The sequence below is a fragment of the Adiantum capillus-veneris genome, chromosome 19, assembly GCF_014529385.1.
Source record: "Adiantum capillus-veneris isolate H3 chromosome 19, ASM1452938v2, whole genome shotgun sequence".
Lineage (NCBI taxonomy): Eukaryota > Viridiplantae > Streptophyta > Polypodiopsida > Polypodiales > Pteridaceae > Adiantum > Adiantum capillus-veneris.
Genome location: NC_140949.1, coordinates 85,906,650 through 85,978,738, shown reverse-complemented (window position 1 = coordinate 85,978,738; position 72,089 = coordinate 85,906,650). Strand labels below are relative to the sequence as shown.

Here is a 72,089-nt window from a genome sequence, read left to right as displayed (position 1 = left end):
GGCGCATTGTGCCCATTGGAGGTGGTGTTCTTTTTTGTCAGCCCATTGGAGTTGTACATGCCTCGACTCCACATACTTTGGGTGTACGTATCTATGTGTTGTTTTAAATATTTTATAGCTAATCACTTGGTCTAATCTATCTTTTTGTAATGCAAAGATCAACTATATAATGACAAAAAAATTATGATTTCTCAGCTACAACATGAGTTTGGAGAGAGATGGGAACCAAAAAAGGTTGGGCTTGAAATGACCAAGATTTTATGACACAAGCGGGAAAATGCACGATTAGTAATTACTCTCTCTCTCTCTCTCTCTCTCTCTCTCTCTCTCTCTCTCTCTCTCTCTCTCTCTCTCTCTCTCTCTCCCTCTCTCTCTCTCTCTCTCTCTCTCTCTCTCTCACACACACACACACACACACACACACACACACACATAGAGAGAGAGAGAGAGATGAAATGAAATGAAGTGTTATATTGAACGTCTTCAAAGGGAAAAAATGACCTATGAAATCAAAATGAAACAATCTTGGTGGATCTAATATAATGTCTGGGTACAACCAAATAATAAAATAATATCTAGGTACAAAAACAAAAATACGTCTACAATTAATCGGCAACTATCGGACCGCCACAGGGCTGATCTGCAACCGTCAGTGTAATGTGCAACATAAGGGAATAATGGTGTATGGCTCAGGATGAGTGAACAATGATACTCAAGGGTTCCTTTTACCGACAAAAGAGAGAGCCTTTTGTGCCACTTAGAAAGAGAGAGTGCTAGTGCAATGACACACAAAGTAAAAGAAATTGTGCGTGCTAGTGCATGAGAGTGCTAAGGAAGGAGAGAGAGAGAGAGAGAGAGAGAGAGAGAGAGAGAGAGAGAGAGAGAGAGAGAGAGAGAGAGAGAGAGAGAGAGAGAGAGAGAGAGAGAGAAGATACGACACCAGATGGGGTCCAAAACCCTCCTCCAAGGGGCCCCCCTCTCTCTTGCTAGAGAGCTATTTGATTTAGAATACACAAGTCTAGTATACACCCACGATGTGAATACCAGGGCAAGGGCTGAGCCGAAAAGTAGGTGTGCAGAGGAGATGAATAAACTAAAAGAGAAGGAAAATAAAGAAAATACGTGCTACTTGGCCTCCTTGGAATACTAATGGCGAGGTTGGCTGAGGAGAGAGCACAACAACCCCTAGAGCTATTAGGGCGGGAAGAAGAAGAAGAAGAAACCATGGATCTTTCTGAGTGGTAGAAGAAAGCGTCCACTTGCTTCCAATGGAAGGAAATCTAGTCTTGAATGCTTGGTTAATGGAGCAAGAGCTTTTGGTGGTGGGAGAATGATACATTATTGTAGCTGTCTTTTAGTACCATAAGTACATTCAGACCCTAGGCCCACATATAGATATCTTACATGCCATAAAAACGAGGTTTTACCTCATGTTCTTCTCTTTCTTTTATATTTTTTGATTTATCTTTTTCTATTTCTACGTTACGTTGGCTTGTTGTTCATTGGATGCACCTCATTTTCTCTTTCCTCAAGAAGGCCCTCCAAATGACCTCCACCCTAATGTAAAGTCCATGTGTTATTTTTTATAAGTGCATCATATTTTGATTACATGGCAACCATCCAATTTTTTGAATTCTATGCTTCATAAAAAAAGAGATGTTCCTCTACATCACAAAAGCTAGAAACGTCCAAAGTATAGCAATCTGATGCATAAGATGCATGGAGAACCTATACAAGTATGAATAGAAGAAGGTGCATCCAATTTACTATCATGCAAAGTATGCACCAGCCATTTTGGCATACCTCTAGCCTACACATTCTCAGCCCTTTCCACATCAAGTACATCATGTACATCTGCTTCAATATAAAAATGCATTAAATTCATGAGATATATACTCCCCCCTCGATTGGACCGGTTGGTTCTCATAGTACATCTAAAGACATTTTTATCCATAGCCACAATTGCTTCAAGCACATAAATACTTTGGAGTTAGCGTTAAAGAGGATATACCCATGCATGCCTAGGGTAATCATCAATGAAATTCACAAAGTAAAAGTAATTTCCCAAGGATGAAATTTACATGGGCCCACAACACCTAACCAAACCATCCTTTGGAAACTTCAAACATTGCATCTTACCCAAAATATAGCCTTCACAAACATACTTCACACGTTCTTCAAGAGGTAGCAAAAGCAGCCATATCAAATTTCTACAAATGCATCAAATTGGCAAAATTCAGATGCCCAAAATGTGCATGCCAAAGTTTTGCATTTGAGAAGCCTTTGAATCCACAATTGTATTTGCAAAATTCTACCCACACTGTCATGATCTTATACAACCCACATCATAAAATACCGAATGCAACAATATTATCACCAAAATTGAGATCATGAACTGTACATTTATCATGGTCCACAAAATTGACAACAAGACCAAGTCTAGCAAGTGCAAATATAGACAAAAGATTCTTTTTTACCCAAGGTACATAAAGTGCATCAACAAGTGTCAAAAAAAATTCATTTGCAGTATTCAGTACAATCTTTCCAACTCCCTTGATTGGATAAGACGCATTGTTTTCACAAGTGACTGTATTCCTGCGAGGGACGTCCTTGAGAGAGGTAAACAAGTCACCATGAGAGATAATGTGCTTTGTAGAATCATTGTAAAAGTACCACACATGATCATTTGCAAAAAATGACATACATGCATCATGGATAGAAGGATCATAAGTGCACTCTTCGATAAAAGCCCATTCCACATCTACATCAGTATCACAATCTCCTTTCATAGAAGACTCTACAATAGCTTCACTTGTAGTGGAACTAGCCTCTTTCTTCTTAGCCTCTTCTGCCTTCAATTTCTAACACTGCTTGATCAAGTGACCATTAGCTTTACAATAATAGACTTTTCATAAGAATTCCCGGATGAGGTGTTTCCAGCAAAAGTATTGGGAACATGTGATTTTCCACTTGCGAAAGAGCATGTGATTTGCCACATTGTTGTTACCACTTTTCCTTTGAGGAGCAATAAAAGCCTATTCAACTACACATCGTTTAGCCCTATTTTTTAATTAAAAATGACTCTTGCAATAGCAATGTGAATAATGCATAAACTTGACAGCTTCACGATTTCCTTGGGTCATAATTCTCCAAGTACTAGCAAACGTATGGTATGAATCTAGCAAAACATCAAGAATAGTTTCCACAAGGAAAATATCAGAAAGGACTTCGCTTGCAAAAATAAGTTGCTCATTAATATCCTTGATACCAACAAGGAATGTTTCCATTTCACCTTCCTCATGCATAGTCTTTGACTCTAGCTCTTTACACAACAATGAAATTTTTAGCCTCATTGCAACTTGCATAAAGACCAGCTAGAACATCCCAAGCTTGTTTTGGAGATTTACATGAATGCATGTGAGGAGTAATAGAGCACTTCATGGATAACGCACTTCATGGATGCATGTGAGGAGTAATAGAGCACTTCTCTTTGGGCCTTTTTATTCCTTTTTTTGGTAATGGTTTTCCATAGAATGTCCCCACAGTCTTGAAAATATGCATTGAGTAGAGCAAATAATTGATAAGCAAATCACTCCAATATGGGAGGTCATGAAAAATGTAGAGTCTTTTCATGTTGGGTGGCATAAAATCACTCGGTTCTTGCCACATGTTCTTCCAATCACTCACCTTTAGTGGGTGCATGTCGTGTTTGCATATATTTGGTCCACTTAGCTCATGTTCTTCTTGTAAAAATATTATATGCTCCTTGTGAACTATCTTACCCAAGAAATCAGAGGAATGTATCGAAAGCCAAGTCGATGACACATAATGGACATGCATGATTTCTTAAGTAGATCAAACCTTAAAGTTGTAAACAAAAATAATTAACCAAGCACCAAGTATGTAATACACATAGGTCAAGGTCTCGGGGAATTCACTAAGTAAATTTTTCTTATATCACATGCATTCACCAAAATGGATTTTAATTACCCCTTATAACCCTCTTGTACACATGCATCCATAAATTTAAAAGAAACTAAAATCCCTTCTATTGAAGGCACATGCTATGTTACATATACTTTAGTGAACTCCCTGGGTCAAAGTACTTACCTAAACACTCATCAGAGCCTATCCAAACATGCATGGTCCACATGATAATTCCTTGCACATGGGTGTGTTTTCATTCAATTGATTGGGACATGTCAACCATGTCATAAAAACTAATATCTAACCAACCCAAATGATTTTCTCATATTAAACTGATCACTTAATGTGGGAGAATAAACGGGAACAAGGGTTAAGATGTAGACATGTGCTTATAGATCTATGTCAACACGCGGCTAATGGTAAAGGAGCCCAAATGAGAGATGGTCTATCAAAGAGCAAGGCTAACCAATGGAGCATAAGACCTTAGGGTTAGCTTCATTGAAGACCTCCAATAATGTGTGTAAAAGTCCTTTGACCTTAGGCAAGGTAGGGCTGAGCTTCAGGCGCGGGAACCCGACCCAGCTCGAGGTGCTTGTCATGCTTGATGACTAAGGTGCTCGAGGTTCTTGATGATTGAGGTGCTTGAGATGCTTGAGGTGCCAGTGACATGCTTGAGATGTTAGGGTTGCACTTGAGGTGAGAACCCAGCCCAAGCTTAAAGTGCTTAAGGGCCAAGCTTGTGGTGGGAACTAGGCCTATGCATGAGGGGTTGAGGTGTCAAAAAGTCAAAGATTCAATACCTACAAGGAGGAGGCAAGCCCTACATGAGGGGGGATGAGAGAGAACACCCACACACTCACACAAGGCATGCATGGTACAAAGAAAGCAAAAGGGACACTTGTCAAGTTCCTCCTCATGGTTCCCTCATGGTGTGCCTAAAGCCTACTAGTTGGCCACCCAAGGGGTCAAATGATAATTTAAGGGATTTAATTAATTGATTTTGCATTTATCAAGTCCTCTCTCTCAAAGGGGAAAGGGGGACACTTGTCTCAAGGCTACCCTTGCTGCTTGTAATGCCTCCTGCTTATGATTGGCTAGGCCTGGAGGGGTCCAATGAGCTTCAAGCATGAGCTACAAGTGGGGGTCGACCCAAGAAAGCTAGGGGGTTGCTTAGGGGGTATACTCACCCACACACACTCACAAACACTCTCATTGTGTGCTAGGGAAGGTGCAAGAGCTCCATCTCCTTCTCCAAGCTCCTTGCGAAGTTGAGAGCCTACATCAACACTCTTGGCTATGGAATGGAAATCCAACCAAGAGCTATGCTTCAATGCTTAAGCTTTCCATCTTCTCCATTTTCATTACTATGCTATTATGTATGCTACGCAAGAAGAGTGATGATAAGTGAGGAATTATTTCTTTCTCCTATGGAATACTTCTTCTTCCTCTTCCCTACCCTCATTCCCTGCTAGCTCTCTCCACCTTCGAAGGTGTTTGAGGTCTTGGGACTGAGGCTTGGGATAGTTAATGCTTTCCACAAAGTGCATGTTATGCTTATTACAAGAAGGCTAATGGTTTATTGCAAGTAGATTACTTACTTAATGCAAGTAGCTTAATTGTATTGCAAGGTATATTAATTGTTTCTTTAGGCACAAGTTGATGCATAAAAGTATACATCCTCATGCACTCAAATAATTTAGGGAACACAAAGACTAATGATGTTCATGAGTTCTTGATTGTTTTCAAGCTAAGATTGATTGTTGATATTATGCAAAAGCTTGGTGTATGAAGCTTCCATCTCCAGACTGCCAAAGAGGTCTCAAGGAACACAAAGATTGTATTGTATCAAGTCTCTCTTGATGAAAGAATCTATAATACAAAGGCCTTTTGGAGGGGGGACCGTGTTAGGACACGGGTCCTACGAGCAAGGCCCTACCCTTAAGGGGGGTCACAGACCCCGGCCATGGGCCACCTAGCAGTGTGGACAGGGGATCTTAGTGCTAAGAGCCTATAAGTATAAGTGGTTGGGTGGAGGATCCAGGTCTCTAGCTCCTGGGGTTCTCACATTGGTATCAGATCAAGGTGGAGAGGAGGAGGCAGCAGGGAGCGATGGAGGATGGATTGCAAGCATGGTCTTCCCTCTCCCTCTTGTTCTCTCTCTCTCTCTCTCTCTCTCTCTCTCTCTCTCTCTCTCTCTCTCTCTCTCTCTCTCTCTCTCTCTCTCTCTCTCTCTCAGGATGGACTCCCTTTCATGGCGAGCTTGGATTGGCAGGCAGCCATGCCGGATCAAGAAAAAAGTAGGCCGGAGGGAATTGCATGCAAGCATGCATGAAGCATGCAAGCAAGGGCCGTGTGCAGCATCTACAAGCCAGGTAGAGCACGACGAAATTGTCCGTGTGCAGGAACCCCAAGTCGGGGAAGAGGAAAACTTTGCCCTGCTTAAAATAGGACCAGAATACCATCATTGGAAGCGCCTTGAGAAGGTGGGGAATTTTTGACACTACCGCGGCTTCTAATTGTGGCTCTAGCAAGAGATATCTCCGCCTTTGCATCGCGCAGAGTCGCAGACTCTGTTGCAGGTAAAAAACTCATTTCAAAAGAAAAAAAGTTTTTAGGGCTGCATAATGTGGGCGGCCTTTGCAATAGATGGTTCATACACAGTTTTGGGCGGAAAGCTTGCAATCGACCTTATTGCTCCCATCTTCCACTCGGTGGACGCAAACGAGCACACGTTCCGGTTGATCGGGGATAGCTCTACATTTGGAAGCTGCTGCAAAACCAGATTTCAAAGTTTTGAAAGGCCGGAATTTGGTCGGAAATTTTTCACCGTTTTGGCATATTGCATACGATGCAAGCCAAATCGTCGGCAACTGCCAATTGATCGGTGTTTTCAAGTTCCTCACCGGCTGCAAGTTGATCGTTCTTATAACTTAATCGCCGTCTTTACTTTTGAGATCTCTCTCGATGGAAATTTGAATGCACAAATTATGTGGCCGACAAGGTCAGGACGCTTCGAGACGAGTCATGTGATCTAGGTACGCACTAAATTTTGTAGCATACTTTGTTTGCATAGAATTAATGTCTTGATTCAAGGATCACAATCAAGCATGGTCTTGAGTACACAGTCCCTCGACACCACACGCGGGTCGGAGGTTGATTGTTCATACAACGGCAACTCAGGCAGGGCCTGTGAATACGGTATTCGGCAAGGCCGACCGCTCATTATGTGGAGGAAAGCAAGATTTTTGGGTGCATGGCTCCATGCATTGGATGCATAATCTTGTTCAAGCCATTGCAGCTTGCTAAGGAGCAGGCAGTCTAGGCACATAAAGCATCGTGGAAAAAATATTGACATCCACAACTAGGATCTGAATGCAATATGTTGACCACCATATGAATTTTCACAATGCCAACTTGTCAAGCAAAGGTTTCTTTGATGAACTTTTGCCAAGGTCAATCTTTTTTTGATCGGACACATGTGTGTCACCAAGAGCATCTGTTAGCTATGAGCACTCAGGTTACATTCTTGTCTCATCCATTTGATGAACTTATGTGAAGCAAGGCTTCTATTTATGTAGCTTGCATTGTGACTCCCCACGTTTGGCATATGCTATGAGCATACAAACTTGGGAAGGCTTTAAGAAACTGTTTACAGGTTATTTCATTTCGTATACGATGGATGTATATGATACAAGAGGGCGTATATCCATATGCGACAAGTTCCTGTCGCACGGCAGATTTGGCTATGAGCCATCTTACACGAGCTTTCCATTTGGAATCTCATGACAAATGGTTGCAGAAACAACTACCACGTTAGCCAAATTTAAGTTTTTCTTGTTTTTTCTAGGTATACACTTTACTTGGCAATTACTGTCATTATGCCAAGCAAAGTGCTTTGGCAATTTTACATGAAGCAAGGTTTCTCCATTGTGCCCAGGTACTGCCCAATGACTTGGAGTGAAGGGCCTTGGCACACAAGTTTGAGGAACTGGCAAAATAGGGAATATTAGCTCACACAATCCCTACCAGTTTACACTGTGCAAGGCACTTATGGTTTTGGTTCTCACATTTGAGGCCATCACTCTCGGCAAGGTATGCTAGCGAAATAGATTCGATTCTACCGTTTCACGCATTACCCTTCCGCTATCACACTCGTAACTCTGTCAAGGACAGAATACGTGATGGATTGTTTCACCTCATTGTTGGTGGTTATTGTCACCACACAACAACACTAAAAAGAACCTAAAATTTGGACTTAATTTACAGGCAAAGTGCCAATGCCTAAGTCATTTTCATACAAATACGACCCCTACAAGGAAGGTAGGTCAAGATGTGTTTGTGTTTGTATGTTACCTCTCTCGATGAGTGTGCGCTCCTTGCCGCACTGTCGAAGCAAGGGACTTGCCAATACACCGTATGCGAGCCACAAACGGCTCCAAGCACACAACAAGCCTAAACTAGCAAGCTCAAGAAAACAAAGGGTGTGTCACTCACCGCTCTACGCTCGCCTTCGTGGTGGATTCCTCGCCGCGATGAAGAAGAAGCTGCAGTCGTGCCGCGCTCAACCGCTTCGCCGCCGTCGTGCCTTCGTAATGCTCGATCGCACACACACTCTCCCTCTCTCTCTCTCTCTCACACACACACACACAAGGAGGTGAAGAAGAAGAAGAAGATGGAGATGGAGCAAGAACACTCTTCAATTGCACAAATGAGAGAATGAGTAAAAATTAGGTTTAGTTGGCTTTTATAGGAGCTCACCCCATTCACACTTGGGCGCCCATGCTTAACCAACTAATCCCTTGAATGTCCAAGTTAAAGTGCGCCTCTCATCGGCGATCACTCTACCTTTCCCTATTGGTCCGACAAGCCCGGTACCTGACTCTACCAAATACATAATACGCGTCCATCGTAGGTGATGGGTGTCCGTGTGCCGTGAGGGTTAACATGCCCCCCTTCCTGATGTAGATTCCGTCCTCGGAAGCTATTGAGTTGAAGCTGGTTCGTCGAGGTGGAAGAGCATTTGAGATGAATGTCCTTAGCCTTCTTCAGTCACTGCAAAATCAAACAACATTGGCACAGTAATTGCATTCTCTTAAAAAGCATATGCAGTTTTAGGTAGACACATTGATTGGTCAAAGAATTTCAAACAATTTGTTAGCAATGAACATTAAATTGCAATGTAATCAAATGCATAAACAGATGTAAAGGCAAAAAATTAAACAAGTCTGGGGTCGCTAATTTGACGGTCGAAAAGCACTAGAGATCGAATATTAATACCATGGGTAAGCTTCTTAATTTTCTGTGGTCAATTAAGTTGTTTAATCGCGAGAGCCAAGTATTCATGTTCAAGGGCTGACTAGAGGCTATATCTAGAAAACCTTGTAGTTAAGCTACCATAAAAGGAATTTCTCATGAAATCATCGCCTGGCTGATTACTTTTTCTTTGACCCCCCAAGGTCTTTTCACAGTGATTCAATTATGATGTGTGTGCTTATTTTGTATGCCTTGGGTTTTTTGCTTCTCAAGGAAAAGCGCCCACAATGGGAACCTCTAGGGCTCTAGTACCATAGGCAATACATGTGAGTGAAGTACCAAATCAAGCTGAGATTTCTCTTCCAGCTTAAAATTTTACATTGTGGCACTTTGATTTTTTGTTTGTTCATTTTCATCATTTTAATTTTGTAACTTTGGGGGGTCATATAACACTGTTACCCTCCCCAGGCTCATCACATTAGTAAACTCCCTTTATAATACTTAAGCTAAAGGTCGATAGGGTTAAGCCCACTAGAAAGCCCTAGTACATTTCATACAATGCTGCCTAAATCGGATTAAGAACTTAAGTAACCATTGTTTATTAGGAAGGCATTCCCCATGGTATTAAGAGAAGATTTCTAACACCTAACTTGGTCAAACTAGCTTAGTCGGACTGCTTGATTTTTAAACCTAGACAAGTGATTATGACAAAACATTACATTGAATTAAATGTTTGATACTAAGCCAATGCGCTGAATATTATGCTACCAATCACAATCAAAGCAGACAAACATGGATGCAAAAAAGATAAGGGCAATGCTAATGGACAAGAAACACCTGTTTGTGTTGATGGTCGTGCTTGATTTGAAGGTTCCATGAAGGTCCAAATCCTATCAATAGCAACACGCTCCTGTACACACTATGAAACACAAACAATACCTCTAGGAGGCACATCAGTGGGAAAAGAGAACTTCGCTAATCTCTCAACTCTAAAACAGAAACACTCCTATCGTACTAATCTTACCTACCCTCCATCACTCAAGTGATGAGGATCAAAGGTGTTTTATGGCATAGGTTTCCGTTTCACTGTACCAGATGTGACATGTGTAGGTCTGAGTCAATGTTTTGACTTTTATTGTGCATACTCGTTTGCTAATTGCTCTTGCTCTTTTTTTTTTTTTTTTGTGTATAAAGCTTTATATGTACATTCCCTAAGATTGGAATTGAGAGGTCAGGGAAAAAGGTTGAGAGGGAAACTAGTGAATGATGACTGTCAGCAAACACTCCCCCCTTCCTTGGGTAGATCATACCGTTTGAAATGAGCTTGTCACCCTTTGAAACCAATTGTTCCAGTTGGTAATAGGTGAGGATTTTTGCCAGTAGTTTGCTATTACCCTAGGTGCCTCGTCAAGTTGCAAGGGTGGTAAGGTACTCTCCCAGGATCGAACCTGAAGTGGTTCATTAGGTGATTCTTGAACACTGGGAGGTGTGGATTCTTTCGTAGCTTCATGGAGGTCCACTACTATAGATGGAGGCTGTGTAGAAGCTTTTACCTCTATGGATGTATTACATGATGAGCTAGAATCTTCATGGGACTCCCCCCTTCCTGAGCTAGGTGGAACAAATCGTTCTTTCTTTGGTACCCAAACTAGCTCGGGAGCGGGTGTGTAGCATTCTGTGATTTTTTTCTTTCCACAATCATTGATTCGTTTTGGAGCTACGGGATTGGGCTCACTTGGGTCAGGTGATAGGTAAGAGCACAATCTACGTTTTGGCACCCAGATTTGATCATTTCCTTGATAGTAGCCTTGGGCTTCCAATAGTCGTTTAGGGATCCATCGCAACATTTTCTTACTTTTCTTGGAGCGAGTGGTACGTTTCTTACAAGGCTTCTGTTTTTTAGCATTAGGTATGGTCACTAAAGAAGCTTTAGGGACCCACTTGTATGTTTTCTTCGTTACCTTAGGATGAGTCTTGTCGGAAACGATATGCATTGCTTGTAGCATATTTAAGGGTATACGCATTTCATCCCCCTCAGGTGTTACCCAGGTCGTCCCCCTATTTCCCCAAGTGTCTATGGTTGATGCTAGGTGGACCCAATCCACCTTGTCTGATTCCGTCATACCCGGTAACACATCCATGTAAGGAGAATCTTGGCCAATGTCTGTATCCTTCTTACAAGTGTAACAATATTGTAGTGGGGTCGAGTGAACTGTAGTGTCAGAGTGATGATCAATAATGGTTTTACTCCCTAAGGGGTGTACCTTACCAGTCACCAAATCCACTCTAAGGACAGAGTCTTGGAATTGCAAATAGACATGATTTTTAGACCAATCGTGAACCATTTGTGCTTCCCTCATGAATGGTCGTCCTAAAATCATTTCATATGACATAAGGTGTTTAGAGAAATCCATTACAATGAACGTATGTCGTACCTTGTGTCCTAGAACTTTGATCTTAAGATCCTTGAGCATCCCCATAGGTTTGGCTATGGTACCATTTGCCATCTTTACCACAATGTTAGTAACACTGAGGCGGGGTTTTCCCATGGATTCCCAACAATCTTTTGTAACGATGCTAACTCCCGCACCACCATCAAGAATTCCCTTTATAGTTAATCCCTTGGTAGTGATGGGTAGGGTCGCATTAGACTCGTCGCCTTCAAAATACTGCCCTAATTCGTTAATGGGTACCTCGATCACAGACTCGTGTCCATCTAAGTCAAGTGATTGCACATGATTTTCCTCATCAATCATAATCGAGTCAGGCCTATTTGGTTGCGCAAACTGCGGTAATCCCGTTCGTAGCTCTCCGTTAAGGAATGCTCGAAGTGCAAGGAATAACTCAGGATCTCCATACAGCTTTGCTATGATCGTGGTTCGGACCTCAGAAGACATGAAGTCCACTAGTTTGGCAACATTCATTGGCGTTTTGCAGGGTGTAGGTCCTTGACTAGGAACTGGTGAGGATGGAATCTCATATTCCTCAATGGGATCAGGTATTCCTTCGTTAAACATCCTTTCCAACAAGAAGGGTGTATGCTCACTTTCTGATGTCCTGTCCTCACTCCCTTCTTGGATGATACTAGATATGGCTAACGGTCTATGGTTCATGTGGGGTGGATGAACTTGCGTGGGAAACACTGTGTCATGAATTTTGACCTGCATGGGTTCTGGTTCTAGTTTCCTTTGAGTCTCCTCCACTAAACCTCTTAGATGTTTCACCTGCTCAATCTCGTCTACTGGGTTTGGGTACGTCCCAATCTTCTTTTTACGATTTTTCCCTTTTTGCCCCTGCGGTTTATCTTGGGGGTCTTGGATTGGATTTGGAAACACTTGTGGTGTTTTCAGAGGCTCTTTATGGTTTTCTCTCATTCGGTTTTCATTTGGTTCCATGTTACGGTTTTCTTTGTCGGTCTTTCCCTTTGTGGTATTGGTTCTAGTCTCCATTGTCTCGATTGAATCTGAATCATCCTCGAGGTCATTCATATACACGGGGTCATCTCCTGTTCCTATGTTTGTTTTGGAACTTGGCTTTGAATTTTCCGTATTCTGCGACTTCTTCCTTCGTGTCTTCTTTTTCTTTGCTTGGATAACTGACGCGGTATCTCTCTCTTCGAGGATATGTCCTGGCCCTTGAAGCATGGACCGTGTAATCGCATAAGCGGGTGCACGGGTGGTATTGGCGATGTCACACTAGCAATTTCGACCAAATTCAGGGGTGTGATTTTAGGCGCATTTGGGTTATAGGGGCATTGGGCAATCAAGTGATCTATGCCACAACGATTACATGTGAGTATTGGCATTGCAGACGTGCTCCCTTGATTCATTTGCATCTGTGCAGCATTCTTTTGCAGCCTAATAGGGCACTCCGCTACTCGATGTGGTCCACCACACTCGTAGCATTGAAGAGGTGGCCTCCTAGCCTGGGTGTTGATATTTTGACCTCTGGATGCGAGAGCAGCAGCTTGATAAACCGGCTTGACTTGTCCCCAACAATCTTCCATGTAGTATATAGGACACTCTTCCAATGTATCAAGTCCGTAGGCAATACTAGTGTCTATTTCCTCCTCACAACCATCTGCATAAGCATTTGATGGCTCGCAACCCACTTGGTTCATAGGGGCGACTCTTGGATGCGGGGGCTGCGGTCCTAGCACAGGAGGTGGTAACGGTGTAGCTTGTACAACATTTTGAGATCTAGGGACCATGTGTTGCGGTAGTTGCTCAACAGGTGGAGCAGGCATCAATACAGGAGCTCGAGGCGCATCCGTCCAGGCTACAGGTGGTCTATTTGCCATCATACGTTTGATCATTAAACAATCCTTAGCTTGGTGACCATACCTACCACATGCGTTGCAAGTTCCATTAAATTTTACTCTAAACGTAGGGCACTCACTAGTGCTATGTGGACCTAAGCAAATGGAACACCATTGTTGCTCCCTTCTTGGATACATGTGACTATTTTGAGGGGGTCGATTATCCTTAAGAGACTCTTGGATTGCCTTGGTGAGGTCTGTCAAGAATGTCTCAAATACCTTTGGCTCATTGGCAATGGGCTTTGCAGTCATGGGTTCATACTCAATGGCTTGTGAGCTAGTGGATCTCGTGTCAGTAGACACCCTCATGCCTGCTATCATCAAGTTGTCCTCTAATTGGATTGCATTGGCAGTGACATCTTCCCAGGTTGTGATACCTCTAATCACTAGTCCATTATAGATTCCTTCATTCCTCAACCCTCGAATGAATCGATCAAGCAGTTGGTTATTGTTGAAGCGCTCATTTACAGGGCAACGAGAGTTTAAGTGCTTTAGACGACTAATGAAGTCCCTTACTGACTCTCCTTCCTTACGTTCGGCCTTCTGTAGCTGAGATGCTACACCCCAAAGCACACCTTCTCGTATGTACTCCTTTAGAAACAACCTTCGAAGGGTAGGGTAGATTGTTTTCTCGTCCACCCTTAGGGTCCTATACCAATCTCCAGCCTTCCCACTTAATGTCAAGCTTAAGGCATTGCACTTATGTAGTTCGTTGCGTTCCCCTAAGGAATCACATACTTGTTCAAACAATTCAATGTGTTTCCTAGCATCTTCGTCCCCATTGAATTTTTGCGTGAGTTTGGCAATTTGTATTGCCTTACTTCTAGGCTCTCTATCAGATGCATGACGCATATTTTCGGTGATAGATCGACCTATGGTTTGAGCAAACGCTGCCAAGTCACCTATGTGAGGAGGTAGGGCCGGTGGAGGTACTCTTGGAATCATATGTGGGAGAGGGACGGGTGCCGGTCTTGGCATATGTGTAGATGATGCAGGATATGGAACATAACCGGGCATAGGTCCACTCGGATAAGAGCTAGGGAGCAGCACTCGAGGAGCATAAGCAAGTGGTACAATTGGAGGTGTGGGGGCCATGTGTGCATAAGGGGCTAGAGGCACATATGGTCGAGGCCCCATATTAGGTACTACAACACTAGGTAGTGGCACTGCGCTAACCGTAGATGTCATCGGTAAATTCTCTATTAGGCTTATCCCTGGAGTGAGCATTGTGTTTTCCTTGATAGAGGGTTGAGCCAAGTTAGGGAAGCTAAAGTTTTCGCTCGGAGGCTCAGATTGCATAGAGACCCCAGGTGAAATGACGTAAGATGGGTCCATGGGGCTTATTAGAGGAGTCTCCATTTGTGATAGAGTAGGCTGTTGAGCCTTGCTCGTATCCAGAAATCTCATGGGGCCATTAGAGAGTATATTTACCCCTCGGTTTTGCCTTTCTGATTGAATAATGCCATGGATAACATTACAGATCATTTTCTGTTGATCTTCGATGCTCGTGGCACTAGAGGTGGATTGTACAATCTCTATCCATCCTACATGGTAGGCGTGGCCAGAGTGTAGATCCGTCAACACCTCAGTGTGGAGGTCGTATGTCCAATGATCATTAATGAACAATCCTTCTAGAGTCGACGTGTTAACGGTTTCTTGTGAGGTAGAAGCAATGTTGCTCCCCATGGTTTTACTTGCCACCAACGGTACTCTAGAGGGAACTTCTGAAGGAGGCAGCTCAACAGGGCCTTCTTGGTAAGAAGTTGGTAGGATATCCACATGGACACTCTTTGGGGGTGTGGGGTCCACGTGCGATGTGAAAGGAGATTCCACTTCCCCACCCCCTTCGCGTGCTTCATCTGCATTAGGTTCCGAGCGAGTAGCTCTACCTAATGTTTCCATGAAACGGCTAAACATACTAGTACTAGGCTGTGGAGCTTCGGGAGGTGCATGGCCTTCTCTCTCAGTGTTTCGGGTAGGGTATGCTTCCATGATTTCTGAGTCAGAGGAGGAATCACTAGCGGCTATTTTAGGGTCTTGGGTGGTGCTACCTTGTGTCCCCGCTGAGGGTCTAGAGCTTATCGTGGATGGGTAATGGGTGTCCGTATGAACAGAGGCACCCTCAATATGCTCGTGTTCTAGCACCCGCCCAGAGCGTAAGTACATGTGCTTTTGATACCCTAAGGTGTCAAAAAGCTGCTCTAGGAGGCCTTGTGACTAGTTTTTAGCGTGTTTTTTGTTTGTTTTTTTGCTAGATTTTTTAGAGCGTGTCGTGGAATGGGCCGTGTGATAGCTCAAAACGAGCGTATCGGTCAGAGGGTCGTGCCGTGCTTTACAGCCCTCCGTTTGGTCACTCTATGTCCTCGGAATCCCTAAAACTGTCAATTTCCAGTAGGGAACTAGGCCCAAACTAGAAAGTCTAAGGGTGCAAGTGGGAAGAGAAAGGAGGAGAGTGGAGGACTTGTCCCACATGCTCTCATTCTCTCTTGAGGGAGTAGGGTATATATATAAGAGTGAGTCTAGTATATATCATAAGACTGAGGACTGAGGCCTGGGCTTGGGCTTGGGCTTGGGCTTGGGCTTGGGAAAATGATCCCGATCTATCTTTTATACAAACCAACCCGTCCGTTTTAAGAGTCACGTTTTTTATTTTCGAAAAATTTCGCCACCCACTCGCTCGCGTTTTTATTTTTTTTCCAGAATAATTTTTTTTTTCAAAATTAAATTTTTTTTTTTGTTGATGCAGAAAAACGCAGAAATTGAAAAAAACGCAGAAAAAACGCAGAAATTGCAGAAAATTAAAAAACGCAGAAATTGCAGAAAACGCAGAAATTGCAGAAAATTAAAAAACGCAGAAATGCAGAAAATTGCAGAAATTGAAAACGCCGAACTTGAAAATGCAGAAATTGCGGAAATTGAAAAACGCAGACAATAGCAGAAATTGGAACTTGACAGCAATTGCAGAAAACGCAAAAAACAGAAATCTCCACACACTCCTTCCCTGCCTTTCCTATGATAGAAATTGCACCACAAGGAAGCGTAAAGTGTTAACCGAGCTTAGTGTAGGGCATATCCCCGGCAGCGGCGCCAAAAATGTGCGCTCCTTGCCGCACTGTCGAAGCAAGGGACTTGCCAATACACCGTATGCGAGCCACAAACGGCTCCAAGCACACAACAAGCCTAAACTAACAAGCTCAAGAAAACAAAGGGTGTGTCACTCACCGCTCTACGCTCGCCTTCGTGGTGGATTCCTCGCCGCGATGAAGAAGAAGCTGCAGTCGTGCCGCGCTCAACCGCTTCGCCGCCGTCGTGCCTTCGTAATGCTCGATCGCACACACACTCTCCCTCTCTCTCTCTCTCTCACACACACACACACAAGGAGGTGAAGAAGAAGAAGAAGATGGAGATGGAGCAAGAGCACTCTTCAATTGCACAAATGAGAGAATGAGTAAAAATTAGGTTTAGTTGGCTTTTATAGGAGCTCACCCCATTCACACTTGGGCGCCCATGCTTAACCAACTAATCCCTTGAATGTCCAAGTTAAAGTGCGCCTCTCATCGGCGATCACTCTACCTTTCCCTATTGGTCCGACAAGCCCGGTACCTGACTCTACCAAATACATAATACGCGTCCATCGTAGGTGATGGGTGTCCGTGTGCCGTGAGGGTTAACAATGAGAGAGTCATACCTTAAAACTGTGGAATGCTTATAGGATAAGCTGCAAGTCTGGCATAAGATGCGTCAGAGCACAAAGCTTTAGTACACTCTTAAAACTTAAGGAAATTTCCTCAACCCAGCATGCTCTTCTTCTCTCTCTCTCTCTCTCTCTCTCTCTCTCTCTCTCTCTCTCTCTCTCTCTCTTTAAGGGAATAATGAACATCTTCTAAGAAGCTTTTGATACGTGTTTTGCTGGAGAGGCAGTCTGAGTCAAGGCGCTCTAACTCTCAGCTAGCACGTCGATAAGATGCTACTCAAATTAGTCTTCATCGGTTCGTCCATTGAACACTAATTTGCATAAGGTCTATGAGCCACGCAGGCTAAGAGCCATTGTTAAGCCAAGGGTACGACCCACTATTGGCATTCTTTGGGTGATTGTTCTCAAGATCGAACAGATCTACCCAGGGGAGTACACCTCGACGTTAATGGACAAGCAAGAGTCTTTTCATTACGGATGTTTAGGGTGTCATTTTTGCACTACCTGTGCTCAGTGCGACACTCAAGTTGAGTTTTTGAAAATCTTCAACTCACAGTAGCTGATCTCTACAAGGAAGTATAGATGCAGCAATCAATTGAGATAGTATGGCTGTCCACAGGAGCTAGGCGGTTCACTTGTGTGGATTTCCTTCTCTCTCTATAGCACTACGGAGTGTCTATGGACATAGTGTTTTGGGGTACGACCCGGCGGGTGACTGCTACATCATCCCATACACATTGAGGATCACAGTTGATTTGCCTTGAGGATCACAGTTTGATCTCTCCCAGTTAGACTTTCAAGGCAGAATTCCGCAATCTACCATGCGGTGGTAGACAAACTCAACTTTTCAAGTTGATTCCAATCAGTATGTACATGGTTAACTATGTTGGTTACCGTTAACTGCTACTTGAGCAATTTCTACGAAGGGTCTTACCAAGGGATTTGACTACGTAGATTTTAATCAAAGGGGTTGGATTGTGATGGCAACACCCACGGTTCCCAGTGAAATACTGTTTGTTTATTCAGGTAGGAGATGTGCTCCTCTCCGTTTGCATACGAGTAAGTGAACATTACGTTCCAATCTCCAGGTACGCATCTATTGATTTGGTGTTATTCCATTTTTTGTATGCTTTGCTTGGTTTTTTTTCAAGACGTATAAGCACGCTTGAATGTTACAGAGCCATGCCAAGGGCATGTCGGCACAAAGTATTTTGGACCAAGTGTTCAATCTACCTTCCTGCCTTATGATGTTACGAACCTACTTGTAGGGTTCGATTTGGCACATGTTGTCACATGGGATACAACATGGTCTAGGAACTCACGGAGTTCGGTTTAGACAGTGTGAAGCATGATAATGAGGGTCCCTCTCACTCTTGTCGCAGAGTGTTATCAGTTACCTCCACACACAAGTACCATCTCGTACTTGATGGATGTATCTTTTCTTGATATCCTTGTTTGAGACATATTCCACATGTGGAGAATATGAGTCTATGGGACCGATGTTGGCGCCAGCTATCTAACAATGTGTTGCGACAAAGTCCCTAGGTGCGACTATTTTGAGCACACAGTATCAGGAGCAATTTCAGTGGCCAGAAATTGTCGGGTACTAAGTACAAACTTGTTACGATTCCAAGTGCTGTGAAACCACCTTAACGGAGGTCTGTTTCTACATATAGCTAAGTATGCTATGTACATGAGAATGTCTCATGGTTGGTACCTAGGTGTGACCGGGTTGTCACATTTTGTTATGGTCCAAAGTCTCATCATGGACTTGCGGTTCGGATATGTTTGTGTTAAATGCATGCACACTAGGTGTTATGGGCCCTAGTGTTTAACACAAATTTATTCGGAGCGGCATGCAACTTCATGGACATTATTGTTTCTGCAATTTTTTGCACTGTCAGTGCAATTTCTCTTGCAGATTTAGTATGGGTGCCATACAAGGTGATGGATCAGTATGGGTGTTTGTGATTGGATGCTTGAAACTCCAATCTGCTTTCAACCTAGTTGGTTGTCTCCATTCCATATCGAGTATATGGCTGGATACTCAATAATTGAGTCATAGTTTTTCATCAGTCATGGACGACTTTCTGTAAGTGGTTGGGGGAAAAGCACCTCACTCTTACTGCTGCCGATTAGGATGGGCAGTTTACAAGCATTCTATTTAGTACTAAAGGATATGCAAAGTGCATACGTTAAATCACAATAAAGGATATGCTAAGTGCATACGTTAAATCACACTAAAGGATATGCTAAGTGCATACGTTAGCAAGAAGTGAAACAACTGGATCGGTTACCTTTCTAGTTTGGAGTTTGCTTCATATGATGAAAGGCATGTTACGGCTACTTTTAGTCTCTGCCTGTTATTCTCAAGTTATCAACCTTAATCATCAGTTTTGATATGGTTGGCTACTGGCAAGAAACCATAGCAAGTCGAGGACTTGGTTGCTTCTGATGAATATGTCAGCATAGTACTTTGATGAAAAGATGAGCCGAGGTTATATTGCACATTCAAGTACCTCCAGAAAGTCTGAAACTTGGGTATACATTTAGACACATCTTCGTTATGATAACTCGTTTAACATACTCAAGTGAGTTTTAAATGGAGTCTTCACATTATGTTGGTTACGGGTCGGTTAACCAAGACGGTTTTACAGGGACAACAATGTGGAACAAAATGTTATTCTTGATTTCATTGAACCTCCCAATGAACCGGGTTCCGATTCAACAAACCGTTGGATCCATGAGGGACGCCACGGTGGAAAACATTAGTGTTCTTATGAAGATACCACCACTTGTGTTTTGGAGGACAAAAACTCTTCCAAAGGGGGGAGTAATGTCAGGACATGGGTCCTACGGGAAGGGCCCTACCCTAAAGGGGGGTCACGGACCCCGGCCACGGGCCAGCTAGCAGTGTGGACATGGGATCCTAGGGCTAAGAGCCTATAAGTATGGGCGGTTGGGTGGAGGATCCAGGTCTCTATCTCCTGGGGTTCTCATAGACCGGCTCCACATAAATCCGGTCCTGAACTGTTGTCATATTCTCTTAACCCTCTCTCTCTCTCTCTCTCTCTCTCGCAAAAGTGTTGCTCATGCCTAGTTAATCAAGTGTTATGATTAAGTTGCTACTACCAACTAAGTTCACCCTCTTTGCTCTCAAAGTTGCTCACTTTAATTCTCTTAATTCCGCTATTCTCTAAGTTCATAGGCCATTTCCATTACATTAGTATAAGAGCATTTGGTTTCTCTTCTCTTGCTTAAGAAGAGAGGTCCTTAAGTAGCCTATAAATGGTTGATGTTGTTAATTATATTAGGGTAAGTGGAACTGGGATCTATTATCAGTTTTGTTGAGCCCACTATGTGGGATATGGTGCACACCTCGGGAGATTTGGACTTAATAATGGAGTCTTTTTAGACTTGCCTACGGCTTTACCATTATTGAGCCATAAGAAGTCCGAAAGGAGCTAACCCTCAGCAACTCTGCTATGTTAGACCTACTCCTCTACTCTCTATAATTAACCACTTTAAGCCATGGGTGTAGATACTTAAGAGACGATTCTCAAAGGCTAAGAGGAGTGGCAACCAAGTTTTTGAATTGCCAAATCATACACTAAGTACATACATAAATTTTGTTAACATGGCTGACGAGAATCAAGAGAGTAGAACGAGCATTGATAACTTTGATTTTGCACATGAAGGTGCTAATGATGATGCTTCCATGTTTATCAAGTGTCTTGTTTCTAAGCTGCAACAAGCTATGGGAAACCCAGCCCTACAAGGTGAAGTTTTCCAACAACTTCATAGTTATGGGATTCTCCAAACTCCCCCAAAAGAGCGAGCACTTGAGAAGTCTCTTCAAGAGATTTCCAAGAGAGGTCTCTCTACGGTGAGAGAAGAGGAGAACCCATATGAAGCGCTTAAACGATTACTAGCGGACTTACCTCCATCCAAGAAGAAAGGTGAAGTCTCTACTATAGAGCCTTCCCCAAGAGAAGGAGAAATAAGTGAGTCTCCCAATACTTCTAAAGATGTGGCTCCAAGAAGACGGTAGCCTCAACGATCTCCAACTCCCCCCAAGAGAGAAAGATTGCCTGAAAGTCCTCCTCCTTGTTATCACAAAAAGGAAGAGAGGTACCAAAAGAAGGAAAAGGAGAGAAAGAGGTCACCCTCTTCTCCATCTTCATCACCTTCCTCATATTCCAATGAAGGTAGCGGCTCTTCTCTCAAAGAGCCCAAAAGGAAAGGCCATCGCAAGTCCTATCTGGTATGGAGAAGGTCCAAGAAGCTGAAGAAGTTCAAGGAGGGAGGAAAGGACACCACTTTTCTTACCTATGATGGCACCTTTGGTGCTACGGACAAGATCTTGGCCTTCATCCAACAGTTTGATGTGGCCTTTGGTGATGAGGACTTCATGGAGTCCTCTAAACTGCGCTAGGTATCTATGCATTTTCAGAGCTCCGCTCATCAATGGTGGGCTAGCCTACAAGCCCAAAGGAAAGCTCCAAGGACATGGAAGGCTTTAAGAGCCTCCATCATGAAACAATTTCTGGCAAGCAACACTAAAGACAATGTCCTCACAGAATGGCAAAGCTTGAAACTCTCTCCCTACGAGTCTATCGAGAAGTATGTAGATAAGTTTTGGGATTTACTTCTCAAAGCCAGTGTCTACAAAAAGATAGGCTTTGAGGAGCAAAAGAAACAATTTTGTGCGTGTCTTTTTGATGAGATGGCCGAGTATATTAACTCACAAAGGCCTAATGCCATATTGGCAGTCATACACCATACTATGGTCGCCTCTCAAATCAATTTCCAGCAAGGGGTTAAGAGAAACTCTAAGCCCATGGAAGTGAAGGATCAAAATGAGCCTAGAGGAAGGAATAATGCTCAAACTTACTCCAAAGGCAACTCTAGCAACACCGATAACAAAGCTAAGGAGAAAGGAGTCTACAAAGGTAAGAATAGACTCTCTCCAACAGAGCTAGAGTGTTATCGTAAGGATAACAAATGCTACAAGTGTGGATAGCAAGGGCATGTCTATCGTGCTTGTCCCCAAATAAATGCACGCAACAATCCACCTTGAGTTTCTATGCTAGAAACTCCAAAAGAGGATGCTCATAGGAAAAGGCTTTTGTTTTTCCTAAGCTAGGAGATATGTACATACATGTTTATGAGTCGGGTAGCATCCTATCCCATGTAGATATGCATGCTTTTCACAAGTTTATTAAAATCTATATATTCATATACATGATTTTTGTTAGAAAGTCTGTAAATGAATTCAATGTTTCAACCAATAACCAAAAAAAAAAAGACATGAATCAAGAGGAATTAGAATTTCTACATTCCTAAATGGATTCCAAATTTTTTTTATTGATGATACCCCCGTGAGCTATCTCCACAATGAGGGGACAATGACCATGCAATGGAGCTTTTACCATGAAGCTCACTGCCTAATAAGCCTCCTTATTGAGCTTCATAAGCTCCACAAGAGGAGTTCAAAAGGCAATAGCATGAACTGGCATGTTTTGAGAGAGATTAGGCTTTCCTCTAACCAAAACAAAAGTGGATTTTTTAAAGAGATTCAATTATTAGGTCACATTATCTCTAAAGGTGGTATTTGTATGGAACCACAAAAGGTAGAGGTAATAAAAATATGGCCTAATCCAAGAACTCTACATGAGTTGCGAAGCTCTAAAGGTATGAGTGCATACTAGAGATTCTTCATAGGAAATTCATGCTTATAGCAGGTCCAATACATGACTTAACAAAAAAGAACGTTAAGTGTACATGGACTACAAAGAGAGAAAAATACTTTTGAAAAGTTCAAAGAGAAACTTATCTCTCAACTTATGCTTACACTATGGGATCTCTCAAAGCTATTTGAGGTCCAATGTAATGCCTGGATGCATGCCTTCAAGAAAAAATTTGCTTCAAGAAGGGAATACCATAGAATACAAGATTCAAAGACTCAAATCCAATGAGCGAATGTTGGACATATACAAAAGGAACTACGAGTTGTTTTACATGCTGTTGACACATGGAAGTACTTCTTGCGGACTCCATCCATGATACAAACCAAGCTTTTTGACAATCAAATGAGGGGGGAAAATTTATTTGTGCAATTTAAATTTTACATTGCTCACATTGCTGGCAAGCACAAACATGTAGCCGATGCACTTTCCCAATGGCCAAGGGTAGATAGGGAATCAATAGCAACTTACAATGAACTATGTTTTATGATAGTTAACTATGCTTCTAACCCAGGCTTTAGGGATATAATAATAGCCTTTACAAGTGGAAGAAAAAGAACCACTCATGTTAGAGGATGGTTATCTTCCATACCTCAATAGTCTATATCTTCCTCACTTCCCATGCTCCTCCCATATGCAGGGCAAAGAGGAATTCGAATTTATTCTTTTAGGAATAAAAGCATACTTATATTGGCTTACCAAGAAACAAGAACATACAAGAGTATGTTTCAAAATGTATGGTATACCAAAAGATGAAGTATGATACAAGGACCATGGCTTTCCAACATCTAATTGTGTCAGATAGAAATCCTACCATGACCACTAATTTCTGATAGAGTCTCTATCAGAACTAGAGTAACCCTCTTATGTTGGCCTACTATTCCAACGGATGGCCAAAAGGAAAATCACAAAACTAATGATCCTTGATCTACTAAAAGCTTGTGATTCGAGGTAGATCAATGCTCAAAATGGGAGAAGTACTTACCCTAACAACAATATGTCTCTAATAACATGAACATACTTCTAAGGGGAAAGTACTTTTCGAGGCTAAAGACGGAAGATCCAAACGTCCCTTGTAGCTTAAGGTACCTGGGAAGATCTTCATTGAAAAGGAGTATAGCCGAGATCAAAACGAATCTTTTTAGAAGATTAAACAGGCTATATCCATCTATTAGCTAGGCAAAAGAGGCTCCTGCCATTAGGCATAAAAGAGCCTCATCCTTTAAAGAAAAATAAATTTTTCTTTAGGTCTTACTAAACAATTAAAGTTGCCCAACTATTGGCTCATATATATCATTTTTCATGAGAGCCTATTCGAGCCTTATTAAGGAGAGCCACCAATAGAGGCTATAAATGTAGACCCATTAGAGATCGAGGATGAAGCAAGCGAGATCCAACCCAAGTTCATCCTTCGACAGGAACACAAGGTATTAAGAAATGGTAAGATTACTGGCAGTATCTTATTTAAATTAAGAATTATCCTTTCAAAGATGCTAAATACATGCAAAGAACATAGCTTAAGGATAATATGAACCTTGTTAATGATGCTTACAATGACACAAAAGAGTAAGAAAATGTAAAATAAATGCATTTTAAATGATCCATGTTTTTGTCTTATAAGACTCTCTTTTTATGTTTTTAGTGCACAAATTTTAAAAAGTATGCATACTTAGGATCATGTTTGTGGTGACTACGTCTCCCAAAAACCAAGTAGAACTTGTCACTCTACTTTGGAAGTATGATATGGACTAAAAAGAGTAGACATGCTTGCGGCAGACAATGTCTCTCAAGCACCAAGTGGATTAGTCATCCACTTTGGAATGATGTCGTAGGGTAAAAATGGATCCTCTACCCGCTAAGACCAATGGACTAACTGGTGAGACTTTACCATCTCTACCTCATAGTCAAGGACGAATATGATTTCAAGAGAGAGGTAATGTCAAAAAACCTAATATCTAGCCAACCCAAATGATTTTCTCATATTAAATTGATCACTTAATGTGGGAGAATAAATGGGAACAAGCGTTAAGATATATACATCTTCTTATAGATCTATCTCAACATGGGGCTAATGGTAAAGGAGCCCAAATGAGAGACGGTCTATCAAAGAGCAAGGCTAACCAATGGAGCATAAGACCTTAGGGTTAGCTTCATTGAAGACCTCCAATAATGTGTGTAAAAGTCCTTTGACCTTAGGTAAGCTAGGGCTGAGCTTGAGGCGCGGGAACCCAATCGAGCTCGAGGTGCTTGTCTTGCTTGTCATGCTTGATGACTAAGGTGCTTGAGGTGCTTGATGATTGAGGTGCTTGAGATGCTTGAGGTGCTTGACATGCTTGAGATGTTAGGGTTGCACTTGAGGTGAGAACCCAGCCCAAGATTAAAGTGCTTAAGGGCCAAGCTTGTGGTGGGAACTGGGCCTATGCATGAGGGGTTGAGGTGTCAAAAAGTCAAAGATTCAATCCCTACAAGGAGGGGGCGAGCCCTACATGAGGGGGGATGAGAGAGAACACCCACACACTCACACAAGGCATGCATGGTACAAAGAAATCAAAAGGGACACTTGTCAAGTTCCTCCTCATGTTGCCCTCATGGTGTGCCTAAAGCCTACTAGTTGGCCACCCAAGGGGTCAAATGATAATTTAAGGGATTTAATTAATTGATTTTGCATTTATCAAGTCCTCTCTCTCAAAGGGGAAAGGGGGACACTTGTCTCAAGGCTACCCTTGCTGCTTGTAATGCCTCCTGCTTATGATTGGCTAGGCCTGGAGGGGTCCAATGAGCTTCAAGCATGAGCTACAAGTGGGGGTCGACCCAAGAAAGCTAGGGGGTTGCTTAGGGGGTATACTCACCCACACACACTCACAAACACTCTCATTGTGTGCTAGGGAAGGTGCAAGAGCTCCATCTCCTTCTCCAAGCTCCTTGCGAAGTTGAGAGCCTACATCAACACTCTTGGCTATGGAATGGAAATCCAACCAAGAGCTATGCTTCAATGCTTAAGCTTTCCATCTTCTACATTTTCATTACTATGCTATTATGTATGCTACGCAAGAAGAGTGATGATAAGTGAGGAATTATTTCTTTCTCCTATGGAATACTTCTTCTTCCTCTTCCCTACCCTCATTCCCTGGTAGCTCTCTCCACCTTCGAAGGTGTTTGAGGTCTTGGGACTGAGACTTGGGATAGTTAATGCTTTCCACAAAGTGCATGTTATGCTTATTGCAAGAAGGCTAATGGTTTATTGCAAGAAGATTAGTTACTTAATGCAAGTATCTTAATTGTATTGCAAGGTATATTAATTGTTGCTTTAGGCACAAGTTGATGCATAAAAGTATACATCCTCATGCACTCAAATGATTTAGGGAACACAAAGACTAATGATGCTTATGAGTTCTTGATTGTTTTCAAGCTAAGATTCATTGTTTATATTATGCAAAAGCTTGGTGTATGAAGCTTCCATCTCCATACTTCCAAAGAGGTCTCAAGGAACACAAAGATTGTATTGTATCAAGTCTCTCTTGATGAGAGAATCTATAATACAAATGCCTTTTGGAGGGGGGACCGGCTCCACATAAATCCGGTCCTCAACTGTCGTCATATTCTATAAACTCTCTCTCTCTCTCTCTCTCTCTCTCTCTCTCTCTCTCTCTCTCGCAAAAGTATTGCTCATGCCTAGTTAATTAAGTGTTATGATTAAGTTGCTACTACCAAATAAGTTCACCCTCTTTGCTCTCAAAGATGCTCACTTTAATTCTCTTAATTCGCTATTCTCTAAGTTCATAGGCCATTTCCATTACAACCACATCAATCACTATCCACAAAATTTGAAGCTCTTCTATAAGTAGTGCTAGATAGACGTCCATGTTCTTTGCCTTGTACTTTGTTGGGACAATCAATGAGACAATGGTAGATGACCCTTCTTGATACATTAGGGAAAATATGAACCCCAAAAGGGCCCTTTAGTATCAAAGATGCTTTTGGAATATACTCTCTATACCAATGAGAATGTGTATGTGGTGTATTTTCTTTGAATGTCCATGACTTGAGCATTTTAACATCAAATTTATTGGATAATACTACATTTGGATCGCATTGCTGAGCTCTTTCCATAGATATGTTACATGATATAGTTTTGAGGTATGTAGATGTGGATTATCCATGCCTACCAAGTTTATGCCCTATTGTTCACTAAAATCTGATTGGTTACTCTTACAAGGCCCTTTTGGGGTTCATATTCTTCCTACTGAGCTAACCATGGTAGAGGATTATAGTTCACCAAGAAAATATGCCATGTGGTTCATTAGGAACTCCATAATCCAAATGGGTTCACTCCATATATTGCTAAACCAAAATGGCAACAAGGCTCTTCTTTAAATGCATGCCATCCTTTTTCTATGTGCTTCCATGCAAGAGACTTAGTAGGCACCTACATCACATCATCGATGGATCTAGTTTTTTGATTCCATGTCATCAAATCTACTATAGACTTGCACCTTCGGAATGATTGGAAAGTGTTATAGGATCTTTACAGGGACAAATTTACTTTGTGTGTCCTCTCTATACCTATTTGATCCACATTTGGAACACTGTTACAAATTCTCATACTCATTTTTAAAGAGTATATAATCATTTAGGACTTGCATGGATTTTTTTATAATCCATCCCCAAGCTCGTAAAGAAGCTATTTGGAATTAGTTCGGGTAGGGGACATGTGACTACCTTCTAGAAAAATTTGCTCATTGAGCAACCTATCGATACCGCTCAAACATTTGAAACAAGAACAACACATTAACACATCGATCATATTATTTGACTTTGTTAGGAGCTAGCGTAGTATATAGTATATTTACTTGAAAAGAGTTGTGACACTCGTGTCAGACCATCCACAAATAGACTACAAATTAAGCATTACCAAAGCTATACAAAGAATGGAAATTTTTGCACCATTGTAAAGTGGCATGCGAGCAAGAGTTCACATCATCTCTCCTTCCTCTTCATGACTCTCATGCTGCCGAGGATGGGATGATTGAAATTGAGAGGCAATGTTTCCTTGAATGTTTTCTCCACCTTGTTTTTCAATGATGGGATCCATATCAAAGAAGAAATCCAGCATTTTCTCCATCTTAACTTCTTGGAATGTGGCATTGAGTGTTGGTGGGGTCGACTCCAACGGTGGTAGTTCCTTTGATATCTGTCTTCTTTGTTACATTTGTGATCAGGTTGGAGAGATATCTAAGAGTGGGGGCTGACCTATTATCTCCTAACCGTGAGATTTGTGACACGGATCTTGACGTAGTTTCTCTATGGAAAAAATATAATTCTTGCTTATGCGGTAATCACATAGCACACAAGGACATGTTATCCGATCATCCATAATTAATATAATAGAGATGATAAAACACATAAAAAAGTAATAACTTGAGTTTGGTCTGTTATTACAAATCGTATATATAAACTTAATTTCAAACCGTAAATTTACAGTTAACTACAAACCTAAACTTCACCTGAAAAATGGTACATAAGATTGAAACTAAACATAATCATATAAAAAACAAAAAAAAAACCATACTACTTATCCTTATCACTATTGCCATGTTGGTTTTTTCGTTTCAATTCGCTTTGGACTAGCCATTTAGGATTAGCGTTTTTTCAGTCTGGATGCTAGTTAGAAGTTGGTTCTTTGAAGCCGCTTAGGGTTGTTCACTCTAAATCATCTTAGGAGAACGTTGGTTTGGCTATTTAAGTCCACTTAAATATAACCACTAAAAGGTTTATGAATAAGAGCAAGATGTGTGCAAAGTGACAAGCAAAAATGGTAGGTGTACAAGCCATTTTTGAAGTCTATTTATGTTACTAAGAAAAGAAAAACGGGCTCCAAAAACAGCTTAGCACTCTCTTGTTGTTTGTCATAACAAGAACACTGATAGCTTGTTAAAGCCAACAAGCAGTAAGAGGGCTAGCCATATACAAAGTAGCAAGAAGAGATGACAAGAGAGCAAGGCGTTTTTTAAGTCTTTTTGCATTTTTTTCTCATGGAAACGCAAAAAAAAACTTTAGAAACCACTTTCTTTCTTATTGTTTGTGTTTGCCAATTTGCATACGAGTGGAATCCGGTTTAGAGTATCAACTCTAAGCGGCTTTACACGACCAACCTTAAGCGGCCAAATCAAAAGCCACTAATCCTAAGCGGCTAGCCCTAAGTGGACTAAAACAACCAAACCAATGTGGCTCTAAGCCAATTTAGGGAGACCAACCCTGAGTGACTTTACACGACCAATCTTAAGCGACCAAACCAGAAGCCACTAAACCTAAGCAGCTATCCCTAAGCAGAATAAAACTATGAAACCAACGCAACCCTAGGATGACTTAGAGTAGCCTATTAGGAAATATGACGTAGCTAAGTAGATAATTGAGTAAATTACTTAATGGAGAGAGATAATTTTCACACACAAGAGATTATGAAGTAGAGAGAGAGAGAGAGAGTACACACGATATACGTGGTTCACCCAATGTGGGCTACGTCCACGGGAAAGTAGCCACTGAATGGCTTTAGTACTTCAAAACAAGAAGTAGGTTACAAAGGGATTATACCCTTTTGGAGCTCCCACCTTGCTTCACTCTCACCACCTCATACCCACCTTCTTGCATCAACTTCACACTATGAAATGTGTGTAGAAATAGCCTCCTTTTATAGGCCAAAAGGGCTACCCTCTCTCATGAGAGGCAGCCATGTGTAGCCGCCCTTGTGTAGATAAATCCAGATCGGACCCTCCAATCCATCCATGTGTGGCTACCTTGAGAAGACAAGTCCACTCGAGACCGGGCGTAAAAATTTTGGTTCACAGTGATTTGTTTTTTGGGTGAGTGATTTTTCTTCGCGCACGATGGCTTCTCCTCATAATGGGAGCCTTATAACAAATGTGCGTTTTTATCACAAAAAATTACAAGGGTTAAATCAGGATCCATACTTAACAATCTCCCACTTGGAGACTGATCTCCAAACCAAACCTATGCCTACTTTCCATCCTGGCTTGCTATCCTTGAATGCCGATTGAAGATGAGAAAAAGCTCAACTTCTCCTTGTTGACCACCTTTGTAAACAAGTCAGCATGACTTTCACTTGTATGCACCTTTCCTATCTTTAGTTGTCCCTCTTCCAAAAGAGTGTGTATGAAGTGATATCTCACCTCAATGTGCTTTGTACTTGAATGAAAGGCTGAGTTATTTGGAAGATGGATAGCCCTTTGGCTATCACTGTATAAGACACAATTGTCTTGTTTGAATCGAAGCTCTTCTTAAAATCTGTGAAGCCACAAAATTTCTTTGCTTGCCTCCGTCATTGCTACATACTCTGCTTCCGTGGTAGAAAGTGAGACCACTTTCTGAAGCTTTGAAGCCCATCTTACTGTTGTGCCTCCAACCATGAAGACATAGCCAATAGTGCTCCTTTGAGTATCTTTGTCACTTGCCATATCTGCATCAGCATACCCTTCTAGAAAAATATCAATTCCTCCAAAAGACAAAGCATTTGTTGTTGTCCCTTTTAGATACCTAAGTATCCACTTCACAGCTTGTCATTGCTCTTTAAAATCTTTCATTGAAAAATATTTAGACAACTCCTCTTTAGGACTTTGATGTCCTACATGTTAGCACTTGCAATCAGCATGTCATCAACATACAACATTAGGATGATGAACTTCCCATCTCCCAAATTCTTTGTGGAGACACAGTGATCCGAGTTGCATCTTGTGAATCCATGATTCAACATCCATCGATCGAACTTCAAGTACCATCGTCTCGATGCTTGCTTTAAACCATACAAGCTCTTCTTTAATCTGCAAACCATTTTCTCCTTACCTTTTACTTCATACCCCTTTGGTTGAAGCATGTTAATTTCCTCCTCTAAGTCACCGTGAGGGAATGTCGTATATACATCCATTTGATTAAGATTTAGATCATGAGCAGTCACAAGGCTTAAGACAAGCCTAATTGAGTTCTTTTTTACAATAGGAGAAGATATTTCATTGAAGTCAATACCTTTCTTTTGAGAAAACCCTTTTACCAAAAGCCTAGACTTGTATCTTTTCTTCCCACTTCTTCTTCCTTCAGCTTGTACACCCATTTGTTTTGAAGTGCCCACTTACCTTTAGGCAACTCAACCAACTCCCATGTTTGGCTGCGATGTAGTGAGTCCATCTCCACTTGCATCCTCTTCATCCATTCTTCTTTGGATTCGTGTTGCATAGCTTCTTCGTATGAATTCGGCTCTCCAGAATCTGAGATCAAGAGATGGATGAAGGAAGGAGCAAACCTTTCTGGAGGTCTACTTGATCTTGTAGATCTTTGGGGAATAGGTTGAGGCTCCTCATTTGGTTGACGCTGTTGTACATTGTCACCGTTTGCAGCCCTTGAGTCTTCACCGTCCTCAAGCTGTTTGTTTTCTTTCCAAGTAGTCTTTGTACATATTTTGTTCGTTAAAAATTACATCCCTACTCCTAAAGATTTTACCATCTTCAAGATTCCATAGGTGATACCCAAAGTCACCTTCTCCATAGCCAATGAAGAAACACTTTTTGGACTTTGCATCTAGCTTTGATCTTAAGCTTCTATCTATGTGCATGAAAGCCTCCCACCCAAACAGTTTGAGAAATGAATAATTCACCGGTTTACCTGTCCATGCCTCTTCTGGAACTCCCCCATCCAATGTCGTTGAGGGTGACCGCTTGATTAAGTACACAGACGTACTTACAGCTTCCACCCAAAGCTCAAGCAGTAGACCTGCATGTAGCCGCATGCTTCATGCTCGCTCCATGATGGTTTTGTTCATCCTTTCAGAAATGCCATTTTGTTGAGGTGTCCTTGGGGCTGTTCTTTGCCTCCAAAAGCCATTGCTAGCACAAAAGCTTGGCTGCAATATTCGCCTCCATTGTCGGATCTAAGGCATTTAACGTTAGTACCTGTTTCATTCTCCACAAAGGCTTTCCACCTTTGAAATATGGAAAACACATCGGATTTATTCTTCATTACATAAACCCATGTTTTCCTAGTTGCATCGTCTATGAATGTTACATAGTACAATGAGCCACCAAGTGGGTGTACTTGCAGGACCCCAAACGTCAGAACTCAAGTTTTTCATTTTTTCTTTCATTTCCAAATTTTTGAAATTTTACCCTCTTTTATTTACCATAAACACAATCTTCAAAGAACTCTAAGTCCACTTCTTTCAAACCTGGTAGAAGCTTCTTTGTTTGAAGGATTTGCATTCCTTTGGCACTCATATGCCCAAGCCGTTAGTGCCACACCATAGTGCTGACTTGTGTAGTTGTTGCACAAGCTGAAGGTTGCGTACACAAGTAAAGTGTACCAACCTTTTCTCCCTTGGAAATCACCAAAAATCCCTTTGAGATCTTCCACCATTTGATTCCAAATACAATCTTGTGACCTTCATCGTCCAATTGTCCTGTAGAGATCAAATTTTTGCAAAGAGAAGGAACATGCCTAAGATCTTTAAGCTTCCATTCATTTTCGTAAGCAGTTTTGACACAAAATATACCTTTGCCGACAATTTCACAAGCTTCATCATCTCCCAAGTATACATACCTAAAATCACCTTTGGTGTAATCTTGGAAATGTTGCTTGTGTGTTGTTGCATGGAATGAAGCCCCGAAATCTACTATCCATGAATTGGACACATTGTCTAATGAGAGAATTAGAGCATCTTGCTCTACTTTACCTGCCACATTGGCCTCCGATGTTGGCTTGTTGTCTTGAGACTCAATATCCTTCTTCTTCTTGGACCAACAATCCTTCTTGACATGGCTCTCTTGCCACAGTTCCAACATTCAAGAACTGGCTTTGTGCGTGACTTGATCCATCTTGAGCGGTCACGACCCTTTTGGTTTTTGAACCTCTCCTTAGGCTATCCTCTTGTTTCCACTGACAATGCATCACTTGATTATTCTCCAGTGCTTCTCCTTTTTATATCCTTGCTTAGGAGAACACCCACAACATCATCAAACTTAAGAGTATTTGTGCAAGAAATAGAATTACGTACAACCATCACAAGGCTGTCCCAACTATTTGATAGAGATGATAGTATAAGGAGAGCTTGCACTTCGTCATCAAAATTGATTTTCACCGATCGAAGTTGACTTATGTTTGTGTTAAAGTCATTTAGGTGTTCTGCAACTGAACCATTCTCTACCATCTTTAGATTGAACAAGCGCTTCATGAGAAATACATTATCGGATGCCGATGGTTTCTCCTAGAAGTCATCAAGTAACTTCATCAAGTCCTCCATGGTCTTCATCTCCAAAACATTGAAGGCCACCGTTGACGCCAACCTTGATCGGATTGTTCCCAGTGCCTTTTGATCAAGACCAATCCATGCTTCACCTGCCATCATTGCAGGCTCCTTTGCAAGACCGCCTAGTGGCAAATAGAGGTCCTTCTGGTAGAGATAATCTTCAATTTGCATCTTCCAATGTTGGTAGTTTTTGCCGTTAAACTTCTTGATCTTGAGCTTCCCTTACTCCACCATAACTCCCACTCAATTCAAGGAATCCTTTCCTTGAGATAATTTAGCTACGAGCAAACCTTGCTCTGATACCAATTGCTAGGAATTATGACGTAGCTAAGTAGATAATTGAGTAGATTACTTAACGGCGGACAGAGATAATTTTCACACACAAGAGATTATAGAGTAGAGAGAGAGAGAGAGAGAGAGAGAGAGAGAGTACACATGATATACGTGGTTCACCCATGTGGGCTACGTCCACGGGAAAGCAGCCACTCAATGGCTTTAGTACTTCAAAACAAGAAGTAGGTTACAAAGCGATTATACCTCACACCCACCTTGTTGCATCAACTTCATACTATGAAATGTGTGTAGAAATGGCCTCCTTTTATAGGCCAAAAGGGCTGCCCTCTCTCATGAGAGGCATCCATGTGTAACTGCCCTTGTGCAGATAAGTCCAAATCGGACCCTCCAATCCGCCCATGTGTGGCCGCCCTTGAGAGCACAAGTCTGCTCGATATTGGGTGTGAAAATTTTGTTTTCCGGCGAGTGATTTTATTTTCTAGCGAGTGATTTTTCTTCACGCACGATGGCTTATCCTCATAATGGGGGCCTTACAAATGTGCGTTTTACCCAAAAAATTACAAGGGTTAAATCAGGCTCCATACTTAACATAGCTAACCCTAGGCGGCTTCACACAATGGACTCTTAGTAACATAACCATAAGCCGCTAACACTAGTTGGCTACTCCTAAGCACATTAAAACGGTCAAAACAACATGCCTCTAAGATGTTTAGAGCGGATAATTACTCTAAGTAGCTTTACACGGTCATCTTTAAGTGGCCGAACCAAAATCACCTAGCCCTTAGTGGCTATCTTTAAGCATATTGAGAAGCCATTCATTTAAACGACCAGCTCCTAACTAGAAACCAAACTATAAAACTACTCATCCTAAATGGCTAGCCCAAATTGGACTAAAATAGAAAAATCAACATGGCTCTAAGCCGGTTTAGAGAATCAACTATAAGTGTATTTACATTGTGCGCGTCTGTTGCAAGTGTCAAAGCAAGGGACTTGTCGTACACTGCGTGTGAGCCACAAACGGCTACAAGCACACAATCAAACTAATCTAGCAAGTTCAAGAGAGCAAGGGTGTGTCACTCACAACCCTACGCTCTTCCTCATGGAGGATTCCTCGTCATGAAGAAGAGGGAGCTACCACCGTGCCGCGCTCAACCTCCTCGCCACTGCCGTGCTCTCACAATGCTCGATCACTCTCTCTCTCTCTCTTTCTCTCTCTCTCTCCCTCTCTCTCTCTCTCTCTCTCTCTCGCATATACACACATACAAGGAGATGAAGAAGAAGATGGAGATGGTGCATGAGCACTTTTCAATTGCACAAATGAGAGAATGAGTAATTTTTAGGTCTAGGTGACTTTTATATGAGCTCACCCATTCTCACTTGGGCACCCATGCTTAGCCAACTAGCCCTTGAATGTTCCACTTAGAGTGCACCTCGCATTGGCGATTACTCTTACCCCTTTCCTATTGGACCGACAAGCCCGGCCCATGACTACTAGAAGTGGATGCATGTGGTTAACATGTCCCCCTTCTTGATGTAGATTCTGTCCTTGGAAGCTCGTTCATTGAGGTGGAAGAGTACTTGAGATGAATGTCCTTAGCCTTCTTCAGTCACTTCGAAATCAAACAAAGTTGGCACAGTAATTACATTCTTATATACAATCAAAAAGCATATGCAAATGTAGGCAGACAAATTGATCGGTAACAAAATATTAAATTATTTCTCAGAAATAAACATTAAATTGTAATATAATCAAATGCATAAACAATTGTAAAGGTCAAAAACTAAACAAGTCTAGAGTCGCTAATTTAACGATTGAAAGGCACTAGAGATCAACTATTAATACCATGGGCAAGATTCTCAATTTTCTCTGGTCAATTATGTTGTTTAATCGCGAGAGCCAAGTATTTCATGTCCGAGGGCTGACTAGAGGCTATACCAAGAAGACCTTATAGTTAAGCTACAATAAAAGGAATTGCTCATGAAATCATCGCCTGACTTATTTCCTTTTCTTTGACCCCCAAAGTATTTTCATATTGATTCAATTTTAATGTGTGTTCTTATTTTGTATGCCTTGGGTTTTTTGCTTTTGAAAGAAAAGCACCCACACTGGGAACTTCTAGGGCTCTAGTACAATAGGCGCTACATGTAAGTGAAGTAAATAATCAAGCTGAGATTTCTCTTCCCGCTTAAGATTTTACATTGTGACACTTGTAATTTTTTTTTCATTTTCATCATTTTAATTTTGTAACTTTGGGGGGTCATATAACATTGTTACCCTCCCCACGCTCATCACATTAGTAAACTCTCTTTATAATACTTAATCTAAAGGTCAATAGGGACTAGACCCACTAGAAAGCCCTAGTACATTGCACACATTGCTGCCTAAATCGGATTAAGAACCTAAGTAACCATTGATTATTAGGAAGGCATTCCCCTTGGTATTAAGAGAAGATCTCTAACACCTAGCTTGGTCAAACTAGCTTAGTTAGACTGCTTGATATTTAAAACCTAGACAAGTGATTATGACAAAAAATTACATTGAATATTATGCTACCAACCACAATTAAAGCAGACAAACATGGATGCAAAAAAGATAAGGAGCAATGCTAATGGACAAGAAACACCTATTTATGTTGATGATCGTACTTCATTTGAAGAGTGAACGAGAGAAAGATTCCATGAAGATCCAAATCCTAACAACAGCACCACGTTTTTGTACACACTAGGAAACACAAAGAATATCTCTAGAAGGCACATCAGTGGGAAGAGGTACCAACCCTTATTGAACATAATTAAACAACATAAGGAACCTCAACCTAATTATATGCACCTCCCTAGAGAGTCAAGTGAATAGGATATTGTAGATATTGGGGGGGAGCCCTAAGGCAAACCCCTATCCTCGTCGTCATGAAAAACAAAGTCATCATCCATGAAACCATATGTGCCATCCGTGTAATCATGTAAATCGTCTTCATCATTAGAGGCACCATGTTTACTAAGAGGCCTATAGTCATCTTGGTCAAGAGGGTAGTCTTGTGCAATCGGGGTGACATCCTCTATCAAGTATGGATCAATTGTGGTCAAGAGACGTATCAACCAATCTAATTACTCAAAATTCCTCTCACATGCTAGCGTATCTACCAAATCCCATTCACATGCAAGCATCGGGTAGATTATGTGAAACACTTGTGCAAAGTAAAGAGGGTACCTCTCACCCAAGGCAGAAGTGGATGACTCTAGCATACTATCCATATCCGTACACACAGATAGATGCTCGTTAGAGTGCAAATATTACAAGGGTCGTGTCGAAAGGTTGTGTCCTTGTGCATAATGTGTTTCTATGATTTTGTGTTATGTATAGAACTCGTAGGGTTCCAGATTTTTGTTTGCTGGCTCTCGTTCTTTTACTTTCTTATTTTTGTTTCTTGTGAGTGCAAGGATTTATATATACATTCCCAAAGATTGGGAGATTGAGAGGTCAGGGAGGAAGGTTGAGAGGGAAGCAAGTGAATGATGGATGTGAGCAACCACTCCCCCCTTCTTTGGGTAGATCATACCTTTTGGAATGATTCCGTCACCTTTTGAAACCAATTGTTCCAAGTTGTTATGAATGAAGGCTTTAACCAATATTTATCGACTACCCTATGCGTTTCATCTAGTTTCAAGGGTAAGTACTCTCCCATGATTTTATTTGCAACGTTGTTGTAGGTGGTGAACTCACAAAGGGAGGTGCAAACTCTTCCTTATTTGTATGGATATGTAAAATGGTAGGTGGAGGTTGTGTGTAATCTTCTATTTTGGTATAAGAAATACATGAAGAGCAAGAAGCTTCATTTGACTTCCATGTTCCTGAGCTAGGTGGAACAAATCGTTCTTTCTGCGGTACCCAAACTAGCTTTGTAGCGGGTATGTAGCATTCTGTGATTTTTTTCTTTCCGCAATTGTCAATTTGTTTTGGAGCTATAGGATTGTGCTCACATGGGTCAGGTGATAGGTAAGAGCACAATTTACGTTTTGGCACCCAGATTTGATCATTTCCTTCATAATAGCCTTGGGCTTCCAATAGTTTTTTGGGAATCCAACGCAACGTTTCTTTAGATTTCTCTCACAAGGCTCCTATCTTTGAGCACTAGCTATGGTCGCTAAAGAAGCTTAAGGGACCCACTTGTATGTTTTCATTTTTATATTCGGATGGGTCTTGTGTATCTCAAGCTTTATTTCAAATACAGCCAGTTGAAGCTTTGGAGAGTTGGGCTATGGGGACATATGGTTCAACCTCTTGGACATTCAATGTTTTGGGTTTTATTTCCTTAAGAGGCAATATCTCAGGGACTATGGCTTGAGTGGTAGGGCTAAGAGTTGGTTTTTGAATTGTGACACCCTTCGTCCTCCAATCAATAGTATGTTTTGTGGCTATCATCCACGTGCGTCCTAGGTTTATATTATCCTCCATAGTTCCACCAAGCATGACCAAAAATTCTTGAGCTACAGTCCCATTGTCATAAAACTGACAGAAGTGTCCAGATTCCAAACATCGTAGTTTTTTTCTTGTTGACACCCTTGACTTGGATAATACTCTCAAATAGATTTGGCTTCCCTAACTGACACCTACGCACTCCATACATAAGGAATTTATCACCAGCATTGATATCCTTGTTCTTTAGATGACGGTCAAACCATTTCTTCCTCTTAAATTTCTCCACAAGTGCATTTTGCACAGCCAATTGCCTTTCTTCATCTAACCTCTCAAGCATATATAAGCGCTCAACTAAAGGGTTACCATCCCAACCTTCTTGGGAAGCTACACAGAGACTAGGAATTACAAACTCCCATGGCATAACTGCTTCTTGGCCATATACCATTTTAAATGGTGTACAATAAATAGCCACTTTGTAAGAAGTACGGTAAGCCCAAAGGGCTGAAGTCGGCTTCAAATCCCAATCCGTGCGATGAGTTCCACTGTTTTGGTCAAGATAAAGATTAAGGTCTTGTTGGTAATCTCAGCTTGGCCATTTTCTTGCGGATAATAAGGTGTGGACTTATGGTGAGCTATCATGAAGTTGGTAGTGAGTTCTTTTATCACTTCACTTATAAAATGAGTGCCATTGTCACTCACAATCTCAAAGGGACAACCAAATCTTGTAATAATATTCTCAAAGAGAAACTTGGTAGTTGACCTTGCATCAGCCTTACGTGTGGCCCTGGCTTACGCCCACTTTGTCACATAGTCAGTGGCAACGATAATATATCAAGATTGAGGGCTACAAGCTGCCGGACTAATTGGGCCTACAAAGTCCAAACCCCATTTTTCAAATGGTTGAGTCACTTTAAAAGGATGTAAGAGCATCTTATCCTTTCGTTGTGTGATCTTATAACATTGACATTCATCACATCCTTTTGCAAAAAATGATGCATCCTGGAATAAGGTAGGCCATCAATAGCCTGATTGCAACACCTTTCTAGTTTTTAGTTCCCCTGAGAAATGTGCTTCGACTATGCCCATGTGAGCTTCTTGCAGTATATATATATACTCAGCCTCACGGGCAGAACGTCTAAGAATATCATCCTTCCCTAGCCTATAGAGAGTTCTTAGAATGAGAGAATAAGGTTCACATTCTTTTAACAATTTTCAAGATATGTCCTTACAAAGCTCTTTGGGTGGAAAACCATTAACTAGAAAGTTCAAAATCTTCTCACTCGATTCAGGCATGGTCTCGACTAGAAATACGGAAGTATCGGGTAATTCATCATCAACTCTAGCAAGGGCTTCACCATTAGGTATGCGAGACAAATGATCCTCTATGACATATCTTTTACCTGGTCTCACAACAACACTAAAATCAAACTTAAGGAGAATTAACAACCATCGTGTAATTCTTCCCATGGAACAAGGTTTATTTACTAGATACAACAAGGCTTGATGATCCACACATAAAACAAACTTGTTGGCAAGAAGTTAGTAGTGGAATTTCTTTACTGCATAAATCATAGCTATTCCTTCTTGCTCTATAGTTGTGTAGCTTCTCTCGGCATCATTTAATTGATGACTTGCAAAGCTAATGGGGTAGTCCAAATTATGTTCTCTTGGTTGAGCTAGAACACACCCAATAGCAAAGTTTGATGCATCAATATGCACATGGAAAATTACATTCCAATCGGGCACTCGTAGAATAGCAGCGCTAGTCAATAAAAAGTTTCTACAATGGACGAGTTATCTCCGCAAAGTTTAAAATAAACCATCGTAATAACCAACATGGCCCATGGACCTTTGAACTCCTTTATAGTTTGTAGGTGGTGGAAATTCAGCAATGGCTTTATTTTTTCGCTCATCTATGGAAATCCCGTTTTTGGACACTATGTTTATCCCAAAATTGGCATTTGAAAGGGTTTAAGGAGATGCGATACAATCTACACTTCTCAAACATTTTTTGTAAGCATGATAGATGTTCTTCCCAAGAGGAGTAAACAAAAAGGTCATCTAAGAAAGCTTCACAGAACTTCCTCAAATATTCTCTAAAAGTAGTGTATATTAATCTTTGAAAGGTATCACGGGCATTGGTTAAGCCAAAAGCCATAACATGAAATGCGAACACTCCAAATTTGGTTATAAAGGTTGTTTAAGCTTAGTCCTCTAGCGCAATTGTGATCCGATTGTAGCCAGAGTACCCATCTAAAAAGCTATAAGCTTCCTTCCCTACAACTCTTTCAAGCACATGTTTTGAATATGGCAAGGGGTAATGGTCCCTCCTAGTGGCGGCATTGACCTTCTTGAGATCCACTCACACTCTCAGTTTCCCATTCTTTTTTGGTACAATCACTATTGGAGACTCCCATTCTGAGTGCTCAATAGGGTATATGAATCCACATTTCACAAGCTTTTCAATATCTTCTTGAAAGATCTTTGCATATTTAGGACTCATTGGGTAGGGTCATTTGTTGAAGTGGTTTAGCCATGCTATTCATGGGGATTATGTGTTGCAACACGGAAGGTGGAACACCTTTCATATCATGATATGTCAAGCAAATATATCCCTGAATTCCTTGAGAAGTTCTTTAAGTAGACACTCCTCAGTCTCTGTCAGATCTTGGGCAATGAAAATAGGTTTGTACTCTTCTCCTGGGTCTTCTAACTCTATTTCCTTAACAATTGTTGGACCGTCCTAAACTCCATTTCTTCCATCGATAGGTTTTCTTTGAGCCTTTGTATACACAACCTTACGTTCCTCTTGTGATGTAGGATTTGAAATGTTTAGGTGCAAGGTGTAAGTCTGTGGGGTCTTGTTGTTTTGTGGACTGTGATTTCACTTTCGATTCCTTTTTTTGTTGAGATAACTCTCAATTTTCTTGTCTCCTTACGGTATGGCTCAACTTTGCTTCTTTGTAGCCTCTAGTTGTGCAATGTCAATGGGTTGTGGACTACACCACATAACGCTTTGAAGGTATTCACCCCAGTTATCAACCAACCTCCAATGAGCATCACATGCCCCTATATAATTAAGCCATTCTGCGGTAGATTTATTTTCATTTATTCTAGCACACGCATTTGCTCAATATTGTCGCCTCTTATATCTCTTACTGTTCTTGTCTAATTTTTTATTACGAGCGATCTCTAGTGAAGATCCACTAGATGAATTCCTACTTGTGTCTTTTGCTCCCTTGGATAGATCATTAGGAGAAAGTTGGACTCACTTTTGGGCCTTTTAGTTCTAGAGAGAAAGTGGCACTCAACCAATGAGGAAGAGGCTTATGTTACATTGAGAATCGCCATTTTGGAGCCAAGCTCTTTAGAAAAAAGAGAAAAAATATTATTTTTGTCAAATTACACAATTTCATGCTTTCAAAGCATAAATGCCATAAGTTGTACTAACTCTGTATCGACGAATTTCAAAACTTTCATTGAAGACTCTAGTATCTATGTTACTGCCCAAATATTACTTTGAATAGCTCTACTTCCCTCTCAAAACTTTCTTCCCTTTTTCATATTTGCGCTAACTTTTTTGTGTATTCTAGTGCACACCATGACTACTTCTCGAAGGCCTAGCACTACCATTGACTCTGTTAGCATTTTTAATGGCTATACTCCAGATGATCAAGCATGGATACATCTCGAATGACTATCGGAAGTTGGGTACTATTGCAAACTAGAACTTCAAGTTTTCCACGACATCGACCCAATTGTAAGTTATTTTGAGCATCTCACTTAGTGCATGATTATATTTGAAGGTTAAATGATGGATATCATCTTTGGTATTTTTCAGATATTTATCCATCAAATAGGACGGATTGGCAACCAGCTGAGAGCATAGTTGGGATTTTTGATGCTTGCCATGCATTTATTGGTGAGAAAATGTATCAAGAAAGACAACACAAGGAGCTTTCAGATAATGGAATATTATTTTATGATATGTCATATTTGAAACCAAGAACTTTCCTTTGGTTGGGTTCGTGTAACTCCTTTGCCACTTCCATCCTTTGACAGCAAGGATTGGTCTTTGCCAGTTTCACAAACTAGTGAAAGCTTTAGGAATAGGTTGTTTCAGGATATACAAAAATCCCTCAAGTATTCAATTGTCACAAAAATAGTTCGACTCACACTATTTATGCATCTTAAAGTGTTTGTAGATTTCTTCTTTGGTGAGAAAATAAGAACTACCGCAACAATGTTCATTTGCAAGTCCGAGAGCCATTTGGACTTTTTAGATGATAATTGGGATAGGAAATAGTCACATGGAAAAATCTTTGTTTTGCAAAAGAAGTCCATAATTTGCAAGTTTATTATAAGCTCTCAAAATTTCATAGTGTCGTTTTACTATTTTAGATATCATCTTCTGAGTGGGAAGCTTATTCCACTCGACCAAGATACAGAGTCTAGCCATGAGAACAAACCTTTATCAATGGAGCTCTACTTTTGAGAAAGCCTACTTACTGTGATGGAGACAATGTCAAGCACAACTCTTACACAGCTCATGGTAGATCTTACATGTGAAGAACTTCCACTTTTGCCGGAATTGTATGCATTCAGTCTCAACAATAGAAACATGCTTACTAAATGGATGAATTTTGATTGTCTTTAATACATTGAGACATAGAATCTAGCTCTTTATTCTTCTTATATTCCAAGACACAAGGAGAAAACAACATTGTGCAAGGAGTCCCTCTCAAATACACTTCACTTAATTGCTTCCACCAAAAGCTAGGTGACATACATTGTGCATGCAATGAGCTTTGATGTCATGCAAACCATGATGTACTCTTAAAAATGACTGATATAGAGACATTTTGTGCTTCTCAAACAATGTTAAAAAATGTACACTTTTCATTCTATCAAAATTTTACAAATTGTGTTGTCTCTATCAAGATGTATACAAAGAGAGGTAGTTATTGCTCCCTTCCCTTGCTACTGCTCCCCTGTCCTCCCCCCCGGTTGGTGCCACTGGTCCCATGTCCTCTCCCCCTGTTGTTGCCACTACTCCCTTGCCCTCTTTCCCGGTTGCTTCTTCTTCTCCCTCGGGGACGCTGGTCTCGGGCATCATTTCACGTCGTTTGAAATCATGGGCCTCTTCCATGGCTTCCCATGCATCTTGAACCTGTGAAGATTCCCTCTATTCTTTCTCTTGTCACTGACATGTATGCCATTCCTGTACTTTTGTGGAGTCCGCATAATAATGATTGATTGCTACTTGCATATTTGGAACCTCGTCTTGAGTCTACTGGTAGCACTGCGTCATTTCGTCAATGCGAGCCTATTCGAACTCCTCAACTCTCGTTCTTTCCTCTCTTCGATGTCTATTTACAAATATTATAATATGCTTGATGGCCATTATAGAAAAATGTTGCAAATCATTGGGGGTATAATTATGTAATTGAAGTTCCTATAGAAGCATGATAATTTAATAAAGTAAGTAAAGATGTTGCTTCTTTTAATACAAACATTGCAGCAAACAAACAATGAAACAACACGATTACTTACGTTTGGTACATCCAAAATTTGACCGAGGAGCAACAAGGCATGCAAACATGTTTGCTAGCCACATCTATAGTCATCAACCTGCGTGGGCACGATGACCCATTCATACCGGATGGTAGTCCCTAGGTCATGTTCTAACAAAACATGCTCTACACATCATACAAATTTTTTCGCGGCACTACATACGTAACCACTTGAGTCAGTAACACATTACAAAGAGATACTACTTCCAAATGTATCCAGATGTGCCTTACGTTTTTACATGCCCATGAAACAACCTGCTTTGCCCAGATTTTTCATAGTAGACAATCTTATCTTCAAGATCAAATAACAACAGACTCCAATGATCACTACACCAAAATCATCAAGGATGAGGAGAAAGAAGATCCTAAATCTAACGTGGTTTTTACAAGGCGAGAAGAAACTCATGATTGATTGTATGTAGTGACCGAAAAACACGCTAGATCAAAATTGACTCTACTAAACCAATCCAGCAGCAGCAGAGCGAAAAAGGAAACTCCGTTTTTCTGAAGCATAGCGGATCTACTATGTATATGTTTTATGAACATCAACGGGCAGAAGCGAGATAGCGTGCCTAACATGAATCAATGGAAAATATTAGACTTTTCAACACGCTGTCACTGTCACAAACACATGGGTCAATACCAAGCAATTGGGGAGCCTGTTGAATTACATAAGCCACTGACTCACTTGGTATTGACCCATGTATGAACGGTAGTGAGCCATCTAATGAACCAAGCTTGACTCATAAAGAGCTTGAGACGTACCATATAGCAATGTTGACGAGCGTTGCAAAGGCATGGGTCAATACCGAGCAAGTTGTGTACCTATCGAATTCCATAAACCACTGACTCACTTGGTATTGACCCATGTCTTAGAGGTAGTGAGTCATCTAATGAACCAAGCGTGACTCTAAATAAAATCTTGAGATGCAACACATAGCAATGTTGACGACTGCCGCAAATACATGGGTCAATACTGAGCGAGTGGTCCAACTATCCAATTGCATAAGCCACTAACTCGCCTGGTATTGACCCATGTCTTAGCAAAAGTGAGCCATTTAATGAACCAAGTGTGACTTATAAAGATCTTGAGAAGTACCACATAGAAATGTTGACGACCGCATCCATTGCGTTGAAGTTGGAGAAAATGCGCATGCACAGGAAGTCTTTTTGATCAAGGTTGAAATTGAAGGACTCCTCTGACCTTCCACGCGCCAGTAGCTATGCATGTAGAGGTGCTCAGCTGATCAGAACTTGCAATTCCTCTTTGTTTTCTTTGTTGGTTTGCTCTAAAATACTCCAGTCCTCTGGTAAAGGCTCCTCTTTGAATGGCCCTCGTGAAGTAGAGGCTTCCCCTTGCCTTTCTTGAGCTTTATCCATCTCCTCCCTAGCAAGATCATTCTCCTCCCTGGAGGGCTCATTTATCTCCGTGGCTAGCTCATTCTCCTCCTTGGAAGGCATATTTTCCTCCCTTACTGGCACAGGCTCCTCCCTAACTGGCTCATTCTCGCCCATAAATGGCTCCGGATCCTCCATGCCTTACTCATTTGGCTTTCTAGCTGGTTCCTCCCTTACAGGCTCGCGCTCCTCCATAAATGTCTTTGTTTCTTCAATGACTGCCTCAGGGTCCACCTTGGCCTGCTCATGCCCCTCTGCGGCTGGCTCAGCCTGCCCATCTGTGTCGTTTTTCTCTACCCGTGATCGTGTCCTTCTACTGTTTTGAGCCCTAGAAGACTCTCTCTGTGGTGCACAAGTATGGAGAGGGGGAATGTTAAGAATATCCATGGTTCTACTATCCAGGATGGATACTGGATGAAGCAGCCCATTGTAGTGAAAGTGTAGCCTCCGAAGAGTGTGAAAATCTTGTGGCATGATAGTATCATGGTGTGCATGGGCAGCCAAGATAGATCCATCACTAAAGAATTCAATGAGGTAGTCTTCTGCAATTTCTTGCACGCAGAGAAGTGCATTGCTGGCCCATCGCATGCCCACTCTCCAATGCTTGGAAATCTCGCGCACTACTCACTAGAAAGGAAGACGTGGAATAGCCGGGTGCATGTGTTGTTCGATCCTTTGCAACTCTTGCAGGTAACCTCTATGTGCCTCGTATCGGCGTCTTCTTGCTTGAGCATGCAAAGAGTCATATGTTGCCCTTCTCGGACATGCCTTTGCACGAGGCATCTCTACAAATAGCATAACAAAAAATGACACGTCATTATTAGCGAGTGTCATTTGTTGCACAACAGACTTAAGCTTTCTAAGGTTAGCACAAAGCAAAGAAGTGCACCAAATATGGTTGTATTGCCTCTACTCGCTTGGTACTGACCTCAAAAAAGTATAATAGCATACCTCTTTTGTGTGTTTTGAAATTTGTGTCGTGGTGCTTTTGGTTTGCTTGCAAACGCAATCCTAGGTCTGGTGCTTTCATGAGCTTCTGTACAAACATCATTAATAAAGATTTGAGCCATATTCTGTGATCAAATATCCCTTGCGTAGAAGGTGCTCCAAGTAAAAATGTTCAGTACCAAGCGAACAGGTGCAACGAAAAGAGTTTGCCTTCCCTTATTCGCTTGGTGTTGACCTCACAAAATACAAATGCACAAAAGTGTAGTAGCATACCTCTTCACTGTGTGTAGAGATACGTTTTTAATTATTTGATAGAGTGCATGAAGTGTACAGACGTGAACTCCTCAGAGGAATATCAAGCACAGGCCTAAAAGTTTTATCTTGAAGATGTCTGTTGGGAGCTCTATTCCATTGTACACTCTCAAGAGATTGTGCATCAGCCATGCAATATAAGCATGGATTTTCCATAGTTGCATTGTGTGTTATGTTGTACATACACTTAAGAGTCTTTAAGTCACTGCCATGTGCCATTCCACTATATAGTCACCAAATTTTTCCACTAAAAGTACGACTCCGTTTCTTTGTTCGCTGATGATAGAAGGAATTTGGGTTTGACTAAAGACCCAATCAAGGATTTCAAAATCTTCCTTATCAACCTGCAATAAAAAATGAAAACAGAAAATCAACAACCAAATAATCAATATTTTTGTTATTATAGAGTGAACTAAGTATATATGAAATGATCCTAGAGTTAGAATGATTTTTTTGGATTGCACGCTGAAGTATCTTGGATCCTCTTTTGTTATTGATGGATCCAGAGCTCTGTTCATGAGGGTAATGGTGAATCTCTCCATCTTCTTGTTCTTCAAGACCTCACACTCATCGAGCTTCAAAACAAACTTGAGAAACCCACCGCACTCCTCTTTACTGATGTCAAAAAAGTAAACTGCATACCTTTGCAATGCTTCAAGATCAACGAGGAGGTTGTTGTGCTTGTTAAACTGTACCTCTCTACCACCCTTGCCGAAGAGTGTTGCTTCAATATGGAATGGTGACCCAAGTTTCTCAAACACCTCATTGTTTACGTGTCAGCGAGCAGTCTTTACATGTGATGGCTTTGGCAGCAATGATCCTCTCTATAGTTTATTTTGAGACTTTTTAGCTAATGCAACACATCGTTGTTTCTCGTTGGTCTAAGAAACAAGAGAACCATTTATAAAGAATAAATTTCCACTAGTAGATCGCATATATAAATGTGAGCTTGCCCAGTCTTCATCCATGTAACCCAAATGAGAAAGAGATTGCATAGAACCCGATGTCAACTATCGTCGATAGCCCAAACCAAAATCTGTAGTTTCTTTTAAGTATTTCAATACATGCTTTACTGTAGACCAACGCTTAAGACAAGGACATGCAAGATGTTGTCCAAGAAAATTAGCAACAAACAAAATATCAGGGTGCGTGTTCATGCCAACAAACTGAAGACATCCAATCAAGTTAGCATAAGGTTGATTTGTGATAAGTTGACCATCACTGTCAGAAGTGTTCATCGTAGAACTTACAAAACAACATTTGTTGGCCGAATGTGCTGATTTCATACCAAATTTTTGATTAGTATCTATAATAAACTTTGACTGTCAAAGGAACAGAATACCTTTTGTGCAGTTCCTATGAATCTGAATTCCAAGAGACGAGTGAATCTCTCCCAGATCCACCATATCAAATGCAGAAGAAAATAACTTTTTCACTTGCTGAAGAAATCCCAAATCGTTGAAAACAAGGATGGTATTATCCACATAAAGAGCAAGAATCAAAAAACTACTACCTTGATGCTTTATGTATAAGTTGGGGTCTAAAGAGTAAGAGGTGAATCCTTTAGAGGTGAGAAAAAGATCAAATTTTTGTATACCAGGCTCGTGAAGCTTGTTTGAGACCATATAGTGCCTTATGGAGTTGAGCAACAAGGTCTCTAGCCGGAATAACAAACCCTTCTTGCTATTCCATATAAATTTCCTCTTCCAAGTCACCATTAAGAAAAGCAGTTCGCACATCCATTTGATGAGCTTCCAAATCAAATCGAACAGCAAATTCCAATAAAACTCGAACACTTGTAATGCGAACAAATCGTGAAAAGGTCTCTTGATAATCAACACCAACAACTTGGGAGTAACCTTTTGCAACTAAACGTGCCTTGAACTTGTCAAAAGATCCATCTGATTTTACCTTTTTCTTATAAACCCACTTACACTTAATAGCTGTACGGCTAGGAGATAGTTCAATTAGTATCCATGTACATTTAGAGATAAGAGAATCGTACTTTGGTTTCATAGCCTCTTTCTATTTTAACCTTTTGTGGTGAAGAGATAGATTCATTATAAGTAATGGGATATTCAGAACTAGAGAAAGCATTATCAACAATATCATCATCATAAACATGACATGATCCATGTTCAAAATCAATAGGCAGATCAACAAAAATACCAATATCATCATTGTAAACATTCGGAATGGATGGTTATGAAGAGGAAAGATGCTCTATAGGAAGAGTTTCATCATCTAGGAGAAATGGAAAAGCCAGAAGCAATGATTTAGTATCATCACAATCATCCATGGACCATGAGCCTCCCATAAGATGTTCGTTAAAAGTAGCATCACGATTCACAATTACTTTCTTGGAGGAAGGGTCATAGAATTTGTAGCCTTTGGAAGTGTCAGAATATCCAATAAAAATAACTTTAAGACCAGGAGTATCAAGCTTTGTTTGTGTTTCTTTGGGAGCATGAATATAAACAAGACATCCAAAGGTCTGAAAATGAGATACAGAAGGAATGTCACATGTCCATGCTGTGATGGGTATCTTACCAGAGGGTGCAATAGTAGGAAGATGATTCTGAATAAATACTGCTGTCAAAGTAGCTCAGTCGAGAAAATCCGAGATAACCGAGAATGAATCAGCATATATCTTACAACATTGAGAATAGTGCAATTATTTTGTTCAGCAATACCATTCTCTTAACGTGAATATGGAATAGTGTGTTCATGATGGATTCCACTCTCAGCATAGTTTCTCACAAACTCTTGAGAAACATATTCGCCTCCATTGTCACTACGAAGTTCCATAGCCTTGTGGAATTTTTTGAAAACAGATAAGGCCTCAAATTTTTGTCTAAGTAGAAATATTATCGTATACCATGAGAAATCATCAATGAAGGTAATGAAGTATCGATATTGTGATCTCGAAGAAGGTAGAGGTCCACATATATCAGTATGAACAAGATCCACTATGTCATGAGAATGAGTTGTATATGAGAGAGGAAAGGGTTTACAATTATGTTTTCCAAGAGCACAAAACTCACAAATTCCCAGTTGGGGATGAGCTTTAAGATCTATGCCATGAACAAGATCACGACGCTGAAGATGAAGGAGTTTTGAAAAATCAGCATGAACAAATCGATGATGTTATACTTTGCAATCATGATCACCTAAAGCAGTGACAACATTTGCTACAACATCATTGAGAGAGAGTTCAAACAAATTACTTTTTCGACGAGCAGTTGCTATAGTTTGTCCATCTTTCTCAATGCGGTATTTTGTATCATCAAATCCAATAAGGAGACTAAGATCAACAAGTATAGCAACTAAAATAAGATTGCGTTGAAGATCTGGTACATGTAATAATCCTTGCAAAATTCGAGTAGAAAAAGATAAGGTACCAAGATATAAATCTCCAATACCCTTTACTTGACAAGTCGTATCATCAACAAGATTAACAACACGTTGAACTGGTAGTGGATGGTAGTTATGGAGCCACTTAGACTAATATGTCATATCTCTTGTAGCACCAGAATTGACAATAAAAAGTGATCCATCACGTACATGAAGTATTCTGTCTGGAGCAACTGAACATAGAACACAGCTTGTTTCTAGTACAATATTTTTTTGATGTTCAATAGCATATGCTCTATTACGATCTGTGTCAAATCGATGCTTATAGCACATATGAGTGGAATGATCAAATCGTCCACAATATTCAGAAGAAGAAGAAGAATCTCCAGATAAACGTGGTTGTTTAGTGGTAATATTGTGTTCTTCGTCATACTGACATGCCCAACAATCATCTTCAATACGTCCATTTCTGTTGTAGTAAGAACATTGCTTATTAGGGAATTTGAAACAAGAGAAAATATTACCGGGACGGCCACCTCTGCGGTTTCCTTGTTGGAATGGACGTCTTCGAGCATAAAAAGCACGCTCTATCTATTATGACTCATTCTCCTCTTGTGAAATCATAGCTGTATCCTGACCAGCATTACATCATTCTTGATGTTGAGAGTATTCAATTAAAGACATGCAGGCTTGGTTGAAATCGAGACCATCTTTATTAGAAAGAATGGTAACAATGTTATCATAAGAAGAGTCCTTCACCGTATCAAGGAGAAGTGTAATCAGTTATTTTTGTGGAACTGGATCATTGGCAGCAGCAAGTTGATTAATAATGGATTTGAAAGACTCAATATGTCCCATCATGGCAGTACCAACTTCATATTGTAACTTGTTAAGCAAACCTCTCAAATAAAGTACTTTTGTAACAAATTTCTTCTGAAAGTTTGCAATAAGGTACTTCCATACGTTGTGGGACGTAGGCAGTTCATACATATCAAGCAAAAGGGAATCAGTAAGAGAAGAAATAATATACCGATGAGCTGCTTTATCACGTCATTGCCAATCCATATACGCAACATGTCAATCTTCAAATACAGGTTCTTCAGTGTGATAAGCACGTTGTCATGATCCGCAAAATACACAATTTCCAAGGACAATATCTGAGAGTTCATCGTCTTCAAGAATTAGCAACATCTTTGCTTTCCAGCCTGGAAATCCTTGGCCTTGGGAAGGAGGAACAGAACGCTGGCCAGAAGAAAAACCGTTGATGAGAATAGTCATATCTGCACACCATATATGGTGAAGGCTGCAATTGAGGACGAGAGAAATATAGCGCCTGTGTTCCGTTAATGACAAACGCAAAAAGGATGCTCAATAAATGTCAAAATATGTGAGCGATATCCAAGGATTTCATTAACGTAATCATGATCGGGTGATTACGTAAATAACTCTAGTATTTACACAAAAAAATCATGTGATCACGTTAATTTTTAATGTGACTTTGATTTTGATATGCAAAAACCTATAGAGCCGGTTAGCCCTCCGGGCGTTTTCGTTTTCCCTGTGGGCCCCACTGGGCTTCTTCATTTTCTTGGCGGGCCCGCCGAGTATATGCAGTAGCCCGGCGGGCCCGTCGGCAAAATAAAAAAGCCCGGCGGGATTAATTATATATAGTAAATAGTGTGCTAACCCCGGCCTTTCAGCTAGGAAAATCCTTGGAAAGTGTATCCGAGTGCTGGGTATTGTCATCTTCTTGTGAATTGACCTAAGGTTACAGAGTCACAGGTCCTTTTTTGGGCCGAACGTGATTCTTAATTCGGTAACACTTCTAAAAAATTTTAATTCGTTTACCGACATAAAGGTACGAAACCAAAACAACTGAAAACTTGGAGAATCATGCTCATTGCGAAGAAGCCATTGGTCCAAATGAGGACTGTAATTGGTTTTAGAAGATGAGCATATGCAAATGACGAGTCGATAGTCAAGGGTCGGATGTCCTCTACTAGTGTACCGGGCATATAAAGATTCTTAAAGTCTTGCATTTGAGTTGATTTACAATATAAGAGCTATTATCCTTGATTGGGTTAAAATAGCTTTTATATATTGAATTGGTTGCATTGGTGGGCTACAATCCTTCACTGGGTACAAGTAGTCCCCAATTGGGTGATTATATTGAATATTTATTTGCATTAGTTCATGCATTGGTTTATACAAAGAGTGCATTATGTATTACGATAGATAATTAGTGCATAAAATGACCAATCATATATTTTATTGCTTTCGTTTTTTTTTTTTGGTAGCAAATGAAATTAGATGTGTCTTATTGTTTGCAAATCAAAGTGGACATATAAATAATCATTATAATAATAATTGCATAGAGAGATTCATAGCATTGTTATAGTTATTATGCCATGTATAAACTACATTGCAATGTGTATGGTTGCTCACAATATAGGTGATCGATATGTGGATTGACTAGCATGCATTGAAAATCTGATATTGTGCATCATGGTTACTTTCATATTGAATGGTTTTTAAATTATAATATATATTGAAAATAAAAGAAATGTTTTTAAAACTGAACATCTTGTTCTTTTCTCTTCAGTTTTAATTTAAAAGCAAAGGAGCAAAATGTGGGCATAGGTGGTACAAACAAGCCAAAGAATAAAAAAGCGCCTCCTGGCAAAGAGTGGGATTATGCTGAAAACATATGCGGCCGATATATGGAGTGGCAATGTAAATTTTGTCACACAACAAAATCTGGTGGTGCACCACATATTAGGGATCATTTTATGGATAGCGATAAAAACAGTTGTAAGAAATGTGAACATCTCAGGCACCTGCAGTTGCAAAGAGTTCGAGAGAAGATCTCGTCAAAAAGGGTGGCAAGAGACGACAGATATATAGCTTTGTGCCTTCAAGTCAAAAGTTCCCAGAGCCAAATATTAACTCTGTAGATCCTGTAGTGACGCTGTCATGAGTTTTTTGGAGCAAGGGATTGCGCATATGTACATACCCATGCATGGTGCATCAAATAAAGGATTGCCCATTTTCTAGAGCCAGGTGGTTACGTGGGGCCCACATGTGTACAGGTAGGACAGGGTGTACATAGTGCATCGATTTTCACTATTACCAGTACCAATGTGTTTTTTCTACAATAATGAGGATTTGGTAGCACGTAAAACTTCTCAAGGAAGCTATCCACGGGCCGATGACATGAGGTAAGCAGGTGCATCAAATGGCATCTAGTGGCGTCAGGAGGTCGAATGGGGTCAATATTTGCACGTGGATGAGTACGGACACAACGTGGGTGTTTTCTTGTGATAATTATGCAAAAAGGTCATCATGAGGACCATATTTTGAGGCCACTTCACGTGGTTGCGAGACGCATTATTGGAAAAAAGCCAAGTGCCAGGTGTGTGGATGATGCAAAAAGGTGACAACTATACATTGCGAGGTCAGTTTTTGGCCTGTTCGGGGTTTGTTTGAGGTCAAAAAAAAGGCCAAGGGTGCCCAAGTGATAAAGTTAAGTGTGGGAACTGAAAAAACAAAGAGAACCCCAGAAAAATAGTGGAGAAGAGAGGAGGAACAGCCGCAACTGTGTTTTTGGGGTTTTTGGAGCTTGTTTTGGCCGTAAACTACTCATTCGAGGTCGGATTTGAGCACTTTGACATTGTAGACTGGGGTTTTGGGCCGTTCCGAACAAGATGGTGCTGTCCATTTTTCTAAATTCCTCACTGTTTTTTTTCTTTTTTGGCTGTGTAAGTTTCTCCTATGAATGAAGCTTCTGCTCCAATTTGTGATTAAATCTGGTATCTTTTACCCATATTGTGTGAGCTATTTTCCCCATTGGTGTTGGCCCAAGATCAATTGTATCTAAACATTAGAAATTATCCTCTTTTGAGCTGAGGTTTTTGGGTGTGTTGTGTGTGTGTGTGTGTGTCTCTGTGTGGAGTAGGCAAGTGGATAGTCTCTCTCCTCTCACTCCATCGGTATATTCCCTGTCTCGGCCAAGTGGATTGTGTAAGCCGAGTGGTGCCCCATAGTGTGTGTGTGTGTGTGTGTGTGTATCATCCCAAGAGTATATGTTGGGTTGTTATAGAGGCGTTCTGTGTGTTTCCATCCCGCTCACATTCTTTTCGCGCCCCCACGGAGGATCTTCTTCGAGTACCTTCTGCTTCGAGCTTCAAGCTTCGAGCTTCAAGCTTCGAGCTTCAAGCTTCGAGATTCGGGATTACAGGTTGCAGATTATAGGTCACAGGTTACAGGGACAGGTATAGGTACAGGTGATTCACACAGGTACAGGTAGCTGGAGTACAGTGATATACTTGTAGTGGTGTCACTTGCAGTTGCCGTGGGTATGCATCACTTGGCGCCTGTTTGAGCACATTGTCTGCTGGATTGTACGTTACTTGTGGAAACTGTCATTGTACGCCTTTGTGGAGCCATACTTGGTTTTATTTGGCAGTCCCAACCATTTCTGAGACTTGGTCTGGAAGATAGTCATTTCTGAGACTTGATTATATGCGATTTGCATTAGCCTTCATGTGAGGGTCGATAGCGTGAGGTTTTATTGAGCTGGGAGATTCTCAAATGTGGAGATCCTTTCGGTGATACAGTTTATGCAAACATATACAGTCTATATTTTGGGTTCTTACTGCTCTACTTATGGGAAAACTCTGTCAAAATTTTTCCAAGTTATGATGGCTGGTCTTTTGGTCTTTTGAGCCATTGATGCTGTTGTGCTGCTGAAATTTTGGCAAAATCAGAGGATAAGACAGGTGTGCCTTCTTGGGAGCTGCATGGTTGACTTTAATGGATGATCAAAATGGCCCTCAATTCACTCCTTTTCATTTAACTCAAAGAATCCAGATAAATGTTCATGTGTCCAGGAAGATTTTTTTCCAGCAACGCATAGTCTTTATGTTCGGGCCAAGAAGATTAAGAGAGATCCTGGAATGTCCTTTGCTTGTTGTAATTCCGATGATTAACTATGAAAACTCATTTGATGTGCATGTGTTGGTCCTTATCTAAAACTGAGCTCCATTGAAGTTTCTGGGGATTGGGTAGTGAAAAGTTTTGGGTTCTTGCATGTGTGTTCGAAGGGGTTCTCAAAGCATCGTAATTTGGGTAGCCATGGCTTTCTCTTATCCAGAGTTTCATGGAAAAAGTGATGAATATGTGGAAGACTTTTTGGAAAAGATGGAGGTTGCCTGTATTAGCAACCAGATTCATGACCCGGCACAAATGTTACGTCTTCTCCAAATTTGTTTGAAGAGTCATGCACGAGTTTGGTCCAAAGCATTTGAAGAGGAGTTGCGTGTGGCTGATCCACCTTTAAGATTGAGTTGGGACAATCTAAAGCATGGGTTGAAAGCGGAGTTTGTGAAGATAGAAGATCCTGACAAAGTGTGGCAAGAAGTACAAGGTTTGGTGCAAAAGGAAGGTGAGACAGTAGATGCGTACATACGTAAGTTTTCATTTGCATGGGAGAGGATGTGCAAGGCCTTAGCACCACAGGTACCTCCACCTGACATGATGAACAAGGACAGGTTCTTGGCTGGTCTTTGGGAGAATATACGTTGGAGAGTGGAGCTAAATAAGCCTAGGACATATGAAGATGCACTAGAGGTAGCAAGGAACAAAGAGTGGAAGCTGAGGAAAATGAGCTAGTTAGGGGTGGAGTCTTTGCCCATGAGCTCTAAATTTCAGCCTATAGACTCTTTACAAGGTCGCATGCCAGGGGTTCATCATGAACCAGTGGTTTCTGTTACTCCTCAGGTTATGCTAGCAGTGGTTACTACAGCAGTGCAAGATGATGGGCTAAGGCAAGACATGAGGCAAGTGGTAGATTTAATGAAGAATCTCAACCTCAACATGCTAGATCAAGTGGGAAATAATCGAGGTCGAAGGAGGTTTGCAAATCAGCTAGAAGGTGAGGAAAGACCTAGGAATGGTGTTGGACAAAGCAATGGTAGATTCTGGAGGCAGATGCCCACATGTTATAATTGTGGAGAGTTGGGCCACATCAGCCCACAATGTGATAAGCCACCAAGGATGGGGGGAGACATGTATCCATTGCCAAGACAGGTGATAACTAGGTCAAATGATTATGGCATTGAAATTAAGGGAGAAGAAGGAACCAGTGGATTAACCCAAGAGGCAAAGGGAAAGACAAAAGTGTTAAGTGTAGTCACCTTGGAGAAGGCATCAAAGCTAGAGGATACATTAGTGATGCCTATTGGGAAGAGGACCACAGAGGAAAAGGAAGGAAGAAGTGCCCCAGGTCCTAGTAAGAAGAAAGGAAAGAGCCATGAAAGCGAGGATGTCAAGGCCAAGAGGAAAAGAAGGGCTTGTCGTAAGTTTCATGTTTCAGATTTCCCACTAGGGGATGGGCAATTAAGCTATGACTTGAAGGAGGATCTGACAAGCAGGAAGGCATATGTTACTTTTGGGAAGCTTATAGAGATGGTACCTAAGCTAAAGCAACAGTGGAAGAGGATGGTTAATCCAATGGAGAAAGAGCCAGAGAGAGGTTCAGTGAAGGTGTTGGCAATGGATGATCTACTAGACATTTGTCCAATAGTAGATGTGTAGCACAAAAGAAAAAATCTAGGACAAGGTTATGTGGATGTGGAGCCCAAATATGTTTCATAACACACTCATGTGTTGAGAAGATGGGTCTCACAGTGACTGGGGTGTCAGGCTTTCGGATCAGATTGGCAAACCATCAGAAAGCAAAATGTTTGGGTGTTGTAAAGAGCTTAGAAGTGGAGGCATATGATGCAAAGGCAATGGTTGATTTTCATGTGATTAGCCTCTATGGAAAGACAGGTTCCAAGAATCTATATAATATGGACACAAGGAAACGATTGAAGGAGCTTTATGAAGATGAGGATGAGTTTAGTGATGAAGACTACTCCACATTGTTTGATGAGGACATTCATAGCACTACCAACAGTGATGAGGATGCTGATGTTTCATTTCTTTTGATGTACAAAGGAATCCAGGATTTTGGTTTAGTTGCATTTGAAAATGAGGTTGAGGATGAAAGTGAAGGGCCTTATGAAGTGATTGAAGGGCTGATGCAAAGCAAGGTATCCTGGTGGAATGAGCATCTATTAGTGTTGCTGCTACTAAGCATAAATGCTCTAGCAGGCTAGGGGATGGGCAAATTATGTCAGGAGATTTCTAGAGCAAGGGATTGCGCATATGTACATACCCATGCATGGTGCATCAAATAAAGGATTTCCCATTTTCTAGAGCCAAGTGGTTACGTGGGGCCCGCATGTGTACAGGTAGGACATGGTGTACATAGTGCATCGATTTTCACTATTACCAGTACCAGTGTGTTTTTTCTACAATAATGAGGAGTTGGTACCGCGTAAAACTTCTCGAGGAAGCTATCCGCGGGCCGATGACATGAGTTAGGCAGGTGCGTCAGATGGCATCTAGTGGCGTCAAGAGGTCGAATGGGGTCAATATTTGCACGTGGATGAGTACGGACACAACGTGGGTGTTTTCTTGTGATAATTATGCAGAAAGTTCATCATGAGGACCATCTTTTGGGGCCACTTCATGTGGTTGCGAGACGCATTATTGAAAAAAAGCCGAGTGCCAGGTGTGTGGATGATGCAAAAAGGTGACAACTATGCCAAGTGTGTGGATGATGCAAAAAGGTATCAACTAAAAGGACAAGGGTGCCCAAGTGATAAAGTTAAGTGTGGGAACTGAAAAAACAGAGAGAAGACCAGAAAAAGAGTGGAGAAGAGAGGAGGAACAACCGAAACTATGTTTTTGAGGTTTTTGGAGCCTGTTTTGGCTCATCCGAGGTCGGATTTGAGCACTTTGACATTGTAGACTGGGGTTTTGGGCCGTTCCGAACGTGATGGTGCTATACATTTTGCTAAATTCCTCACTATTTTTTTGATTTTTTGGATGTGTAAGTTTCTCCTATGAATGAAGCTTCTGCTCCAATTTGTGATTGTATCTGGTATCTTTTACCCATATTGTGTGAGCTATTTGCCCCATTGGTGCTGGACCAAGCTCAGTTGTATCTAAAAATCATAAATTCTCCTCTTTTGAGCTGAGTTTTTTGGGTGTGGTGTGTGTGTGTGTGTCTTTGTGTGGAGTGGGCAAGTGGATAGTCTCTCTCCTCTCTCTCCATCGGTGTGTTCCCTGTCTCGGCCAGGTGGATTGTGTAAGCCGAGTGGTGCCCCATAGTGTGTGTGTGTGTGTGTGTGTGTGTGTGTGTGTGTGTGTGTGTGTGTGTGTGTGTGTGTGTGTGTGTGTGTGTGTGTGTGTGTGTGTATCATCCCAAGAGTGTGTGTCGGGTTGTAATAGAGGCGTTCTATGTGTTTCCATCCCGCTCACAACGTCAACTAACCTTGGAGAACAACCTGTGCAAGGAGAGGAAATTCCAGGCAGTGTTCCTTTTAAACGTCACAATGAAGGTGAACTTTGTCAAATGCGTCAAAAATCATTATGTCAAAGCTTTTGAGTGCAGTCTCTAGAAGAAGTACAAACAACACTCGCCAAAGCAATATTCTTTACTGGAAGTCCTTTGGTCATGGTAGACAGCAATCATTGGAAGGCTGCTTGGAAGAAAATCGGTGAGTTTGGTCCAGAATTTTCAGCTCCTTCTTATCACACGATAAGAAATATTTTCTTGGACAAATGTTACATCGAAGTCAAAGAGCGTGTTGGCAAAATAATACTTGGGAATATTTCGCTTTCAGGATGTACGATTGTGAGTGATGGCTGGTCAAATGTTCAGAGAAGACCGCTGATCAATGTAATGCTGGTTTGTCCAAGGGGAGAAACGTTTATAACGGTGATTGATAGTTTTGGTGCAATTAAAGTGGCAAATACATTTTTGAGGTCTTGATTAATGTAATTAAAGAAATTGGTGTTGAACATGTCGTTCAAGTTGTCATGAACAATGCAAAGAATTGTAAAAACGCCAATAAATTAATAAAGAAGTCCTTTCCACACATTTTTGCCAATGGTTGTAATACGCACAGCTTGAACTTGGTGCTAAAAGATTGGTACACTAGCGAAGAAACCACATGGTTCACCAAAATAATTGATACAACACGTCAAGTTGTGAAATTTATCTCGAAACGACAAAGAGTGCTCGATTTTTATAGGATGCGCATGTCAGTGATGCTAAAACTTCCTGCTGAAACTCGATTCTGCACACACTTTTATACCTTGGAATCACTTCTCCGTAATAAATGTGTTGTGATTGACACATTTAATTGCGCGGCCTTTGATGAATGGCAGCTTGAGCAGAAAGAAACAGTGAAAGATAAAATTACATGTCTACGTGGCAATGTAAACAAGGTTGCTTAGTGGAGGAGTGTAATGGATGCATACCATTTAATGATTCCCGTTATGTTCGTGATCCGCAATCTTGATCAAAGGGCGCCAAACTTGGGCAAAATGTGGATGACATGGTGGTCAGTCCAACAGAGTCTTGAAAATCCTGAAGAGCTGAAAGAGTCTGTGGTAGAGAAGGAGTGGCGATAACCATTCTCTGGCAAATAGCGGAAAATTTTGGCTAAGTATTTTCATGCAAGGTGGAAGAGCGCTCATTGTCCACTCCATAGCGTGGCTTACATGCTGGATCCAGAGTATTGGAATTTAGATCTGATGTCCAATACAGAGGTGGTAGGCGATTTCTATCACGTGGTCAACACGTTCTACTCTAATGTTCAGGACCGAATTGATTGCATCAACGAAATGAGTGCATTTAGATTAAAAGAAGGTCCTTTTGCAAATGATTTTGTACACGTAATGGCAAAATACCAACCCGCATGGATGTGGTGGATGATGAATGGTGGAGAGCATGAATCTACCTTACATCCCCTTGCAATGAAAGTACTCGCACAATCTGCAGCAAATTCAAGTTCAGAGAGAAATTGGAGTATGTACAAGTATGCTCACAACACTATTTGCAACAGACTATTAGCAGACAGAGTAGAGAAATTAGTGTATATGTATTGCAAAGAAAAGATACTGAATCACATCAAAAGTGCTGGCTACGAGGAGGAAATTCCAACCTGGTTGTATGATTGTCAAAACGAAGATGAAGAAGATTTAAATGTTGGTGTATCTCAATGCACTGTAGACGAAATAGAAGAGAATTTCATAATAGATATGGAGGTTGAATTACAAGGAGAACCACAACACTCAAACTTAGAACCAGATAACAACTCAACTGATTCAATATAGCTTGAGAGTAGAATGAGTAAATGTCAAAAACCATTGTAAAAGACCTTGTATTCAAATGTGTTTTGAGTAATTACAATGCTTCATATTCTTGATAGTGCATAGTTTGTCGTGATATTACATAGTTTGTCGATCTCAATTGTGTTGCCTTGAAGCAGCATCTTGCTCATCAAACAGATTTCTAATTGTGCTAGGGGTATCTAGGCATGGTTGCTTGAATTTATATTCGTTTGCCATGCCAAACATAATATATATTCCTTGTGGAATATCTTGTGAACAAATTGCACATCGACTACTGTTTTGCATCAAATGAATAACACAAACTAAATGATAATAATGACCACATATCAATGTATGTACCCACTCCATCCATCAAAATTCTTGTAGAAAATTGGACATTGGGAAGATGAGGATGCATCTGAAGTAGACAAGGGGACCAACTCCGGATGCAAGACAAGGTGGTTGATGTGTGTCCCTTGTACAGGTGTTGGATTCACTCACTCTGTCAGGTTTTGAACGTCTTGACTTAAGCGGTGAATTCTTTTCTCCATCCGGACTTGTGAGGGTTGCAGTGTCTGGGTGGCTATAGAAAGACGTGTTATTTCTGCATCTTTCTCTTCCAACTGTGTCCTGTAAATATCCTTCTCTCTCTTTAACTGTAGGTCGGTGCCTTCCACTATCAATGCCAACTCATCTCGGGTGAAAGTGACACAACTCTCCCTTAAATCATGAGTGGAAACAATTGTCTCCTTTGACAAGAAGTCTATTGGTTATTGCTGCACAAAGTGAACATATAACATTTTTGCAAAATATAGTGCACAATCTGCATTGTGAGGGGATGTCCATAAACCTCCAAATAAATCCTCTCAGCGTTATCTTTGATACCATCATGGTTGCACTTCGAAACCTTGCACCTTCCTTTCTTGATCTCTGCGTCCTCACATGGCCATATTGTCTTGATCATGTCCTTTGTCACTTCTTTATTGATCTCTTTCCATTGCATATGGTTTGGATTTTCCCACTTTGAGAGTCAGCGAGCAGTACGCGTCGCTTGTTGTGCCGACATGCCGTGTGCCGGAGACTTCATGCGCTGAAATACATTAACAGCCGCTTGTTGTTGATTATCAGGCAATGATTGGGTGCCAACATCTTGTTCTTGATCGGCTATTTTCTCTTAGAGCTGCAGTCAACAGATAGGCAAATATTCAATATCATTGGCAAATATATATTCTCACTCATTGGGACACTGCGCGGAATCCACTAAATCAAACCACAATAAATGCGACTAATTGAACCACAAGGCAAATTTGAAATACTGACAGTTAAATGAAAAATTTGAAATCACTAAAGATAATTGACTCAATTAGGTGAACCACTTCAACCAGATAATACACTTCAATAAAAAAAAGCATACACTTGACAAGACATGTATATCATAGAAACATTTAAATCGGATCAAATGATGGTGCAAGTTCAACAAGTGGACGTTGGACAGGGTTAGGGTCTGTCTTTAAATGTTCTTTGAAAAATATCAACACGTTAGAAGCATTCCTTCTTTGGTCCCACTCTTTTAACTTCATCCAACAATCTACTTTAATTCAAATAGCTCTCAAAACATCTTTGTCCGGGAGGTGAAAAACTTCTTCTGGAAAATAAACTTTTCTGGCTGCACTCCAAAAATCTGTCAGCATGTCGAATAAGTAGCCCAATGCATAAATGTCACTCACTTTTGTGTATGCATCTGTGCACCGTGGATCGTATATTTCGGGAGCAATCCATGGTCGCTTAGCCATCTTGGCATTCCCTGCTCTCTGTGCATTCAAAACTACTTCGTCCGTCTGTGCGCTTGGAGACAGATAATTATTTGCTATGTGCTTAGCAAGTGTTCTCAGCATCATAGCCCAATCAATGATGCCGACGCGGGGTTTATTGGCACGAGTAAAGTCCAGCATTACCGTGCGAGTGGACAGCCGCAATGTCGTTGATTAAGGCATGAAAAATTGCTGGCATCTGCTGGATCACTGCTTTGATCTGCGCCGTGTCTATCTCGCTTACAGGGTTGTTTGCTATAGGCAATGACCTACAGCCGTGTTGTAGCCTGTGCATGTGTCATCTAAATAATCCGTGAGGGAACGGTAAGCGACACATCATGTCGCCCACTGTACCCCCATTGTAGTATGGGAATATCGTGATCCAAGGAGCTTCTGTAGTAAACCCAATGCACCTTACAATGGAGGGGTGAAGCATTTTCATTCCTTGCTCTGTCTGAAAGCTGACAGATTTCGCCTCACTCTCTCCCTTGTAACATTTTCCCACATATGTAATGTGGCCTGGAAAAAATGAGATCCATTTGATGGTGTACAATGTGCACACACTCAAGGAGCCTTCTCCAACCCTCATACCTTCTATGAAGGCTTCGTCAGGGATGCCGACAAGATGAGTGCACTTTGCATTCAAAGCAGTGCGCATGATTGTGTCGGTGCCGTTGGCACAGGATCGACCTCCCAAAGCTGCTTGCGCATCTTGGTTCATCTTCAATCTCTTGGGTAAGGTTGCTTGGTCCTGCGCTTTCACACGCTTCATCTTTACCTTGTGTTCTTCCCATAATTTATCCCAGAGCTCTAATTTTGACATGTCGCAAGCAGGTGGGATATCTTCCTTTAAGTCTCTGCAACATACTTTCATATTGCCCAACACTGTCCTGACCTTGTGGTGGGGGTCAAATTCTCGTATCCTAGCTGGACGCAACAACTCGTATCGACCTTCAAGTCGCAACCTGCGCTCTGTGTTCTCCAATATAGTGCTAGTGATGTCTTTGATGTAGACATCGCTTTCACTAATCTACTGTATGCGATCAACTGCACATGATGAGATTGCCAAAATACATTCTTTATGAATGGCACGCATAATACATTTCTTTTGATCTGCGTCATATTTGCACTGGACAATACAAAAACAACATATCAAATACAAATTCATGGCTGCGAACAGGGATTTAAAATTCACGTAATCACTCAAAATCGCATTAGAGTGAACATCAAGTTGGCAAGGTGAACGTTGACAAAGTCATGCATTTGAATTATTGGATGAAGGGGCATGAAACAAATTTTGAAAAAAGCCAATTTATATGGTTGTTAATGTAAATTAACGTTTTGTGATCACGTAAAATTTTTGAGTGATCACATAAATATTAAATCCTTGTTGCAAATGACACTAACACTCTCACACTATCTCAAGTAAACTCTTAACCACCACTTGAAGACTTTAATAAATGTGCAAGGAAATATTGATAAAAATTGATTATAATCTTCACTTAAAATTGCAATCTGTTACACGTGTAAAAAGCAGTTCAAATAAGTGGTTTATAAGAACTTAATTCAGATCAAACAATACATGTATTCAGCAACTTATATTTTTCTCCGTGCACACATACTAATTCAAAAAAAGCACACACCGACTTAAAAACTTCAAAAATATTTAAAACATTGGAAGTATACAAATTGGACTAGCAAATTGTGTTCACACACTTTTTTACATAGAATTTATATTATTGTAGCAATCAAAAAGCGATGATAATTGATGCTCTTTAAAAAGACTCAAAAGAATATTTAACATGCAAATTGTGTGCATTTAGATTTTTACAGAGAATTTATGTAAATGAAGCATTAAAAATAGGGATAATGCTCGAGAGTCCTTTAAAAAGATTAAAAACAAATATTAAACATGCAATTTGTGAGCAAATACTTTTTTAATGAAATGTATATAAATGGAACATTTAAAATAGCGATGATTGATGGATAAAGTATTCTATATAAATGGAACATTTAAAATAGCGATGATTGATGAATAAAGTATTCTTTATAAATGGAACATTTAAAATAGCGATGATTGATGAATAAAGTATTCTTTTGAATATGATTAGCTAGTATATAATTTCAAATGGACAGTTAAAAACAACAAAATCAAACAATTCATACATTTTGTATATGAAATACTCTTCACAGTCGTGTTACTGACCAAGTATTTCATATACTTAATACGTAAAAATTTAACTGCACATGCACATACAAATTATGTGACATTCGTACGGTCAGGTTAACGACCTGAACGCCACATATATGCAAAAAAATATGCTTCTAACAAACGACACTCTATTAGCTGCGTTACCGATCGAGTGCTGCATGAATCTAAGAAAAAAGAATGGCCTACATACGAACATCATATAGCCGCGTTACCGACGTAGTACCCAGACAATAAGCCAATACTTACCACAAGGACACCATCTTCCCCGCGTCACCGAGGTGATGCTCCCGTGATAAGCACTATTCCGTAGAATAGCTTACACACACACACACTCCCATTGTGTGGTAAGGTATCTTATTACTGCCGTGCACTACGGTAAAAGGCACGCCACCACACATCGCATACACACATACAACACATACCCGGATCGTGTGGTCAGGTACTCTGCTGCCGCGCATTGCGACGTAGAGCACACTTCCACACAGTCCCCTCTCTCCCTCTCTCCTCTCGACGTACCTGCAAAGGTGGTCGCAAGGGCTCTCTCTCTCTCTCTCTCTCTCTCTCTCTCTCTCTCTCTCTCTCTCTCTCTCTCTCTCTCTCTCTCTCTCTCTCTCTCTCTCTCTCTCTCTCAGAAGATGAAAGCAAGACACTAATACACCCAGCGGGCCCGATCGGGCCCGCGTATATATAACGCTTACAGCCCGTCGGGGCTTTCAGTATCCCCGGTGGGTCCGCAGGGAAAATGATAAATCTCGGCGGCCCCACCAGGGATACTGCAAAGCCCGTCGAGATTTTTGTGGGTCTGCAGGTCACCATTAACCGGGTTCTATGTGATCATGTTTACTGTGATCATGTAAATGTGTCAATAAGACCTTGTGATCACACAAAATTTGACGTAATTACGTAAATATTATATCCCTGGCAATATCACCCAAAAAAGCAAGAAAAAAGAGACGTCAATATTAAAAGAGTCCTCAAAATAGAGTGAGTGAGACGCGACGTGAGACTCAAGATTGACGGCCGCAATATGAATAGCGAAAAGCTAAATTTGCTCGAGAAATTTTATGCCAAAATTAGAAAAACAATCGCGGACGCTTCATGAAGACGCACAAGGACGAAACCTGCGACGCTCGATTGTAGTAAAAGCAGCATAATAAAATCAGCATAACTTTTTGCTGCAGACTCCGATTGATGCAAACCTAGAACTCAAATCAAAGAACTCGAGGAGACAAACAAATTTTGGATGAAAAGTGCCATCGCGCTACACTCCATTGTGCTTTTTCCATTTCTCCAAATTTTGAGCAGAAGACCCCCAAAAATTCAGACGAAGTTCAGGGTGTCAAAAGATAAATCAACAAGAAAACGTAATCAATAATTCATTATAAAGATTAGCAATAAGCACCACACAAAACACTAATCATATTCTTCTTAACACAAAACAATCACAATTAACAAGAATCAATCCAAAAAATTAAGATTTGTAGCATTTCTCAATCTTACATGCGAATCGCATACACATACTCCATTTTGTCACCATGAATTGAATCGTCGCGTGATTGTTACCGTTCTGATACCATGTTGAGATGTAGAGAGAACGAGAGGGACGAGACAAGAGACACACCATATACGCTCCCAAAAACTGATTCATATTGAGGACAAGATACAAATATATAGGTGAGACCAAGTTGAGTAGAGTGAACCATATATAGCTCCAACAAGTAGTTGGAGCAAGAATCCATCTATCAAATCATCTAGAAGAAGAACATTGTCTCAAGTGCTCAAGGGAGTGCCCAATTGAGAGCACTTCACATTTCACCCCAGATGGGCTAGAAGGCCACTCTAAAGAAGGATCTTGATAAACGCAAGCACAAATGCTGACATCGGCACGACATCTAGAATTTTGAAACATGTCAAAATTTAAGAAACAGGAGGACAATATAAATAGTGAGAATTACCTTTACATAGGCACTTGTACATAGTCAGCTTAGCAGTTACCAATAGTAATTACGACCAATATATGTAACATCGCATAATTTATCAGAACGTAGTATGAACTTATTCTCATTTTTCTAGACAATTTTGTTGGTCTATGTCATATTGATTGAGCATGTTGTCATTGCTTTGCAAATCGGAGTAAGAAATGGCACGTTCTTCGCATCTCAGTGATGTTAGGTAGTGCGAGCCATCCCCTTAGTGCATACACAACACTCATCACTCTTTTTTGCATACTTGCTTTAGTCGTGCTGGTAAGTCGGTGACCTTAGTCATGCCCATGCATGCAAGCTACCATTATGCTCTCTCTCTCTCTCTCTCTCTCTCTCTCTCTCTCTCTCTCTCTCTGACTTTTATCGTGTGTGCGTGTATCCAGCTTGGGAAGCTAGGAATTTTTCCAAAAGGCTTATTAGGGAATTTGAGACAAGAGAAAATATTACCGCGACGGCCACCTCTCCGGTTGCCTTATTAGAATGGACGTCTTCGAGCATAAAAAGCACATTCTATCTGTTATGACTCATTCTCCTCTTGTGAAATCATAGTTGTATCCTGACCAGCATTACATCATTCTTGACGTTGAGAGTATTCCATTAAAGACATACAGGCTTGGTCAAAATCGAGACCATTTTTATTAGAAAGAATGGTAACAATGTTATCATAAGAAGAGTCTTTCACCGTATCAACGAGAAGTGTAATCAGTTGTTTTTGTGGAATAGGATCACCGGCAGTAACAAGTTTATTAATAATGGATTTGAAAGACTCAATATGTCCCATCATGGCAGTACCAACTTCATATTGTAACTTGTTAAGCAAACCTCTCAAATAAAGTATTTCTGTAACAATTTCTTTTGAAAGTTTGCAATAAGGTACTTCCATACGTCGTGGGAAGTAGGCAATTCATACATATCAAGCAAAAGGGAATCAGTAAGAGCAGAAAGAATATACCGTCGAACTGCTTTATCACGTTGCTGTTGCCAATCCGTATACGCAACATGCTAATCTTCAAATACAGGTTCTTCAGTGTGATAAGCACGTTGTCATGATCCGCATCAACAGGTTGAGACGGACATACACGATTTCCAATGACAATATTAGAGAGTTCATCGTCTTCAAGAATTAACAATATCTTTGTTTTCCAACTAGAAATGGGAAGGAGGAACAGAACGCTGGCCAGAAGAAAAATCGTAAACGAAAATAGTTATAGCCATATTTGGTTGTGAGAAGTGTGCTAAAAGGCCACTCTAAAGAAGGATCTTGATAAATGCAAGCACAAATGCTGACATCGGCACGACATCTAGAATTTTGAAACATGTCAAAATTCAAAGAAACAGGAGGACAATATAAAATAGTGAGAATTACCTTTACACAGGCACTTGTACATAGTCAGCTTAGCAGTTACCAATAGTAAGTACGACCGATATATGTAACATGGCATAATCGGTGAGAACGTAGTATGAACTTATTCTCTTTTTTCTGGAGAAGTTTGTTGGTCTATGTCATATTGATTGAGCATGTTGTCATTGCTTTGCAAATCGGATTAAGAAATGGCATGTTCGTGCGAGCCATCCCCTTAGTGCATACACAACACCCATCACTCTTTTTGGCATACTTGTTTTAGTCGTTCTGGTAAGTCGGTGACCTTAATCATGCCCATGCGTGCAAGCTATCATTATGCAAGCTCTCTCTCTCTCTCTCTCTCTGACTTTTATCGTGTGTGTATATCCAAGGAATTTTTCCAAAAGGCGTTGTCTCCTTGAGCGACGACACTCACGAGAACTCGAGCTTGAATGGTATATTAAGCTGTAGCATATGTGTGATTGAATTGTTTAGGGTGTAAACGCCCGCATCCTTGACAAAGCATTGCCCCGTCTGAAGTGATAGTACTCTGACAAGTCCACTACTGCAAAAGAGTGCGAAGGTTCAAGGAAGCCGTTGGGAATCAGACTGGGATCTCTAGGATTCACGTCGTGCCAATGGACACATTCATGAGAGGAGGTACGTCTGGAGTGTACTTTAACGCACATTGAATACAAGATTTTAGGGTACGAGTGATGCGGACAACCTAGAGAAAGGGAGATTTTATACATGTCTCGACGGTGTAGTACACTGTACAAAATATGTAGCCTGAAGCGGCAAGCCTTATAGGGGAAGAAGAAGATGCAGGCTGCGACCTGCAGCTAGACTGGGCTGCCTGGGGACTTGAGAGGAGGCGACAGAAAGCATGCTGGGTCGCCGAAGTACGTTTATAGCAGACGACAGAAGGCAAACGTCAGCAGAGAATGAAGCGGGCGAAGCCGTGAGCCTTGAGGCCCGAGGGCGAAATTGTGAGACAGGCGGCAGGCCCTTCCCGCACCTGAAGGTCAGCTGGCTGCTGGCGAAGGTCCTTGCGCCTCTTGCCCGCTTCAGTCCGATGAACAACTGTATGCTATTATGGGTAGATAATTATGGGTAACTTATTACCAAAGTGGTACTGATTTTATATTTTTTCCCATCAAGGCGAGAAGTGGTACTGATTTGACTACGTAAGGAAATAGTTTTTATTTTTATTTTTAAGAAGGTACCGTTTTAAAGGAAAAATTACCAAAATACCCCTCTAATTTGTGGAAATTCCCAAAATATCTCTCAAATTTCTAAAATTCCCAAAATACCCTTGTATCTATTTTGGTTGGATTGTTCAAGATTTTGTAATCTTTATTCCTTTTTCATAATTGAGATCCGTTTTTGCATGCTTAACATGTAATTTGCCACAAATTACCTCGCAAAAAAAGGCAATTATGTCTAAAGATAATGAACCAATTTATCTCCAAAGCCTACATAATCGACTCAAATTCTGGACTTAGCATCTTATATTGATAAGCAATGAGTCTTCTTATGAAAATCTACAAATTTTTTAATCTTTGGAGAAATTTAATTTCACAACCAGGGGTATTTTGGGAATATTGGAAAATTTGAAGGGCATTTTGAAAATTTATGACAAAATATTGGGGGTGTTTTGGGCATTTTTGAAATTTGATTGGTATTTTGGGAATTTCCACAAATTAGAAGGGTAATTTGGTAATTTTCCCTTTCTTAAACCAACTTCTAGAGAGAGGTCGTGCAAGGTCGGGTCTCTCCTCCGGCCCCCGGGCTGCTCTGCAGGCGAACGAGCAGCGAGCCGATGGGGGTGAGACCGTCATTAGTAGACTCAAAGGCTGCAACATTGTGCAATTTGGATTAAGGGCATTTTCACACGATCATTGAATTTCAAGTGCCTAGCTTTTATCGTGTGACTGGCTGAGACCTTATAACCCAAGTTACACCATAGTTGAATTCCATTGGACCCCGTCGAAGCTGCAAACTTATATGGCAACCACTGGCAAAAGGGCATACTTGGGAAGTGGTAGTGTCACAACTTCCAAAACACTCGTGTAACCAGCCTAAGCTTGTTGAATAGGGTCACAAGGTAGACTCAATGTTCTTTCCTACTTTTCGAGTGTGTATTTAGCTTTAATAGGGGCCATTACCTTGTGGCTAGAGATACTCTCCCAATATCATCTTATGTAGGGTATTGTGACTATTCATCTCGTTTACCTGTAAAAGTTTGAATCACTTTATGACAACTAGTCACAACCGGATATCAATAGAAGGAATTCAAGGGATAATTACTATATATAAATTGTGTATATCACGTGCATTCAAGAACTATTTTTCAAATGTTTAGTTGTGAATTTTTGACCAAAAAATTATATCTTTTTATTTAGTGTGTAATTTTTTTTATTACTTCCATTTTACAGCACCCTTATGTGTGTAAAAGTGTGAGAAGAAATAAAATTCAATAACCCCTTTTATAGTATTCACTTCATAGTCACATGATGATGAAATGACTCCCCCTTGAGAAGGAGGCACCCTTCTCAACACTTCATCTCCACTCTTACAATACAAGTCATTGTTTATCAACGTGTACTAGAGAGAGAGCTAGCTGTAATTCTTGTCCGCATGGTACGATCACAATTTTAGGTTGGATTTCAATTCTGGTTATTGTTGCAACTTCCTCGTCATGTATTTTCAATAGGCCTCTTGGAATTTTACCCCTCTTTTAGAAGTTGTTTCTACCCTTATAATTTTCATGTGAGGAACAAAGAAGAAGGTAGTTTTAATTAGTCAGTGTCCTCGACATTGGATTCAACTCTTGATACTTCTGGGCTTATGATATTGATTCATTTTTTGACAATTGAGCTCCTTGTATCCCATTGATCTTCAGCATCCCTTGTGTCCTCTCTATCAACTACCACCTCCCGACAATCATCATACATCATTCATATCACACTTGGAGATATTTTTCATTTCAACACTCCTACAATTTGTTTCGGCATACAAAGACTCTCTCCAATTTCCATAAGAGAGTATCATGGTGTGTTTGATGACTACCATGATGAAGTCTTGTAGTGGGAGTGTACTTTTTGCTCTCAGAGTCTTCTAAGAAACCATTTTTTTGAGCCCATTTCTTGGAGGAGTATTTTTCTACATCGACATCAAAGGTAGTATTACCATTAGAGTTCAGAATGAGGCCTCCCTTTGAGTTAAAGTTTAGATTTCAGCAACAAACTTATAGGTGGAGTTTATTTGTGAGAGACAAGTACTTTTGCATAAACATGTATATTGTGCTCTTTGTGCATGCTAAGAGAGGTTTATTTTTCCATATGTGTTTTGTTGGTACTCATGTATACAAATGTGGGTCCTCAATGAGAGATCCAAGATCTTAATTCTCTCCAGCTTTTTACATTGGCAAAAAATATTATAGGTTTATTGGATATAGTTACAATGTCTTTACAAGTATATTTGGCAACGCTTTTGGGAGTAGTTTCACTACACGATGTTATGCATTGATAAATGCATTTTTTTAAAGCACTTAAGAGTTCCATTGAGCTCTTTTGAGAGCAAATGTACTCTTAAGGATTGGGTTTACTACTTGCATTAGTTTTTGGCACCTATGTCTGCATGGTTCTTTACTCTTGTATGTTGAGTTACGAACACTACAGATTGTATACCATGTGGATCCATTTTTTGGCAATTTTTGATATTGTTTCAACCATTTTTGAAACTAAAATTGAAAGAGCCCTTTCATAAACTATGGCTAGTTTCTTGTGTGTGCTTATCCTTTTGCAGGGTCCTGCATGAGGTTTTATTGAGTTGGGGTATTCTCGAATGTTGAGATAACTTTGACGATATAGGTTGTTGGAGTTCTTTATTTTGGTATCCTCACCATACGCTATGTATAGAGGGGTATAAGTGCTTTGATGCAATGTTGGCAACACTTGTTAGCGAAATTTGTAGTTAAACCTCACCCGTTAGTGAGATTTGCAGTTTATGTTGAGGCTATATTCTTTTCTTGATATATTGCTAATATTTTTAGTGAGATTTTGTTTTTTATACAAAGGAGACTCTGTCAAAAATTTTGCAAAAATTTCACCGTAAATCCATTCTCTTGTATTTTCTCTTGGAAGCTATGGCTGTTTCTTTTGAGAAAGATGAATATTCATCAAGAAGTTTGGTGGCACAAAATTCACAATTTGGAAGCAATGTGTAACATTTAATGCACTAGTAACTTGTGTGTAGTGGAAATTGATAACATAGTGAGCATTTTATTAAGAACAAGTTCCTAATGAGCATAGAGAGAGTACTTAGTTCGAGAAAGCAACATAGCAATTTACACCTAGCTAGTTTGGCATAGACAATTCTTGAAAAGAGAGAGAAATAGAACAATTGACAACAGTTGAGGACCGGATTTACATGGAGCCGGTCCCCCTTCCAAAAAGGCTTTGTATTATAGCTTCTCCCATCAAAGGAGACTTTTGTACAATACAATCTTTGTGTTCCTTGAAAAAACTAGTTGGTGCAGTGAAGATGAATTAAGCTTCATGCACCAAATTATGCTTGAAGAACACACCTAGTGGGCCTAGCCTCAGTCCCAAGACCTCACACACCTTCAAAGATGGTGAGAGCTAGCAGGGAATGAGAAAAGATTGAGAGAAAGAAGATGTATCTTACGAGAAATAAGTATTCTTCTCACATAATCACTCTAATAGAATAACTTAGCTTAGTAATTAGCATGGTAGAGGAGATGAGCATTCCATTGAAGCTTGGCTCTTGGTTGGATTTGCATTCCATAGCCAAGAGTTGTTCAACACATTAGTTGTGTGTGTGTGTATGTAGCAAAGTTGGTTAGACTAAAAATGCCAACTCTCTCTCTACTTGGTCGACCCCTCCTTCAAATTGCTCTTGTTGGCTTCTCATTGGCTCCTGCAAAGCTTAACCAATAACAAT

General features: G+C 40.7%; 1 pseudogene; it reads right to left on the bottom strand.

Moving 5' to 3' along the window:
- Positions 1-36,167: 36,167 nt before the first annotated feature.
- LOC147434401 (uncharacterized) lies at positions 36,168-36,791 on the bottom strand (annotated as a pseudogene).
- Between the last annotated feature and the right edge of the window lie 35,298 nt (positions 36,792-72,089).